Source organism: Miniopterus natalensis, chromosome 5 (assembly GCF_054644295.1).
Source record: "Miniopterus natalensis isolate mMinNat1 chromosome 5, mMinNat1.hap1, whole genome shotgun sequence".
NCBI classification, from domain to species: Eukaryota; Metazoa; Chordata; class Mammalia; order Chiroptera; family Miniopteridae; genus Miniopterus; species Miniopterus natalensis.
The window spans coordinates 48419639-48491727 of record NC_142085.1 but is presented as its reverse complement, the minus strand read 5'-3'; the positions used below and the strand labels follow the sequence as shown (position 1 = coordinate 48491727).

General features: G+C 37.4%; 1 protein-coding gene across 1 annotated transcript; it reads right to left on the bottom strand.

Moving 5' to 3' along the window:
- Window positions 1-29620: 29620 nt before the first annotated feature.
- MANEA (mannosidase endo-alpha) lies at window positions 29621-59034 on the bottom strand. The gene is made up of 5 exons (XM_087817516.1): window positions 58930-59034; window positions 53493-54077; window positions 46489-46598; window positions 33743-33819; window positions 29621-33017 (listed from the first exon to the last, which is right to left on the bottom strand). The coding sequence occupies exons 2-5, from the start codon at window positions 54037-54039 to the stop codon at window positions 32375-32377; spliced, it is 1377 nt and encodes a 458-aa protein (XP_087673642.1). The 5' UTR covers window positions 54040-54077; window positions 58930-59034; the 3' UTR covers window positions 29621-32374.
- Between the last annotated feature and the right edge of the window lie 13055 nt (window positions 59035-72089).

Sequence of the window (72089 nt, the reverse complement as noted above, 5' to 3'; positions counted from 1 at the left end):
ATTATGAAACTGTCTCATGTGATAAGACTCCATGAAGCCATGCAAAGGGCAATTACTAGGATAGGACAACTTCTGGAAGCTATTCCGTGGAAAATAAGCAGATGAAATTTTACAGGAATGGAATATATTGAGTTCTGACCAGGCAGAGTAGAGATATCTTATTGAACATCCATGTTATTTAGCAGACAATCTATTTAGTAGATAGACTTCACGCATTCTAGTCCATATTCCTTCTCCCCAAGGAGGAGCCCTTCTTGTTCCTGTATTGTTTTCTAAAGCTTGATCTGGGGATAAAGGTAAACTTTACCAAAAGAAATGTGGGAATGTTACCCTCTTTTTATGAAAAGATAAAGAGAAATGGAGATAGAAAGTAAACAAAAATATAACACACACACACACACACAAATTAAAAGGAAAAAGAACCCAAGAACCTGAGCTCTGAATATGTACATATGCACTACAAAAGCTCTTACCCCTCAGCAGCGTGGCCTAATAATGCTCTTCACTGTACCCTACCCCTATCAGTGCTTCTTTTCTTTGGGGTTAGACTATAGAGGGCTTGAATTCAGCTAGAGATATCAAAGTTATCCATTAATAACCATGACCTGAACTCAAGTGCTGGCAACATGGATAATGAAGAAAACAGACTGAGAGATGCTGCAAAGAAATAAAGACTGGAATTTCAAGGATTAAAAAGAAAGAAGGTGCACCTTTAATAGGACATAGGAGAGGTATACAGAAAGTATGTGTTGACTTGAATGTGTGGAGATAAGTATGATTTTGGATATGCTGAATTGGAAGTGCTGGTGTAGCGGAGAGGTGGAGTCATGCAGCTGATAACAGAAAAAAAAGAGGCATGTTATGTGAGCTGTTGGAATTGAGTATACAGATTTTAAAGTGATCTGCTTTGAGGGGACTATACACCCTATAGAAAGTAATTAATGAAGTGGTCAACATTAAGGAACAGAAAAGGAAGGTTAGGATGAAGTTTAGAGGTAAATCTGACATTCAGATGAGTGAAATAGATGAGGCAAAATACAGGGTGTCCCAAAAACATGTACACACACTTTAACAGCTGATAGCTAAGTTTTCAAAGTGAAATGTATTTTAATAAACACTGCCTTTATAATTATTCAAAGTGTGTACATACATTTTTGGGGACAGCCTATAGATGAAGGGTGGCAAGGAAGAAGTGAGATTGTGTGTTCAGTGGGTATGCTAGCTTGCTAGGGCTATATGATTTTGTGACTTACAGTAAGAAATATATATTTGGTCTTTGACCTGTTTTTGGCATAGAGCTCCGTTCACCCTTGAAATTTTCTAAGTGGTGATAGAGATAAATGTGCCTTTTAAAATGTTAATTAAGTGACTATTGGAACCACCTAAGAACCAGCTACGTGATTAGAGGGTTGGAAATTTTGGAGGGGTGAGGGCTGAAAATTAGGTCCAATCACCAGTGGCCAATGATTTAATCAATCATGTCTATGTAATGAATTCTACAAAAAAAAACCCAAAAGGATAGATTGTGGAAAACTCCTGGGTTGAAAAACCCTTGGAGATTCTAGGAGAGTGGTGCCCTCAGAGAGCATGGAAGCTCTGTGCCCTTTCCCCACACCCTTCCTATGAATCTCCTCCATCTGGCTGTTCCTGAGTTATATAGCCTTTTGTAATAAACAAATGATCTGTGAGTAAAATCTTTCTCTGAGTCTTGTGAGCTATTCTAGCAAATTAATTGAACAGCAGGAGGAGGTCCTGGGAATCGGCAATCTAGGAGGGGCAGAAACACTGGTGACAACGTGGGCTTGCAATTGGTGTCTGAAGTGAGGATAAGGCGACAGTCTTACAGGACTGAGCCCTTAACCTGTGATGCTGTCTCTGAGTGGATAGTGTCACAGTTGAGTTAAGTATGAAACCTGGCTGTTGTTGGAAAATTGTTGATGGTGTGGGAAACACTCCCCCCCCCCCCCCCGCCCATTGTAATTGGGTACAGAACAGTCAGGCTGCCATAACAAAATATCATAGGCTGTGTGGCTTAAACAACAGAATATATCGTCTAACCATTCTGGAGGCTGGAAGTCCAAGTTCAAAGTGTCAGCAGGTTTGGATTCTTTTGAGGCCTGCCTCTGTGGTTTGCAGGTAGCTGCCTTCTCATTATATCATTCAGCCCTTTCTTTGTGCACCAGGATTCCTGGGGTCTTTCTGTGTATCCTAATATTCTCTTCTTATAAGGAATCAGTCTGATTGGATCACTGCCACCCCATAGCCTCATTTTAAGTTAGTTACCTCTTTAAAGGCACCTATCTCCAAATATATACACATTCTAAGGAACTGAGGTTCTGGATATTAGGACTCAGGATATGAATTTTTGAGGGGACATATTTTGGTCCTTTAACCATGGGAGAGGAAGAAAAGAATTTCAAGAAAGTCATAATGAAGGTTATCTGTAATTAATTATAGCCAGGCCAAGGAAAAGGGCATTAAAAAACATAAGCTAGGGAATTTATAAGCAAAATGGTTTATTAGTGTGACAAGGATAGAAGACAGACTGTGAAGGGCTTAGGATTGAGAGTTTGAATGGGAGATGAAGACACATATGTAGTAATATGAGAGTGTAGTAGGATTGAAAGGACTGTTTTATTCTTTTTGAGTGAAAAGAGCTGATTGTTTTCAGATGAGTAGGAGAAGTTAATAATGCAAGACAAAATAGATATGGCTGAGGGAATAATCTGTAAAGGATATTGGAAGGAAATGAATTAGGAAGAAAAGGGGATAGAAGGACTTAGTTTGTAGGATTTTTTTAAGTAATGGAAGGGAGAAATTGAATAAGCTCATGCCAGTTGGTCTCAATCTTCATTAAATTAGGCTGCTAGGCCATGGGGAGTTGTTGCTGTTCAATTGGGTATAAAATTTCTGTTCTATGAGATGATTAAGTTCTAGATATCTGCTGTACAAAATTTTGCCTATAGGTTCAGTTCTGTATTGTACACTTCAAATATTCATTAAGGGGCGTAGATCTTGTGTTAAGTGTTCTTACCACAAGCAAAAAAAGAAGGTGTTGCAGCTCCAGCTTAGTGGTCAAACAAATGAATGAGGAGTGATAGGAAGGACAGAATAGAAGTAAAAGTAACTATGGTGTTGAGTAGATTTAATAGGAGTAACTAAATGGGAGTTTGAAACTAGGAAAATTGTATTCAGAGCAGTGTTCAATGGAATGCTGGAGAAAGGGCAGGAATGGGATGTACTTTTGCTGCAGAAGGAAGGATGGGCTTCCTGTGGGCTTCCAGGGTTTGGTAAATAAAAAAAAGCAGTTCAATGTCACTGAAGGATGGGTGGGAGAGGCACTGAAATCAGGCAACTGGAATTAACAAAAATAATCATCTGTGTTTTTTTCTGTCTCTCTTAGTGCCCCTTGGTGTTACTTTAATTATGTGACAATGACTCATCTTTGAATTATCTGAGTGGTGTTCATTTTAAATTTTGGATGCAAATTTAATAGGTTGATTATACACAGTCTTAGGAAAGTTAATTTGTTTCTAAGGAATTCTTTAATAACTATTACAAAAAAATTTTTTAAAAAAGACCTAAAAAAAGGATTAAAGTTGGTTTATCTATGTCTCTGAAAATGAAGCTAACTGAAAATACAAAATGCCTCAGTGCAAGGAAATTGTTGTCATAGAAATAAATTATCTCCTTGGATATAATTTAGAAAATGGTAAAGAATGCTGTTCACCCATGAGAACACATTTTAAAATGGAAAATTTACAGACATCGCCTCTTAAGAAATCCTCTTATGTTCTTGTAATATAGATACACTAAGTGGTATAAAATCACAACTCAGCACGAAAGTCTGAAAACTCACAAAGTCACATCTTCATAGGGAAAGTAGTAGGATCCAAGTTCAAAAATTATATTGTGCCCATGTTGCCTATTCTTATTCTTTCACAAAATAATGTAACTAAAACAGATAAACAGATTTTACCTGTGTCTTCCTAGAATCAGAAAAATGTGGAACCTAATCACTCACAAGGAGATAAACTCAGCAGGGTCACATACTCAGTTCCACTGCCAGTCAAAGGAACAAAGAGTGCAGGGACCCTTCATTCTCTCCATCTGATCTGTTCAGCATCCTTTCTGTACTTGTTATCAATATTTGTGTAACAAATTACCCCAAGTTTAGTGCTTAAAAAGTATTTATTGTCACACTACTTCTTTGTGTCAAGAATTGGGGAGTGGGTCGTCACTGAATGATTCTGGCTCAGAGTTCCTCATAAAATTGCAATCAAGATTTCAGCCCAGGCTGCAGTCAGCTGAAGGCTTTGATGGGGCTGACGGGTCAGCTTCCAAGCTCACTCACATGGCTGTTGGCAAGAAGCCTCAGTTCCTTTCTGGCTGTTGACCAGAGGTCTCAATTCCTCACCATAAGGGCCTCTCCATATGAGCCATAGGAAAGCTTTAGTGTTTTCTGACATGGAAGAGAGAGAGAGAGGAGAGAGAGAGAGAAGGGGCAAGGGAGGGAGGGAGGGAGGAAGAGAGAGAGAGAGAGAGAGAGAGAGAGGACAAGAACATGGAGAGAGCTGCATACCTTTTATAACCTCGTCTCAGAGCTGAGAATAGCTGTGACTGTCACTTCCACCATATTCTATTTGGCAGAAGCAAGTTATTAAATCTAACCCATCCTTAAGGGAAAGGGATTTAAGCTCCACTTTTCAAAGGGAGGAATATCAATGAATTTGTGGATATATATACTGTGGTGCATATAAAAGATAATACAAGAATAAACTCTGTTTCACATACTCACAACTGTAAACCTACCTTTGCCCCATCCCATATTTTAAGCACAAGACTTTCCTATGGGGAATGACGCTTCAGCCATAATAATGCATCTGACTTTCATAGTGCTATCCTGGACCCAGGGGTTAGCATGTGAGCAGACCTGACCAATGACTTCCATCCACTACTGAAAGATGTTCACTCTTTAACCCTAGAGATATACCCACTCTTATCTGTCATAATATCCTTACATTCTGTGCTCTCCCAAATCCATAGATTTGTTTACCAGATTTTCTCTGCCTGGAATACATTTCTAAAAAAATTTCTCCACCTTATTATATATTCTTATTCTTTATGTATAAAATCCTGGTACATCTCTGAGCTCTAGCTCAAATGCTACCTCATGTTAGAGTTTTCTGTATTAAGAATATCTTGTCTCCACCCCTTCTGCCTCTTACATCTCTCAGCCTACCCTTCCCTTCAGCTGTCGCTATAGCACCAGCTTCTCACAGATGCAACCCGACGGCACCTCCTCTTAGCTGCACCAGCTATCTTCCACTTTCTGTTCCAAGCTTCTCTGACACAGGACACCTATCAGAATGAATGTGGCTGCTTATGTGCAATGTGGAAATATAAGGGAGTTAATGCCCCAATGGACTACTGTTGGTCAATGGAAAGAGAATCACTGTTGATAGGTTCTGATGTCTTTCGTCCCTCAGACAGGCAGATCTGGGACACAGCCTTTATGGCTTCACAGAAGGTTCAGGCAGAGCCAAGCGAAGTTGTCCCCACTGGTGACCAATCCTAGAATGTACTCTGGAGTTGGCTCTCCCTCCTTACCTGTTTCACTCTGCCTGGTCTGCTGCTCCCCTTCCCTGGGATCATTTCTGAAAGTAAACAACCTGCCTGTTAGCAACAGTCTCAGCCTCTGCTTCTAGGTGGGTGCCTTCTGTATGACATTCTCTTGATGATTAATGGAAAGCAATCACTTCTTCTCTCTCAGGGTAGGTCTTTTATGTTGCTCTAATTGTGCCTCCTTGTACTTGGCTGTAAAATTATTTAAAGTAGATACTCAGTGCAATTCATCTTCATAGCCATGATGCCTACCCTAGTGTTTTCCACATCATAGGTTTTCAAACACTTCTTGAAGACATAACTCTTAAATTCCATAAAATTAGATGGCATTGCAAATACATATGCATGTTGCCTGCAAAACCAGATAAGTGCCTTCCTTGTGAAATGTGAACCATAAACATTTGGTCGATGATACAAATCAAATTCAGGCTGTTTAAAACGAAATTCTCAAAAGAGGTGCAAACACTGCCAACCTGAGTTTTTAAAGGAATCTCTTCTGGGAAATTATAGCCATAGCTTTATGGGGAAAGTTCAGGCATTTTATGGTTTTATGAAGCCCAGGCATCTTGGGGGAATCATCTGAGGCTGTGTCTATATGACATCAGGAAAAAGAAAATAACAGATTAATAGAAAAACAAAAAGCATTACATTAACAAAGATACCAGCACCCTCATTTCCCTTTGCCTTTAGTTCATAATGTTCTGCAGTAATGAGGAAGACTTCCTAGCAAAAAATCCTACTTATCTCTTGATCAGTTTTGCAAATCTCCACACCATCAACAGCTCTCATGTTAAAGAATTATAAGGCATAACCGTTGTTCCTATTCCCATTTGATTTTTTTAGTTAATTTCCCACACAGCAGCCAAAATATTTTTTAATGCATGTCAGGTCATGTCATCACCCTGCTTAAAACAGGAGATGTTAGAACAGACCCACCTCCTTGTCCTGAATGACACAGCCCTGCATGACCTGGCTCTGACTTGCTTATGCCCCTTTCATACACCCACACTGATTACTGTCCCAGCCACACAGACCTGTGCTCTCTCACATCCCAACCCTTGCTCACTTCGGGTCTTCACCCTGCTGCCCTCTGTCTGGAGTGCTGTTCTCTCATTTGCTTGTCTGATTCTTATTATCTTTCAGTATGAGCTCGATGTTGCCTCCTTAAGATATTTCTTCCGTGACAGCCACATCTAATGATACCATTCTCAATCATTTCTTTCACAGTACTTTTGCATTCTGACATTAAATGTCATGTTTATTTGTCTAGCAGCTTCCCTTGTCTTGCTCTGCCCCACCAGATCCATGGGAGCAGGGACCCTGTCTTCTGCGTGCATTGCTGTATCCCTCGTGATATGCCCATAGCAAGTGGTATTCAAGGAATCTCTGTGGATTAAATGAATGATAAACAGTGCAGCATGGTAGGAAGTGCATGGGGTTTTAGAGTCAGGCTGACTGGTTCTGAATATTAGCCCCACTGCTCATTAGTTATATCACCATGGGCAACTTGTTTGACCTCACTGTGCCTCAGTCAAATGGAAGTGATAAAAGGATCAATCTCATAACATTGTTGTGACGATTAAATGCCTGTGTGTAGAAAGGAAAATGTTAAAACTTCTCCTTCAGTATGGTTTCTGATAAAACTAGCTATGGTCATGTGGTGACTGAGAAATGGGTAAGGAGCATGTCCGGGAGGCAGTGATTAAGCTTCACAGAGTACCACACATAATGACACGGCAAATTCTCAGAAAGGAAGGGCAGGGTGGATAGATGCCAGAATTTCCTAAGGTTAACTTATGAAACGATTGGCTAGGTCTCCAAAGGAGGCTTCATGTAAGTGAAAAACACAATTTTAAACAAGAAGCAATGGATAAACTAAATTTAATTTTGAGGTATTTTTTTTCCAGTCTTTCAAAATTGGGGATGAGTAGCAAAATTAAACTCATTAACAGAAAATAAGTATAGATTTTATGAGTCTGAATGATAGTGTATACATTTTTAAATTACCCCCCCACACACATACTCATACACACTCATTTAAAATGGTTTTCAATAGTATTTTATGAAGCCAGTATCAAGAAAATTCACCAATGATCCATGTCTACCATCAAGGAACAGGCCCTGGAACTTGGGTGGGTAAACGAATACCATGTTACTTTATACAATTGCAAATGTGTGGTCCTGGTCATCAAAGAATCTGACTCAGTGGGGTTGGGTAGGCCTGGAAATCTGCATTTTAAACCCACGTTAGCTGACCAGTTATATGGCAGGCTGTGAGGACTAAACTAGAATAAAACTCCATGTCCCAAAGATTTGTCAGATGTGGTTAGGACAAATCAAGAAGGAACTTTCACAGGGCCATTACACAGGAGCGTGAAATGCCTAGGTTTTAGACCATGTGAAAAGAGGGAAGTCAACTGTTGAAAATACAAATGCCATCTGCTTATGATCTGAAAACCTAACAAGCAATAGTTGTATTAATTGTTAACCAGAAAAAGTTGAAATACAGTAGAGAATGCAAACTCTGTATAATTAAAAAATTTAGGGAAAAGGAATCTTACAAAAAAAAGGAGGCAAAATTCCATATATATAATTCTTCTACTCTCCCTAATTGTTTCATTTCCAAATATTATACCTGGAGTCAAATATAAGGCTTTGCAGCTGTTAACAAGCACCTTAACTGTATACCTTTGCACATCAGCAAGGGCAAATGTATTCCCACAGGAACCTCAAGTGACTCGCACCAATTTGTCACTTAAAAAAGAATTTCTTCCCACTGCATGATTCTATCTATATATTAACTTCAGTGACAAGCAGAATCTATGTTGTTAGAGGTTTAGGACTGTGTCTTCCCTTGGGGAAGTGGCAGTCATGCCTGTGGACTTGGGTCTGGGGAGTGAGGCGGTGATGCTGGTACTGGGCCCTAGATGTACAAGTTTGTTTTTTTTTTTTAATGCTTTTATTGGTTTCAGAGAGAGGAAGGGAGAGGGAGACAGAGAAACATCTCTGATGAGAGTCATTGATCAGCTCCTCCTGTACGCCCCCTACTGGGAATGGAGCTGCAGCCTGGGCATGTGCCCTGACTGGGAATCGAAACACAACCTCCTGGATCATAGGTCAATGCTCAACCGCTGAGCCACACCAGCAGGGCTAGATGTACAGTTTTAAATACATTGAGTTAACTATATACTTACACCATGTACTTTCTTAAATAATGTTTTAAATTTTAGCATACTTTTAGATTTATAGAATGATTGTGAAGATAGTACAGAGAATTCCCACAAACCTCACAACCAGTTTCCCTTGTTATTAACATTTCACCTTTGCCATAATTAATTTATTCAGATTTTGTTAGTTTTTACCTATTATATTTTTTCTGTTCCCGTATTCCATCCAGGATTCCACATTGTATTTAGACATGCCTCCTTAGCTGGACAGTATCTCAGAGTTTTCTTAGTTTTGGTCACCTTGACAGTTTGTAAAAATAGTGGTCAGGTATTTTGCAGAACGTTGCCTCTCGGTATCCATGGAGTGTTGGTTCCAGGGCCACCCAGCCCCTGCCATACACAAATCCTCAAATGCTTGAGTCCCTATATAAAACGGTATAGTATTTGCATTTAATCTGTATTTGCACAGAGGCTACAGCAGGGCATGCCTGCACTTTATCGCATGGAGTCAGCACAGTGCAAATTCAAGTTTTGCTTTTGAACATTTCTGGGATTTTTTCCAAGATACAGAGGGCCCACTGTACATGTAAAAATATTATCAGAATTGTTAACCAGCTCTGCATTGTGAAACGATCTTATCAACTCGGGTCGAGTGCTTATATGCAGTTCCTTTTGCCCTTAGAGATTCCACGTGCTCCCCAAATTCCTTCAGTCAGCAACTGTCTCATCCCTTCAGTGCGGCTGTTTCATACATTTAGGTCATTGTCCCGTACTCTGCATTCTACCTTGTGGTGGCCTTTAAAATCTTTTAAATGATTTCTTAAAATTTGCATATATAAAGCTTCACTCTTTGTGCTGTAAGTTCTATAGGTTCTGAGAAAGGGTTCGTTCCATTTATCCATCACCACAATATCCTACTGAACAGCTTTGTCTCCTCCAGATCTCCATCCCCTGTATTTTATTTTATTTTATTTTATTTTATTTTATTTTATTTTATTTTATTTTATTTTATTTTATTTTATTTTATTTTATTTTATTTTATTTTATTTTAATTTTATTTTATTTTATTTTATTTTATTTTATTTTATTATTTTATTTTCAAGAATTTTTTTTTTAATATATATTTATTGATTTCAGAGAGAGGAAAGGAGAAGGAGAGAGAGAGATAGAAACATCAATGATGAGAGAGTCACTGATCAAACCCTCAACCTGGGCATGTGCCCTGACCGGAAATCGAACCCCGATCGCCTGGATCCCAGGTCGACACTCAACTGCTGAGCCATGACCGGTTGGCCCATCCCCTATATTTTAGTGATTCGTGTCTCCCTCTCCACCACCAAACCCCTGGGAGCCTCTGATCTGCTTATTGTTTCCATAGTTTTGCCATTTACAGACTGTCATATAACCGGAAGAATATGTGTGTAGCCTTTTCAGACTGGCTTCTTTCCTTTAAGAACATGTATTTAAGAGCCATCTGTGTGTTTGTGTGACTTGACTCTTCATTCCTTTTTATTGCTAAGTAGTATTTCAAGGCCTTGATACAAAACAGCTTGTTTATCCATTCGGACATCTCGGTTGTTTCCAGTTTTAGGTGATTAGGAGTGAAGCTGGTATAAAAATGTGTGCGTGGGTTTTTGTGTAGACATATGTTTTTAAATCATTAGGGTAAATATCTAATAGCATGGTTTCTGAATTCCGTGTTAAGATTATATTCAGCGTTGTAGGAAACTGACAAACTGTCTCTCAAAGTGGCTGTGACATTCTGCATTCCTTCTGTAATGAATGGGGGTTTCTGCTGCTTCAGATCCTCAGCAGCATTTGGAAATATCAGCTGTTTGGATTTTAGCCATTCTAATATGTATATAATGGTATCTCATTACAGATTTAATTTGTGTTTCCCTGGTGACATACAATGGTGAGCATATTTTTATATGCTCATTTGCTGTTACTATATATTATTTGAAGAGGTATTTGTTCAGCTCTGTGCCCATTATTTAGTAATTTAACTTACTCTGTGATTTTAACTTAATTTGTGATTTAAGGGTTCTTTGTATATTTTTGGTGTCCTTTATCATATATGTTTGCAAATTTTTTCTCTCAGTTGCTTTTCTTTCATTTTCTTAATGGTATCTTTTGCAGAAAAGTTTTTACTTTTATTAAAGACAAACATTGATGTTTTTCTGTTATAGATTGTGTTTAGTGTTGCATCAAAAATAATCACCAAGCCCATCTGGCGTGGCTCAGCGGTTGAGCATCGACCTATGATCCAGGAGATCATGGTTCGATTCCCAGTCAGGGCACATGCCTGGGTTGCAGGTTCAATCCCCAGTTGGGGGTGTGCAGGAGGCACCCAATCAATGACTCTCTCTCATCATTGACGTTTCTCTCTCTCTTCCTTCCTCTCTCTCTGAAATCAATAAAGACATTAAAAAAAAAATCACTAAACTCAAAGTTACTTGAGTTTTATGCTAAACAAAAAGACAAAGTAAGTCGATTATATAAACTAAAGTTACATTGTTGTGCAAATGTCACTTCAGCAGTTGACACCAGGGGGCCAGATTAATAGACAGCTCCTTGGAAACTGCAGCACAGTTATCAGAAATGCAGGTGGGTGGGCAAGGCTGACATTTTAAAAACTAGATAAATTATACAGCTAACTCTAAGGTTGACGTATTCTCCCTTGGGTTGGAACTCAGTTTTTGTTAATTAAAAACCCATTTATCTAAATTGTATTCAGTTCTCCACAAATCTGAAATGTGAACACCTGCAAGTGATACTGACATTCTGAAGCCCAGGCTGGTTAGGAACTGGCAAGGTTTATTTTTTTCTGTTTTTCTCTTCTTTTTGTTAAAAATAGCCTTGATCCAGGTCTCTCTATGAGGAAAATAAGAATGCAATAGAGAAAAATAAAAGTCCGACGTTATCTTCTGGAAGATGGGTACTTTTTAGAGGGGATTTCTCTGTATAGAAAATCCTTACCCTGATTATTTTGCACTGGACATTCAGGAGTAAGAAAACCAAGCAGACACGTGAAAGCCCTGATGCCAGACGACATGGGCTTGTATCCCAGCTCCAAAAGTGGCCGGATAGTTGGCCTTTCACAAGTTACCTAATCTCAGGGTCCTGACATATATGTAATCATAGGGGGTTTATGTTGCCTGCTGTCACAGGGAAATACCCCACTGTTTTAATTTAGTGCTGTTTTGGTCAGGGGAGAGGTTCTTTCATTAGCCCCATTATCATCAGGATGCTCAAATTTCCTGCTCTCTTCAACGGGGAGCTTATAAGCTTCAAGCTATGGAAGATCAGGTTGTTCACCACTGATAGGTTAATGGGATGGAGGGATTTCATGACTCACCACAGTTTCATCTTGGAGGTCTCTCCAAAAAATCCAGTTATTCCCTGTTCCCCTCTCATTTCCACAGTCTTGTTTTATCTAAGGAAAAGTCTGTCTCTGAAAAGAGAAGTATTTTCCCCCTTAGGTTGGCAGGTGTTTTTTGGTTTGTTTTTTAATCTTTCTTTTCCCTTTAATGTAAGACAGAGGGAAAATGCCGCTTGGGTTACAAGTGTGAGAGAAGAGGGATATGGAATTAGAGAAAATAATTATATTAATAGTTCAAGATATAATCCCACCATACATATAATACCCAAAGCCCAGTGACTGGCACTATTCAGAGCCTCTAGTAACAAATTTATACGTTACTATCTAATCATAACCACCTCAATTATGATGACTGTCTTAGTTCAGGCTGCTATAACAAAAGAGCAGAGATTGGGTAGCTGATATACAACAGAAATTTTTTCCCAGAGTTCTGGAGACCGGAAGTATGAGATCAGAGGGCCAGCATGGTTAGGTGAGGGCCCTCTTCCAGGTCACAGGCATATTGTGTTCTCACATGGTGCAAGGGGCAAGGGAGCTCTCTGAGGACTCTCATAAGAACACCATCCCATTCACAAGGCCTCCACCTGCACGACCTAAGCATCTCCTAAAGGTCTCACCTCCTAATACCATCATCTTTGGTATTAGGTTTTGAACATACAAATTTGGGGTGGAGGGATAGGACACAAACATTCAGACCATAGGAATGACCCAGACAGTTTCACTAATTTAGAGTTTGGAAAAGATTATAAATAATAATTCCTGCCCTGGCCGGTGTGGCTCAGTCGGTTGGAGGATTTCCTGCTCAAGAAAGGTTGCTGGTTCGATTCCCAGTCAGGGCACATGCCCAGGTTTCAGGCTCAATCCCCCAGTAGGGGGCATGCAGGGGGCAGCCAGTTGATGTTTCATTCTCACATCCATGTTTCTCTCCCTCTCTTTCCCTTCTCTCTGAAAATCAATTTAAAAAAGAGGGAACTCATGAACATGGACAGCAGTGTGGTGATTGTGGGGGTGGAGGGGGTGGGTAGAGTGTGGTATAGGGCATACGGGGATAGAAGGTGATAGAAAATAAATCAATAAAAAAATCTTTAAAAAATAAGAAGAATCCTGACTGGAGAGATAAAATAGAGAGAGGGAGAGACAGGGAGAGAGAGGGAGAGGAAATCATCCTGACTACTTGAAATAGCAACCAATAATATAGCCCCCAAAAAAGAGTAAACCAAGGGCTGAAGGAAAGGAATCAGTATTTTCCTGAATGCTTTCTTTGACTAGCTTGTATTTCACTCTAAATAGTGAACTTGACCTCAGATCCAGGAAAGACAAAACCAGCCCTGCTCAAGAACCCACATATTTTAGCAAGTGCCAACAGAAAGCGTTTTAATGAACAGCCAGATAAGTAAGACGCATCTCCCTCATGTCAGTCTTGACTGTGGGTGTTGGTTTTAATGCTCCAGATGGTGCCAAGACAAGGGCTTGCTGCAGAAACCAGGCTGGGTGGCCTCTCATGGGTTTGCTTTTCTCTTCAGCACCAAAGATTTACAAGTCACTTGGGGTAAAGCAAATTTAATTAATAGGTGGGAAACACTCTCACACTATTAGCTGATGTTTATTAACCAGAAAAATGATTTAGGTAAAAGATTGATCTCAACTTAAGGATTTAATCCATTTGAGAAGTCATTTCCTATTTTTTAAGCCATACTTTCATTAGCTTTGCATGTTATATGCAGAAACTAGACATTCCTTTTCCTAAAGCAGGTCATCAGGCCCACTCCCTCGCCTTTCATGTCCTGACCCTCTAGGATATTCTTGGAAGCTGCTCTGAGGCAGTGGGGTGAATTAGTCATAATTTTTTATTTGTTTTCACTAAACATGCAGATTGTTAGCACTGAACCTCAGCTTGAATTTTCACATAAAAGTCTATTTGCATAGACTTTACATTTTAATTATTATACTGCTATTCTCTTTGCTGTAATTAAAGCTAGAACTTTATTATAAAATCCTATTTTCTAAGTTTTATAGCAAAGCAGTAAATAGTCCCTGAAACTAACATTAACCTACCCAATTATTTGCATTTTATTTTTATAAATTGAGATGTATATATATGTGTGTGTATTATGTGTTTTCCCCAAGTGTAGGGATGGTTAAAAGATAGAAACTTTTGCATTTTTGCTTTGTTTTTATTTCTTAGCCTTGAGTTGATGTATTCTGGTATTATAGTGATTGGACATTTTCATCAACAGTTATTTTATCATTGCTACAAGTAGTTGGAGTTGCGTATACCTGAATCAACACTTACTATATGAAAACCTTTCATGTTAAGTCATCCCTGGCATCTTATGATTTGTTGGGTTCTGAATAGTCCAACTATCTCTGAGTGGTCTTCTTGCAATGGAACTAAATGGGACCAGAACCTTGCTAAGGGCAGTATTGGCTCAGTATTGACACCAGAATCGCCTCAGCCAGTCTTACTAAGTATAGAGGCTCAAGGAGAACTGCCAAACACAGATGCCTCTTACTTTTCATTTACTTTCCAAATCATAGACCATGTGGACTCTCTTCTAAATCCACCTTTGCTAACTTAGAAGAAAATATTCTAAAAAGCATTTGTGACAATATGGATTGGTTATCAAAAGACCTAATTTCCACCTGGCAGTCTGACCAGGCAGAACTATTTTAATTCTCTGGTATTTGGTTTATAGTATGAGGGTTTTGATGAGATCATTTCTAAGGCCTAGTATTGCTTTAAATACTAGGTGAGAGCTGAAATTTCAATGTCGAGAGGTCTGTGTTCAAACCCCAAATCTACTCTGATACATTATCGATTTGCCAGTTAACCTCCTTGAGGTTAGGTTTCTCATCTGTGAAACGAGAGAGTATATGATCTCTACAGGCTTTTCCAGGCATAACATTAAGGATTTCAGATTACTAGGTTCAGTCAACCAAGTTTCAATCAACCGATGCCCAGAAAGAAAACTGTGTAAGTTATTGATGAGCTCATTTCTGTTTAATATGAATAAATCTAGAAACAAAATAACCAGGCAGGTAAACTTCAGACTTTAGGAATATTCAAAGAAACTCCTAGAGTAACAATTTATGATGAACTTGTATTTTTAAAAGCCTCTTTGGTCATGGTTATTTGGATTCATGGCCTCAAATTTCTTTTCTACTTTCTAGCAGAATTCTGGCTGCAGTGACACGAAGGTGCTGAATTCTTTCTTCTTTCCCTGTTTTGGGACTGACCCAGAGGAAAGCCCCAAACAACCCTTTTGTATCTTTAGAGGTCCTCGTAGGGACCTGCAGGAGCAATCTGGAGACTAGAGCCGAAAGAGCATTGGGGGACCCGCTCACTCCCTGCCATTTCCAGGACACTGGTGAGGGTGTGGTAAAGGTGTGAACTAGCAAGGACTGCAGCAGATTTGTTTAGACGACAGTCCCATCAGCAGATGGAGAAGAGAGACTCACTTCATGGTCCCGACCCCAGTGGGGAGCATGTGCTGTGTTCATGAAAGGAAATCCACGTGTCCATGGGTCCATGTGTTTGATCTTCCCTGTGGCATTGTCTGGGGGAAAGCAGGAGCCCAGGCCCAGCCCATCACTTACCATCCTTCCTGCTACACAGGGGCCTGCTCAGTGTCTGCAACCTACAGGTCTAGCTGTCCATTTTTCTTTCTGCTTTGTCAATGCCAAATGTCCACATTTTAACCCAGTGCTGGTGCAGGCCCAGAAGCCCCCACCTGGGGAGGAGGCTTCTCTGTGTGAAGTAGCTCCTCTGCCTTGTGAAGTAGCTTTGAGAGCAGTGGAAGAGGCAGGACACAGCTACTAGTCTAATATATTTTGTGGAAAAGAAAATCAGTGTTTCCTGGGTTTGTTTCTCTGCCACTGCTTTTTGATTCGTATGCAGGAGGGGAACTATTCTTTCTTAACAAACCAATTTTTAATTGATGGGTCTTTACCTCATATTTTTAGGTGTGGAAATGATATCTAACTGGATAGTGTGTCCCTGATGATTCCTTCTTGCTCCAGTACTCCCTACTTACCTCAGAGGTGGAAGAGATTTTCATACTTCTATAGAGGATCCTCCCTAAACTGCAAGTGCTGGTTTGAGAAGCTGACGCTTGAGAAGCCATGCTGTGTTTCCATGGAAACTACTTGCAGTTTTAAGGAAAACTCTTAGAGCCAGATTTTAATCTCGAATGCAAGAAGCATAGAGCTAGCATTCTAAATGGAGGCTGGGAATGAAGTAATGGGAGAAATGCTAATTTTAAGGCACAGAGGATTGTTTTCTGCACATTTAAAGCCCCATCCTAAAGTTGTTCTTGTATGTATAGAGTTTACCAATAGTACCATCAAGTTTGATTTTTGTCAGAGGTGCAAGTACATTGAAAATGAAGCAATTTTAGGAGGAGACTCTCATTTTCATTTTTAGCGAGAATGTGAGGAAGCTGTTTAAAAGGAAAAGCACTGAGAAGAGATGTTGTTGTTGTGATTATACTCAGTGGGTTTGTGGAAGTTTGTCATTGACTCATCTCTACAGAAGCTTAGCACCATTGTTAGGCACTAAATGCAAACTGACTGCGAGTTAGAAACCGAGGGTGAGCAGGGGTGTGAGAGTAGTGAAAGGAAATAAGACTCAGAATGAGTGAGCAGGGTTCTTTTGAAATATTTATAAAGAAAAAGAAAAGAGAGCACAGGGAAAGTTTTGTGATAGGGTCAAAAACGTTCCTGTACCCTGCACATTTAAAGAGTAAGTTGGAAGGAGGGAAAACGTATCGCTAGTTAGGATAAAGAAAAAGTTTTAAAGGCTCTTTTTAATGTTTTCACCATCTGGAAAAGATCAAAGCTAACTACAGGATTACTGATTAGATAATGAATCTTACAAAATGTCCTATTTCATTATTTTTCTCAGTGAAAATGTTGGAGCAGAAAATGATCCGTGGATGAAAATTTCTTAAAAGCCTAGATAACTACCACTATGACAGTTGACTGAGCTAAAACTTAGGGTTATTTAAATGTGAATCATGGCAGTCAGGGATGAGGGTAACGGAGACAAGGTTCCCTGTTCCCCAGAAGAAAAAAATGAGACTATCAGACATGGAACAAGATCATCCAAAGTACATAAACAGCTACAAATAAATTCTAGTCCAGAGGCCATGGATCGATAGTCTAACAGCAAATTCTTCATTAATATATAAAAGATTTAGTGGAAAACTGCCTTTCCTATAACTCAACAAGCGGTGCTGTTTTGGTATTTCTCTTTTCGTGATTTGCTGCCGTGACCCGTGAGCTCGTCTGCATTCTGACATAGCAGTGAGTGGACCAAGGGCCCACCAGGACCTGGAGCTTACGTTCCAGAAGGGACGACAGACTGTAAAAACAGCTATAGTATTGTCTTCTGGTCAAAGAGCCTTGAAGAAACGTGAAGAAGCCAAAGCAATAGAGAGTCATATGGTTGCTATTTAAATGCTGGGGAAGGAGCTCTGAGACTTTTGGCCAGAGTCCTGCATGAACTGAGGGTAGCAGCGAGCTTGCCAGTGGCTTGGGGAAGATCATTCTGGGGAAGGAGCAGGGAAGGGAAGGAGGGGCCCGAGGAATGCGCCTGCAGAGAGCTGCGGAGACAGCAGAGGCCTGGGGGGGGGAGCGAGGAAACACGAAGGAAGCTGGGCGGGGCGGGGGCCAGCCTGCCTCATGCATCATGCGGGCTTCCACGGGCACTGCAAGCGCTTTGAATTTTATTCTTCGTGTTGAGGGGACTCGGATGGTTTTAGAAAATGAAACTTATGTAGCTTATGTAAAGTCACCATGATGTAACTTATCTCACTCAGCGACTAACAAGGGGATAGACCGTAAGTTCCCCAAAATGGAAACCAGGTGAGAAGCCGCAGCCTGGGAAGGGAAGGTGGCAGCCCCGCGACGGGCTGAGAGGCTGATGCTGAGAACAGTGTGAAGGTAGAACTGGCGGTTTCTCCACAACGGAATGGATGTGGGACCTGAAACAAAGACAGGAGTCAAGGCCGAGTCCGAGGATGTGGGCATGAGGAACGGAAAGGGTGCGGACGCCACTTTATCGGAAAGCAAATGTTTGTGAAATGAAAGAAATGAAGAGCTCGGTTTTGAAAAAGTTAAATGTTAGTTCCCTATTAGAAATCTGAGTGCCAGTTAGGTCCGAGCCTGGAGCTCAGATGCAGGCAGGGCTGTAGACACAGTTTGGAAGTGATGTGCTGCAGATGTGGTTCGGGAACCGACGTGCACCCCTGTGGAGTGGAGGCCCTGTCTGCAGGGCTGCCTGGGGAGGGGAGGGGAGGGGAGGGGAGGGGAGGGGAGGGGAGGGGAGGGGAGGGGAGGGGAGGGGAGGGGAGGGGAGGGGAGGGGTACAGCGGAGCCCAGGGCACTGGACCCTCCGGCGCTTAAGGCCTGAGGGAGATAAGCCAGGGGGGCTGAAGAGTAGCCGTCGGTGCTCCAAAGGGAACCAGGAGTTTGGGCCAAGTCACTGAAACTAAGGGACAGAAAAGAGTCCTTCACAGAGGAGAAAGTGGTAAACTTGTCACTGCTGAGAGTTTGGATAAGATGGAGACTGAGGATTACCCTTTAAACTGTCACCTTGGAGGTCATTGGGGACCCTAATAAGAGCCCTTTTAGTGGAGTGGAAGGAGAGACTAACTGGACACAGAGAATAGCCGGAGGAGACGAGAGAGTAAAAAGAACTGCTCTGCGATGTTGGCTGTACAAGGGCCAGAGGGCGGTACTGGGGGAGATGGGGTCAGGGAAGGTTCTGGTGATGTTTGATGATGGGATATTATACGTGCCTCCATGCCGATGAGAGCTATCCAATAGACAGGGGAAATTTCATGGTGGTGAGGGAATAAGTAATTCTAGGAGTGAAGACTCTGAGATGGAGAGAGGAAGTTGGGTTCAAATGCACAGCTCAGAAGATGGCCTTAGGAGTGTGGAAAGTTCACACCGTGCAACAGGAGAGAGTTGGATAACCAAGAAGAACCATGCAGGCTGGTTGGAGCACTTGCCGACGAATGTAGAAATTCTCTTCTGACAGCCCCTGTTTCCTCACTAAATTCCAGAGGGCGGAGAGTTTTGGGAGTTCAGGGGTAGATTAGCTGCATATTGCTGGGTAACAACAATGTCACAAATTTAGCAGCGTAAAACAATGAAGATTTGTCATCTCCAGACTTTTTGGGTCAGGAGTCTAAGCATCATTTATTTGGTTCTCAAGACTTGACTGGGGAAGGATTTCCTTCCAACTCGCGGTCCTTGGCAGGATTCAGGTCCTTGCAGACTGATGGACTGAGGGCCCTAGTTTCTTGCTGGCTGCTGGCTGGTCGCCTTCAGTTCTCTGCCAGGCAAACCTTTCAAATAAGGTGTTTGCTTCATCAAAACCAGCAAGGAATAGAGCCTTCCAGCCAGACATTGCCATCAGAGAGGTGACAGTGGGTCACCGTTGCAGTATACTATTGCTTAGAAGCAAATCACATTAAAGAAAATCCATATTTTCTCAGCTATCTTAATAATATGTGATGCCATAATGCTGACTAACAAAATGAAGTTGTCAATTAGTGAAAGATACTAATTTAAAGAAATGTTTGGGTTGTTTCATTTATGATAAAGAGATGACAGATAGATCTACAAGGTATTAAAGTCATATCTGCAAAAATATCATATATTATTCGAATAAAATGAATAGCTGTTTTCATAAGAGAAATATTTATGAGAGGAAAAGTTTAAGAAGGGACAGCACACAGGAAAAATCTATGCTAATTGGTGTTAGATGTTACTAGATTTTGTGAGCAAATAAATCTAGAGTTCTCGTAAAACTGTCAGTTGATAGGACCATTCACAGATCCTCAAAAATAGTTGCCTCTTTTTCTCATAGAAGTTAACATTATTTTCCAAAAATATCCTGTTACTACTCAGAAATAAAGTGCTTGAAAAGCATCACACTAAAGCATCTCCAACATTTTTTTTCTTTGTGTGACAGGTTGCACTCCTGGAAAGAACTCCCCCGAACCCATCCAAGCAGCTGTCGCCAGCTCTGCCTGACTCAGTGTTTAACCCATCCTAGGGCACGTGCTTGACTCCTATAAGAAATTGTTCGTAATTGTAGGTGCTCAGCAATAACTGCTCCATTCAGGGGCCAGTAGCCCATGGGTGGTAGGCCACTGGTTGGTATTTTTCTCTTTTTAACTTAAGCCACATTTCTGTTTTATCCATTGGTCTTTAGTATATTGTGCACCTCAGCTAAATAAAACTGAGATGGTTTCAGGCCTCAGATTATAACCCTTTATAGGAAATCCAGTCCACAATAAAGTTCTTGTGTATTTAATGAGTTCCCAGAACACGGTGAGCATTTGAAAAATTATATATAATAAAACCTGTTTTTTAAAAAGAGAATATTGTGGAATTCAGCTGATGAAGATTCAATGGTCAAATATAAACATGGGCAAGTTATTAATTGCTGTTTCCTTCAATTAGGAAACTAATGGAATCTATTTCAAAATGCATGTAATATATTTAAGACAGTGCTTGGCACATACTAAGTATTCAGAAATACAGTAAAATATTCCCCTTGTTTGCCCATAGGTTGGGTACTTAGACTTTAAGAACGAGTCCTCTGTGAATGTCTCTTTAGCCCTTCAGAGAGGACTGTCCCCTCCTAATGCCTTCTCCGTACCTGCCTCTATTTTGAGACTTATAACTCTGTACACACTTGTATTAATCAGGACCTTTTCAGTTCTATAACAAGAACCTAACTAAATTAGCTTAATGAAAAAAAAAAAAGGCTTACTGGCTAGTGGAATGGAACGACAGGCATAGTTCAGGGTAGAATCTTTGCTTTTCCTTCCCTCTGTGTGTGGGCTTTTCCCCTCAGACAGCAGCTTTCCACGTGGGACAAAATGTATCTATGGAGTGCTCCAAGCTTATGTTTTTAGAGCTCAGCTGAGCTTGGTTCACATGCTTAGCCCCGGAGCAGGGAGTCTATACAGTATGTCCAACCCCAAAATACAGGGGTTAATGGTACCACCAGGGCCATGTAGAGCAGGGAAGGGTGGTTCCCCAAATACAAAGGACAGAATTTTTATCAGAAAGAGATAAGGGACACTGGGCAGGCAGAAAAAAAATGATGTCATGTACAGAAATGATTCTTGTGTTTCTAAATTGTGAACTCTGTGGGCATGGAGATAGTGCATTCATTCTCTCTCATAATCTGTAAGCACACGGTATCTGCTTATTAATGGAAGTAGGAGTCGTAATCTGAAACAAAACAGGTGGTCAAAGGAGGCCTCACTGGGAAGATGGTATCTGAGCAAAGAGCTGAAGAAGGTGAGGGACCAGCATGCTGTATTTGTTGCAACTACAAAACGAACATAAATTACATCAGGCTTTATTCAGATTTCAGCAGTTCTCCCCTTAATGTCCTTTAACTGTCCCGGGATCCAGTCCCAGACACCTTTTGCTCTTGGCTGTCATGTGTCCGTAGTCTCCTCTAGCCCCAGTTTCTCTGTCCTTCCGTGTTCCGTGACCTTGACAGTTCTGTGGAGTACTGGCTAGGTATTTTGAAGAATGCCCCTCAATTTGAGTGTATCTGATGTTTGCATCTCATGTCTAGACAGGGGTTATTCTTTCATTGTGTGCTTTTTGTATGGTTGTTTTTAGAAAGAATACCACAGGGGGAGCATGTTTTTTGAGGTCAGAAGAAAACATTCTGTTTGCTAATGGGAATGATTCACTAGAAAAGAGAGATGTAATGATGTGGGAATGAGAGAGAACCGTTGTCAGAGGAATGCCTCTGAGCAGACAAGAGGAAATTGGATTTAGAACCCAGGGGGAGAGACTGGCCTTAGATGAAAACAAGGACAGTTTATTCGTAGTTCAAAGCGGGGCTGGCAGAGCTTACAAGCACAGATGATGCATTCGGGAGAGTGAGTGTGTGGTAGAAGCCTATGCACATTTTCTTTTGATTGTGCATCAGTCTTCTATTGCTGTGTAACACACTGTCACAAATGTAGCAGCTTAAAATCATCTGTTTTGTTATTTCGGTTTCCATGAGTCAGGATACCTGTCATGGCTTAACTGGACTCTGCCCAGGCTCTCGCAGGTGTCTGCTGCTGCTGAGGACACAGCTAAAGCTCAGAGGCCTGTTCCCAGCTCACATGGCTGTTAGGGGAACTGATTTCCTTCAAGCTCTGGACTCATGGTGGTTTGTTTTTTCAGGCCAGCAAGAGTGTCTCTAATGTCTGAACTTCTTTTAAAGGGCTCACCTGATTAAGTCAGCCCAGGGAGCATGAGGATTTATCTGCCTTTGGATTAATTTAGTTTCAACCGATTAGGAATCTCAATTACCACCTCCTAGTCCCCTCGCCTTTGTTAGATTCTGTTAGAAGTTATAGATCCTGTCCACACTTTAGGGGCAGAGTTCACACCAAGGGTATAGCTCATTGGGCATCATCTTTAATTGCCTCTACTGTTTTAGTTAAGTAGGAAGCAAGATCACGAATTGTTTAGACAGAGAAAGAAGGGGCAAAAAGAATGAAATATACCTGAGAATGAGTGTACCTTTTGGAGCTAAACAATCTCTTCAAGATTTGTAGGGCTTCTCCAGCATTGATTCTACTGTCTTAAAATTTATTGATTGATGGTTTCTGACCCATTCAAAGTACCTGAGAGACTTTTAAAATAGGTTTTCTCTTATATTTGATATTGAAAAAGTCTGTAAGAAATTTGAAAACATCTCATAGAAAAGCTATCAGGTGGATGTAGGCCACTTAATCAGTTGAGTGCATTAGCCTTTGATAATCTGTCTGTTTAATGGCCCCTGTTTGAATTCTCATGCTTTGGAGAACTAACTGTTCTTCCAGAGGACAGCACTGAAATGCCACGTTACCCCTGCGTGATCCTGCTAATGGCACTTCAGAATTGTTTTAGTTAAGTCATTTTAGACATAACATTTGTCATCACTGTGGATCCAGTTGTCAAGTATTAAGTTATCAGTTCTTTGAAGGAATACATTTTGCACGGGTGTGGGAGGAAGGGATACATTTAATAAAGCCTTACAGTGAAGCTCACGACTCACCTTTGAAGAGCAGGAGTTTTAAGTATGCTATTAAATATCTGTGACGGGCAGTTAAGGGAATTACCAGACAGTGAACGAAATGTGAGCTTGCCAAGCAAGGATGTTCCTGTAGATTCTGTCTTTCTTCAGTAATCTTAAAGGAACAAGTTACAATTGAAGACTGAATGGAAGAACCTGCTGTTGTTGCTACACAACTGGTTTTTGCTGTTTTCATTCCTTTGTTGAGACTCTATCTTCATAAGCTTTTTAGTGGGTACATGTTCAATACTTCTGTCTCATGGTCAAGACAGGATCAGAGGTCATGGATGCTGACAACTGATTTGTTTTATTGTCTTTTCCCAATGACTGTATCTACTGCCTTGTCTTGATTTATAAGCAAAGCCTGGAAAGCCTAAATGTGTTTTGTGGTTATCTAGGAATAATACAGAAAATGTCGATGTTAGTTTTGGTGAAGAAAATCAATTTCGTATAGTTTACTTCAACACACAGAATTTGAACTTTGAAAAAATGATTTATTGGTCTACGAGGAATTATGAATAATGGAGAAATGAGGCTGGTATTCAACACGTGGTTTTCTAAATCTTAATATTGTTTGAAAAGCAAGTCGATATTTAGTTTTTAAAAATTTCTGGTGCATGTTCTGTTTTAATAGCAGTGTTAAATTTAGCAAAACATTTAATGGAAAGAGGATAGGGATTATGCAAATAGCTCAGAAACTATGACTGTCTCAAACATTCTACTTGCTAGAGTAAATGACTGATTAAAAGTCTGTTTAACTGGGACACTTCTAGAATTTCTGCCATTACTATGTTAAATCAACAGCAATAACCTTACTTTTAGGCAACAACAAGCCTTTTTTGTTTTGTTTTACAGAACTTCCCTGAAATTGATTTTGTGTGAAAGGCTCATTAACCAACTTATGAAATAGAATTGTAATTTTATTTTAAATATTTTAGTTAATAAATATAAAAGGAAATTGCATATATATGCCAAGATTATTTGGCTACGACCATCAAGTCATGGAACACATCTGCAATCTTCTTGCAAGTAGCCCAAGAGGAATAGAATAACAGTAAGAAATATTTATAAACACAACCCCCTGAGTAGCATTGTTTTGTATATGCAGCGCTTCATATGAATCTATGCTCAGTTCAAAGGGCATTTAATTTGCACCGATTGTGCAGGCACTGAGGCTACAAAGGTAGAAAAGACACACTCACTAATTGGGGCCAGGCTTCAAAGCTACAGGAAATGCTACATTTCGTTCAACTTAGCGTTGGAACCCTGACCCTGGTTTTTTGTTTGTTTGTTAAAACTTGTGTGTCTATTACATTGTTGGTTTTTTGCTGTGTGATATATTTGATATTCTTAAAGAAGTGTAAAGAAAGATATTCCCTACCCTCAAGGTGCTTATAACAGAGAAAAAGATACTCCTGGTATAAAAGCTTCTCTCAACAAAAAGTAGTAAGTGGTAGAAATGTACACTGAGTGCCTAACCTGTGTGAGTGTAGGAAAGCGTTGGGCGTAGGGAACTATTTCCAGATAAGTTGACCCTCTAGTAAAACGACAGTTTGTTTGTTCAGGTCTGTCTCTACTCAGCTGTGGGGCATTGGCAACTTCCTAACGTGTAGTTTCTTTATAAAATGAACAAATAAAGGCTAGCTCAGAATGTTGGATGAATATTACATAAAGTAACATACAACACTTAATATGGTGTTTGAAACACAATAGATACTTATTAGAAATATTATTTCCTTTCTTCCTTCGCTTTTTCATCTTCCTCCCCTCTTTCTAGTAGGAGCAAACAGCAGGAACCATGCCAAAGGTATCACACAGGGACAGCAAACTATCTTCAGGTGGTTATAAAATAACTAATTGTATCTGGTGATCCCTCTGAAGGAAAATTGTAGAAGAGTGTTTTAAGAAATAACCAGGAAATGAGACAATCACTGTAGGCACAGAACAGTAATGTGGCATTTCTATACCTTATGAAGAAGTTTGTGCTTTATTCTGTAGGCCACTGGGAGAATGACCTTGACTCTGACTTTAGAGACTAATTTGAAATCGTCAACACTGAGGTATGTAAACTAGTTGAGAAGATAAAATGGGCCAAGTGAAAAATGATGTCCTGGATATAGTCAGATAGTACCGATAGAGAATAGCATAAATATTTAGGAGATATCTATGGGGGAAAGGAACCAGTACTTAAATGTTTAGTGGGATTTAGGGCATGAGAGTGTGATAAGGAAAAAGAATGACCCCAGGTTTCTGGTTGTGTGGTTGAATAATGTCATGAGTTGACGTAGGGAAGAGAGAATCAGGAAGATGAGCTATTCTGCTACTACTGGAGGTGGAATTGTTAGTCATCTAGTAAAGATATGCTTCAATCTATAAGAAATTGCCAAATTGTTTTTGAAAGGAAATATTTTACACCACCACCAGAAAAATACAAGTTTTAGCATAGCCATTTGTATGAGTGTGTAGTTAGTACCACATTGTAGGTTTTTAAAAATATTAATATACAGAAAACGTAACCTCTTTTGTGTGCATGCGTATTGGGTGAGGGGGGACTGTAGAGCTCTGTGAATTTGACAAATGTAGTCAGGTAATCATTGCCTCAATCAGGATACAGAATAGTTGCCTCACCCCCCAAATTATCTTGTGCTCCTCCTTTGTAATCAATCCCATTCCCATCCCCTAAACCCTGGTGGCCACTAATCTATTGTGTGTAGAATTTTGCCTTTTCCAGAGGGTCATAAAAATAGAAATAAAGTATACTTAACATAATGCATTTGAGACTTATCCATGTGGTTGCATGTATCAGTGTTGTTACTTTTCCCCACTGAGCAATAATCTATCATATGAATGTACCAGAGTTCATTTATTCCTTTGCCCACTGAATATTTGGATTGTTCCTATTTTGAGCATAAAATTGACAGAAATGGCCTTTATTGAACATTACCATGTTTCAGGACTGGTTTAGGTGCTTTATTTGTATGAACATATTTAATATCCACAACAATGATATCTGAAAGGCAAAGATTAATTAAAGCCAGAGTGGATGACAGATGTTAATTTTTTTTTTATCCATTGGCCAGCAACATTCGGACACGGGAACACGTGTATACTCGTGACCGGTCAGCAAGGTGTAAGGAACATTAGGAAATTTGTTCTCGATGCATTAGAGGCAAGATGCTGATAAATATAATGTTCATTATATTATAGTTTCCTCTTTATAAGAACCTTCAGAAGGAATTCCTCTTAATACCAAGGCAGCTATATTTTTCTTGAGAAATTTGTCTCTTGAACTATGGACGTTACACAATGTGTAGATCATTAGATGTCTTTTCACATTGTCTACTCACAAGCTCAAGAGTTAAATTTGTGAAGACCAGTATTGCAGGTTTCATTTACCATAATAATTTAGTTTGCATTTAATGCTGGGCTCAGTAAGAGTATCCCTGTCCATGCTCAACTTTTCACTGAGACAAACTGTCACATTCTGTATTCTAACAAATCTCTAACGTCTTCTTTGAAACAAAATAGGTAAGAAAGGCAGGTAAGTTAAGAGTAAGAAAGATAGAAAGGTTCACAGGCAGGAAAAGGCAGGAAAGGGCAGGAAAGTGGGCTGCAGTAGAGGGGGCTAGAATTAAACCCAGTTACCTTAGTTTTTTCTTTTCTGCTTACTTGCCAGGCTTCACAACTGGATTCAAACCTAATAAGCAACAGAATAAAAGCATCCCAGGTTCTTCTCAGTGAATATAAATTAATTCAAATCACTATTCAAAGGCCAAATTGGGAGGAATAATAGCGAAGACTGGCTAAGAGATATGAACCTCACTTTTGGGGGTGCTTCAATTTCTGATCTTGCATTGGGTCAGACCTGAGGAAAGCTATCGCATAATCAGAACCCTCATAAATTCACTTCACTCACTTGCCTTTTATTGTTATGTATGTGGAATTTATCCAATCATCATCACAATGGCTAGTCATACAAAATCCTCTTCAGTGTTATAATGTTGAGAATATTTTCATTAAGTTGTACATTCTTTGTACCAGAGGTCACAAATTAGTGATCCATGAAATGAATCCAACCAGAAAATGTTTTTTAAACCTTTGCAATATTTGCCAACATGTTATAGTTAGAAAAACTTATGTACACACACAACTTATATACATCATTTGAGTGACTCATCGTTCCAAAGGGCAATACGAACAGGAGCTGTTAGCAGCTACTACTTTTAGGTGAGAGTTGTCCACTGTCCCTAGGACTCTAGAAGAGTCTAAAACCAGAAGCATTTATCTACATTACCTGACAGGCTCCTGTAGGTTTTTGCATTCTGACCCTAGGTATAAGTAGCCTAGGGTCATTTTAAAATGTATCAACAAAGTGGAGTTTGCCTCATATAGGAAAGGGGGTGCTCCTTTTCTGGCAATAAGACAATATAATATCTTGCATAACCACTTAGAAGTTAAATACCGAATGTGTGGTCAAGCATATGTGCTAGGACTGTATGTGCATTTTTAAAATCCCATCACTCATTATTTACATATTAATTTCATAATTATTTGTTGTGGAAAAATGCTTCAAGTCCTTTTTCAAACGCATCAGAGGAATACACACACTCTAATAAGAGGGAACATTACCTAAATTCTATTTAAGAATGATTTGAGTTAAAAAAATGAAATGAGAAAATAATGTATATTAACACAATATTTTATTTGGGGATTAACTACAAACACATAATATTCATATGAGGAAAAATAAAATAGAATTTGAGCTCAGCTCCTCTTCATATCATTGTCATTAAATATTTTTCTTACAAAATACCTAAAAAGTCAAGAGCATAATTTTCAGGAATGCACTTTAATTAAACAAATATAGTAAAAGAGCAATTTTTCAAGAATATAGCAATTGGATTTGCAATTAACTTTTTACATGTAGTCAAAGATTAGACTGCACAATTTTAATATTTATAGTTTAATAGTCTGCAACGTGCCTAATATAAGTCTGGGTAACTTAAAAACGATCTACAGTACAGTAGTATTCAGTAAGTATGTATTTAGTATGTACAAACAAAAAGTGGTGGCTCCTAGGTGACTGTGTTCAAACATAAATTTCTTAAGTTTACTACATGCATTACAATTGAATTTCTTCTAAATATATATTTTTATTTTTCATTTGTTATTTTCAAGATCAGCGTCAAGACCACATTACATTAGATAAACTGGTGATACAGTGGTTTGATAATGGCTTTTGTAAAACTGACTCAAAATACTTTTATGCATAGGCAAATTATAATGTATTTATTTTAAATGTTATTGAGTGGCTGGAGCTTGTCACTTTATTTTGTGTTGTTTACAATGATCTTTGCTCAGATTTCTATGCTATTCTTTCAAAAAGTCAAAAACAAACACACAAAAGAATGATGATACAATCATATACCGTAAGTAGAATCGTATGTAGAATTCTTACCATGGTACATCATTGCTTTGTGTCATGAAACAGTTATTCCAGTGGAAGTTTCTAAAAGGCCTTTTATCTTTGTTTAAATGTATTGTTTATTTTGTATATAAATTGAGAAACTTGAAATTCAATATATATAATTCTTTTAAATGAAGTCTAGAACACTCAATAGAAAAAGTGCCACTGTTTTGAGTTTGGTAAATTTTAGATCTATGACTATTTGCTTATTAGATCTCAAATTATTTTGTCTTTTGATGTCATAAATTAAACAGCAATAGTATAACAACAAAAGCTAATCACATGACCCTTCACTGATACCTGGAATAGAACAGCACAACTACTAAGTTTTTTGATTTGACTAAGAATAAATGAGTCTCTGTAATTAAGCCAAAGTAGTAATGGAATTTTCAAAACTAATAGCCTTACGTTAGGCATACAGTAACATTTAGCCTTTAAGTGGATGGATACATAACAAAGTGAGTATAAAATTTAATTTGAAGTGCATTTTTTAAAAGGGGACTATGTGAGCCAAAAAAAACCCATTTTGCTTGTGGCTAAGTCAATTTTTATTGTGAAATTTTAAATATTTATAAAAATAACTAAAATTTTGCTGGTCGTAAATAAAGTGTATAGCTCTGTACTGTGGGACATGAGGGTGTTGACCTTAATTCAAAATTTGGAGATAGATTTTCAAGCACTCTTTCTGCAGGCACTACAGAGTTTAAGAGTGGTCACAGGAATTAAATCGAATAACTGATTAGTTTGAAAAAGCACAGTTATGAACTTAGTAGATTGTTCAGGTGGCTTGTTACTTTTGCTGTTTTGGGGGAAGATCAATTTCTTAAAGGATTTCAGATCTAATACAGGATTTTGCCCAAAGGAAAAAATAACAAAACACCTCCCAAATTAAAAAAGAAACTTTTATGTATCACTCAGATCTACAGTTTTAAAAGTATGTAACAACTAAAGATATCTACTTTGTAAGTGCTGCATATCTCAAATAGAGAAATTATACAGAATGTGACTGAATACTACTTTTTCATCTACTGATCAGAAATTAAATAACATTTCATAAATAGAAAGGAACAGATTTTTAAACCTAAGATACAATATATTTCATGTATGCTTTTATTAAATGAAAGTTAACTAATCCATATAACAAAATAGTCGATTACACACTCTTAAACAAAAAAATGTTAACATGAAACCAATACAAACAATAATAGCAGTTCTTGACAGTGCTAGTCCTTATAGGGAGCAATGAAGGAAAAATCTGGCTTCTACACAGTCAAAACAATTGGACTGATTAAACCATAAAATAATTCATTATGACTCATGCATTGCTATATTACACTGCTTTTTCTTTTAAGTTATTTTAGTTTACTGAATTAAACCTTTAGTTTTAAAATTAGGAAATCATTCTTTGCTCTTATTACTTGTGATCATAATGATCTAAACTGGTACTAGTCAAATGAAAAAGGCAGCTATAATGAATACCTGAGAAAGATTGAAAGCATCCCTCCCTAAGACTAACAAAACTATTAGCTAGAATTCCTCCTAATAACTGTTTTTTTTAAAAAAGGAACATGATATTCATATAATTATAAATTAGTAAACCAATATGTGATAAGGCTCTGAACATTCTTCCCTCCATAGTAACTTTCTGCAGCGAAGACAGAATCTGTTTTATATTACTGCCATCTGACGGACCGTCCCTGGCTAGTTAGGGTGATGTGCTGGGAACCACAACAAAGGTCAGAGGTAAACTGTGCTGTAGGAGATTACCTATTTCTGCAAGAGGAGCAGGACAGGAAGTGGTGGTATCCAAGTTGAGGACTTGCTGACTGCGTTTTTATACATTCTCCATCTTAGAACTATTTCATAAAATTAATTTTCTACCATAGTGGGTTCAAATATACAACATAAACAATGACAAAAATTCCTTGGTAGTAGATATTTCTCTAAGTAAACTTTAACAAAACATGGTATGCTATAAAGTATTATTAGGTCTGACATATTTAGAGTTTATCTCTATGATAATACATAGTGGCAAACTAAATATAAGAAAAAAAGTCCACAGGTTATATCTATGAGTGTTCCTATGAAGATGCTTGGTTATATCAATCAGTATCGTGTGTTTTTTTTCCTTGTAACTTCTTATAGAAAGTAGATTATTACTATTATTACTAATTTCCTGTGGCCTGATCATTCTCTGAGAAATGGCAAATTCTAAGTTATAAACATATTATTTTACTTCAAAACCACTTCTTAAAAATAAAATTTCAACCTCTGATGGGCTGTCTTATGATTAATTCCACTGCTAATTTGTTTGAGACTGTTTTTAAAGATTTATACGCATTATTGTTTAATATTATCCTATTACTTCTCTTGTGAAATAATATTCATATAATAATATATATATTAGACTTTTTACTACAGTTCTAGTTACAAATATTAACTATAATAAGTAATAGAATATATTTTATTCTCTAGTTTTTAAAGAGATTTATTTTTAGCATACAGGTGATTAATTTGTCACAATATGACAAACAACTGACCACAAATATTTAACCTGACAGGGACAAGAAAAGTACAATGTTTTTAAATTAGAATATTATTACTCACAATAACTTAAAATATTGTCTTTTAAATAAAACATTAAGTTTAAGACTTTATGATGGAAATAAACTTCAGGAATGAATTTAAGGTATAAAAGAATTTTCATTTCTATGTCCCTAAAAAACTAAAAAAAAACAACAAACTCTAAGTAAATGTTCTCTATTACTTTTGGTAAAAATAGCTTAAAATTGTAGAAGAAGGCAATCCAAAATTAGTATCAACTTTTTTTTATCTAACAATTGGTCTCCGATTAAACTGAAAAACATGGATAGAATAAGAAGTTAAAGACTGACAAGGTCCTTTAAAAATGATAACATTTTGGACATTATATCTTCATAATAATTGTGAAACAACTATGTTTTCTTACTTGAGAAGCAATTGTTAACTTTTATAAGAGAACTTTCTATAGCTTCTGAAATCTGGGATTCGGTATTATAAAGCAGAAACATTAGACATGCAAACACCTAGCATGCTACAGGTAACCAAACATCTGCAAATGATGACACATGCTGTGCTGCAGAAGGCAGGCCTTCCCAACACAATACGGTTCACAGTAAGGTTTAAGGTATAGGATTTCATTTTTGTTAATTATTATTAAAGAGTTATAAAGAATCCAAACACTAATACCACAAAGTTTATTGAATCACCGAAAAAATTTAGAAGTGACGTTAACAAACACACAATCCTATTTCAAGTAGGATTTAACTGTGAACTAACAACTTTATGTAATAAGCATTTATCTTTTGTGAAATGAAAATTAAATTGCTAAGAAAGCAGGATTTCAATTTTAGTCAGAAATTTAGCAGATGATGGCACAAGGAATGTTTTTTGCACAATTTTCTCTCAGTGCAGCATTGTGAAGGGTGTCAATGACAACATTACTCCCTTTAAAAAAGTACAAATTATTTTTATAAAATAGTAACAATGCATACTGATTTTGACAGTTTTCTTTCCATAACTCAAAATAAAAGGCATATACTGAAATTAGGTGATTTATGTAATTATTAAACTTAATCAGTGCATTTAGAAGCAGGCAGCTAGTGAGCTAATGCATAAGTTTCTCTTTCCTTACTGTATTTTTCAGACCACTTGCGAGTTAGTTCTAGATAAAGACTTGGTTTATGAGGCCGGTAATCCAGGTACACTGTATTACCGGTTCTTTTGGGCACAGCCTTTTCAATCTGAGTTCCTTCATGCCACTCATTGAAAGAGGTGATAGAAATTATACTGGGGTGGGCTTGGAGTGCGGCATTCAGAGCAGTTTCATAATACTTCCCATTGATTCGGTTCCGAGTGTTTTGAGTGTTCCATGGACGGATGCTGGTATCTATGTATCCTGGGCCCACACTTGGGATAAACATTAGTTGGAACTGATCACAAAATAACTTTAGCTTAGCCCAATTCTCATATGATGAGCCATAAGTAAAGCCATTTGTGGCAAAATATGTGTAAATGCCATTAAACCCACTTTTAACGATATCATATTTATGCCTGTCCTCTACTACAAGTGCAATAAACAATGCATCATAAGGAGAATTGCGAATGCTCCAAGACCCTGAGATGGTTAACAGGTTGGCCCACTGTTCAGGCTTTGTAATATAGGAATCATAGACATAAAACATAGGAAGAGAAATGCCGCTCTCAGTCTTGTGCCTGTAAAAGGCCGGATGATTTCCATATCTAGAATACGAACACAGGCAAAAATGAAATAAAATTCACAGTTCATTTTCCATAGATAATAATTATGTACTAAAAAATGAAGGTAATCAGTCACTTATACAACTGACTCCCCCTCCCCACCTTCTTTGGGGAGTCAGTTATATAATTATTAAAAATGCATTTTAATTCCATACATTAAAGAAATACTAGATACATTAAGAAACTACCAAACAAGAAATTTTCTTATATTGAGGTCTACAAATGATGACTAACACTATGAAAAGCCCATTTTCTACATGAATATATAAACTTCACTGTTGTATCAGTGGTAAATGGCCCACTGTTGCTGCCAAGTTTCTTTGTAAGAGGTATGGCATCTGTCACAGACTGTTATCAGTAATACCCTTGAACAAAATGAAACTGTGTTAATAAATTCTTTACTTGTACTCAGACTAAATATAAATGAAAATATTAGATGTGGGTCCACTGCTATAAAAGCAGTTCACATTTCATAATCTGAACCTTCTTTTAAAGAGACAAAATTCTGTATTCATATGATTTGAAGAATAATATTTATAAATGTCAGTATAAAGATTTCATAAGTAGCCTAAAATACACATAAGTTACTAAAGAACAATCTTTAATTATTCATACAGAAAGTGAACTGTAAGGAACTTCAGAAATGTTCTTCAAAATGACTTCAATATTCACTACAAAATTAATTGATGAACAGAGAAGGAACTCACTTGTCTATAATATATATGACATTTCTGTACATGTTTTGATCATCTCGATTCCTATATGGCTCGATGTGAAAAGTGACCTAAAACAAAAATATTAGAGAAAAAATTATCTATGATATAAAAGTATATCCCATATTTTAAATTAATCCCAGGACTTAATAACCTTAATTTAAAATGAATACTTACTGAACACAGAAGTTACCAGAGAATTTTAATTGTAATAACATTTACTAAGAACTTTCTCTGTTAAATAATATGCTTAATTTTTTATACATTTTACCTCAGTTAATTCTGATGATGCTATAAGGTAGTTTCTATTACTATCTTTATTTTCTAAATGAGGCAATAAAAGTAAAGATAGGTGCTGTAACCTGTCACATCCAGTCAGCTGGAGACAATAAAGGCAATCTGAATTCAGAGCCCAAATGTTTAACCACTGTGAAATACTTCTTCCTGTATGTTTACTTCTTATAAACAATAAATGAGAAGGCCTGGCCCCCATAGCTCAGTTAGTTAGAGCATCATCCCAAAACACCAAGGTTGTGGGTCTGATCCCCGGTCAGGGCATATACAAGAATGAACCAATAAATGCGTAAGTAAGTGGAAAAACAAATCCACGTTTCTCTCTCTCAAATCAATAAATAAAAATTGAAAGAGAGAATAATTCAGGATATATTCTATATTCAGACATTATCTGTTTTTTAAGAAAAGCACAAAAGCAACAGTAACAACGAAACTCCAAAACAAACCATACTCAAGAAAAATCTGGATTCTTTTTTCAGATGTGATCATTAAGTGTACACTTAAATGGAGTCAACAGCAAATGCCTTTAAATGACAAATTCTTCTATTTAACTAAAACAGCATTTTACAAAATAATGTGTGTTTAATTTGTACTATTAATATCCACTAGTACTATAAACGGCAATAATTTTCAGAACGCTCATTATTATTGACATGATTTGTTACTTTCTACAGTAGAGATACATAAAAGTATTTTTTAAATACTGTGCACAGAAGACTCCTTTTTTTCAAATCAGTAACATTAGTAACAAAAATTTCAGGTGTTCATTATAATTCAACATCTGTATGTGCTCCCCACAAAAAGTCATTTCCAATTTTACCATACATTTTACTCCCTTTGACCCATGTTGCCCTACCTGTACCCCCTTCCCCTCTGGTAACCATCAGTCTGTTGTCTGTATCTGAGTTTCTGTTTTGTTTTATTTCCACACGACTGACAGTACTATGTTGGATAAAAGTGGGCATTCCTGTCTTATTTGTGATCTTAGAGAAAAAACTTTCAGGTTTTCATCACCAAGTATGCTGCTAGCTGTAGGTTTGTCATATACGGCCTTTATTATGCAGAGGTACTTTCCATACATACTAACTATATTCACAGTTTTCATCATAAATGAATGATGTACCTTATCAAATGACTTGTCCATCCACTGAGGATCATATAATTTTTACCCTTCATTATGTTAATGTGGTGTATCATGTTGAACCATCCCTGGAATGAATCCCACTTGATGAGGGTGTATGATCCTTTTAATGTACTGTATTTGATTTGCAAGTATTTTGTTGAGAATTTTGCATTTGTATTCATCATAGATACTGGTATATAGTTTTCTTTTTTTGTTATTTTTGCCAGGTTTTGGGATCAAAGTGATGTTGGCCTCATAAGATGTGTTAGGAAGCATTCGATCCTGTTCAACTTTTTGAAAGTGTTTGAGTACATATTAAGTCTACTTTGAATGTTTGGTAGAACTCACCATTGTGAAGCCATCTGATTCTGGACTTCTGTTTTTCTTGAGGTTTTTAATTACTGTTGCAATTTCTTTGCTAGTGATTGGTCTGTTTCAATTTTCTATTTCTTCATGATTCGGTCTTCCTAGGAAGGTTGTGTAAGTCTAAGAACGTATCCCTTTCCTTTCAGGTTGTCCAATCTGGTGGTGAGCCTTTCACAGCATTCTTTTATGATTCTTTATGTTTCTGTGGTATCTATTTTAACTTCTCTTTCATTTCCGATTTTGAGTCTTCTCGTTTTTTCTTAGTGTGTGCAGCTAAAGCGTTGTCAATTCTGTTTCTTTTCAAAGAACTATTTGATCACTTCATTGATCTTTTCTATTGTCTTTTTAGTATCTATTTCCAATGCTTTTAAAGGAATTTTTCATCTCCTGGAATTCTTCAGCTCCAGATTTCTGCTTGGTTCTTATTGAGTTATAATCTCGTTAGTAAAGTACTCCTGCTCATTCATTTTATTCCTGAGCTCACTGAATTGCCTTCTGAGTTTCTTGTACCTCACTGAGTTTTGTCATGATGGCTGTTTTGAATTCTTTATCATTTAGATTACAATCTTCCATGACTTTGAGTTTGGTTACTAGAGAATTATCCTTTTATTTTTGTGATACCACGCTACTTTGTTCATGGTGCTTATGGACTGTTCCTCTGCCAGTGCATCTGAAGTAGTGAACACCTTTCTTATTTAGGTATCATTTTGATTTTAGCAATTAAGCAGGTTAGTAATTAGAGATCTTTCTTTTGTTTTTTAGTAGATGGTGCTCTACATAGCACAAAATGTTGTTTCCTCTTCCCTGCACTACTGGTGCCTTTAGGGTTGCTGGTGCCAGGCTGCGACCTGTGTCTCTGCAGCTGGGGCAGTACTACTGTGGTCATGGAATCTGAGGCCAGAGTGCTGGCTGCCTCCACTGGGTCTGGGACACCGGGTCTTGAAGCACCACCACTGTGGTGGAGGGATGTAATGGGTGGGGGTGGAGCAGGGCTCTCGAGCGCATGTGGTGTTGCTGGGAGGCCATAAACATGTCTCCACTGCTGCTACAGGGCTCTCCAGAGGTGCAAGTTCCAGCCAGGGCTGGAGCCAGGTTCTCAAGTGCCAACACTTCTGCTGCCTCTAACCTTCCACAGGGTTGTGGTGTGGGAGCCACTCCTCTACCACATCTGTGTTCCCTGGGGATGTCGTTAGGCCACAGTGGCTGGGGAACTGGGGTAGAACCGTTCCTGTCCTTCCCCTCATTCTACCTCTCCTACAAATTCCACCACCCTCAGGCATACCACCTGGATCTCCCAGGTGTCCTAGTGTGCTAAGCATAGGAACCTATTTTTTTTTTAAACATATCTTTACTGATTTCAGAGAGAGGAAGGGAGAGGGAGAGAGAGATAGAAACATCAACGATGACTCATTGATCGGCTGCAGCCCGCAACCTGGGCATGTGCCCTGATCGGGAATTGAACCCCGATCTCCGGGATCCTAGGTCGATGTTCAACCGCTGAGCCACGCCCGGCTGGGCAGGTACCTATTTTGGATTATAGATGACTGACTACTTGTAGATCGAAGGGGAGATACAAAAAGGTTGTCTCATTCTGCCATGATGCTTAAAGATTCCATCTTTCTCACTAAAAAATTAGTTTTTGTTGATTCATATATAACTAATTATGGCAAATAAAACTATTTTGTATGTCCCTTCTAACTAATAGATTGTCATTTAAAGACAGTGGCATCTTTATTATTTGTTTAAGATCTGTAAGACAAATAACATAAGAATTTTAATTCTTATTACTAATTTTACTTGATTTATCAGTAGCCATTAAAAATCTTTATGGCAATCTAATAAACTTATTGATATCATTTTAAATTTAGGGTTCAGTCTCCAGAAAGCATGTATGGACTTCTATGCTACTACAATATGAGATGCCTTTGTTTCAATTACCTATTAAAGCAAAATGTATTTTTCTTTTTAACTTCAATTGAAAGAAGATTGGCAAGGGTATAGGTATTTTTATACTCTTAAATAATAAGGTTACCTTGAGTAATTCTTTTTTTAGATGCAGCATTATATTTTTAAATTATGTTTCCATTTTATATACAAATGATACCATATCTAAGCAAATATCCTGTCAAAATGAATTTGTTTTTAATGCTACAAAGCATAAATGGCATCCTTCTTTTGTAAAATGCAGCTCAATATATGTATAGTAGTTCAAACAGCCAAAATTAATAAGCATACAAAGTAAAAAATTTCCCTCATATATTTCAAAATTCTTAATTGTAATAAAATTACTCACAGATTTAATTAATGATGTGATCTGGTCACTATTTCTCTCTTTCACTTGGCAAAATGAAGTAGACCAATACTAAAATAAGTTTTAACATGACAGACTACTAGTTTACCACTGAACAATATAGGGGTTAAGGGTGCTGAGCCCCTGTGCTTTCCAAAATCCACATATCTTTCGACCCCAAAACTTAGTTGTTCATTGTTATCCACTGGTGACTGGTTCCAGAACACCTCATGGATACCAAAATTTGTGGATGCTCAAGTCCCCCACATAAAATGACATAGATCAAAGCATACAGTTGGCCCTCTGCATCTGTGGATTCAGTCATGGATCAAAACCAGTACAGGTATTTATTGAAAAATATCTGTGTATAAGTGGATCCTTGCAGTTTAAAGGTTCTTCAAAGGTCAACTGTAAATATAAAATCAGATGTCTGCCATGTCTCTAAAGAAGGGAACAAGAGTCATATAAATGTTCCCTTATTTCATGCTTCTAGTTTTAACCTTGCCAGTCTCTATCCTACAGCAAAAGTGAACTTTCTAATGTGAAAGTGATCCTGAAGAGTGATTTCAGCAACATGCTGGTATAAAACATTCCTGATATTTATCCCCCTTTAACTAGTACTTAACTCCAAGAGATCAGAGGAGTCTCGTCCACCAGTAAAGCCTGTAAGACAGACAAGCCTCTACATGGGCTAGGAAACCAGAGGAGCAACCAAAATGCCTAGATGCCTCTTGTCACTGCTGGACAAAAACTGGGTGAGTACAGATCAGACAGGAACTCACACATTAGAGAAAGAACTTGCAGAAGTCTCACCTTCCCAAAGGGAGACAGCAGAACACCACTGGAGAGGGTGGGGGAGAAAAATATGATTTGGGGCACAGTAGAGGCTGTCAGGGAAACTCTCCCAGCACCACACCTCTGCCCAAAGAAATACTAAAAAGTGCTGATTTATCTGGTGGAAGTGACCTCTCCCACAAGAAAAAAGGAAAGAAGTGAATGCCTGGATATCCCAGCTAGAAAAATCTTTTCTCTCTAGTAGCACTTGCTCTGTAACTGTGGGTGGGGGGAGGGGGAGGGTATTAGGAAAAGGGCAGATAAGAATTTCAAGTGGTGTTAAAGGGATTGTGGTCAGCAGGAAATCCTAACTGGAGCTGCAGGCACCCCCAATGCGCCCATATCTCCTCCCACCCTAAGTCAGCTCCTTGTATGGGCTGCCAAGTGGCACTATAAGAGCAAGGTCCACTAGAGAGAAAGCATGCCAACTCAGGAACCAGAGTTGAGCCTTAGTGCCACCTTACTGAAAAGTGGTTTCCAGCAGCCAGTCTGGTGAATTTTAAGAACCAGAGAAAACATAAAAGCTTAAACAAAAGAGGGAACAAGAAGAGTGGAGCAGGTACAGCTTCACAGATACAGAAAAAAACGTCAGATGATAGCAGCACCTCATCTGCTGAAGGAAATGAGAAAAGAGTTGAAAAGGGATCTACTGCAGCAAAGCATATTTACAAGGAATATGAAATTTCAAGGAAATATGGCATCACACACACAAAAAAGATTCTCCAGCAACCAAGCTCAAAGGTACAGAAATTCAAATTCAAAATAGCTAGTCTGAAGAAACTCAACAAGACAATTACATGAAATCAGGAATAAAAATTACAAGCAAAATGAATTCTTTACCAAAGCAAATAAAACTATAAAAAAGAACCAAAGTGAAACTCTGGAGGTGAAAAGTCAATGACTGAGATTAAGAATGCATTACAGAGCACATGTAGCAGGGCAGATCATATGGAAAAAAATAATTAATTTGGAGAATAGGAACTTTGTAATAACACAGAAGAGGGAACACTGATTTAAACAGAGCAAAGAATGCCTATATGAGCTATTGTTATTCATAAAAAAGACATGGAATAATTGGGGTTCCAGGAAAAAAAAAAAAAGAGAAGGGGGCAGACTGTTTATTTAAAGAAACAGTAGTTGAGAACTTCCCAAACGTGAGAGACCTGGACATACAGGTCTACAAAGCTAATTCTGTTATCTTAATGCAAAAAGGCCTTCTCGGAGACATAACTATGCATACAAATCAGTGATAAAGATCTTAAAGGCAGCCTGGTTAAAAAAGAATTCAAGTTACAAAGGAATCCCCGTTACGCTATCAGGAGAGAATGGAATGACATATTCAAAGTGTTGAAAGATTAAAATGGCCAGCCAAGAATACTTTATCCAGCAAACTTATGCCTGAGAAGTAGAAGCTTTCCCAGACAAACAAGATCTAAAGGAGTTTACTACCACTACACCGGCCTTGCAAGAAATGCTGAAAGGAGTTCTTTCTGCTAAAATAAAAACATACAAAAGTATACAACACACTGGTAAAGGTGAAAAATGTTCAACCAGACCTAGGAAACTGTAACTCTACATTAGTGTGATGTATTAACTATTCAACTAGGGTATAAAAAATAACTATAGTTACTATAAAGTAATGATACATAACAAAAAATTGTGATATCAATAATATAAAAGGTAAGAATAAAAGGGTACAGCTTTTAGATCAAAGACGTTATTAGCCTAAAATGCACTGTATACCTAAAACATATTTTATGTAAGCCCCATGGTAAACACATAGCAAAAAACTAGAGCAGATCCACAGAGACAAAGAAGGGTGGAATAGAGCATACTGCAGTGAAAAACCACCAATTTACAATGCAGGAGGAAGCAGAGACAATGATAGCATTAAAGTCCTTACATATTAATAAAAACTCTAAATAGAAATGGAATGAATTCGCCAAAAGGCAAAGAGTAGCTGGATAGATCAAAAGAATACCCTATATATGCTACTAACAAGAGACCCAGTTCAGATTTAAGGACACACATGCAGTGAAGGGATAGGAAAAATATTTCATAAAAGTGAAAACTGCAGTAGAACATCAAATTTCAGCATGTAAATTCAAAAGGGCAGAAAAATGAATTGTCCAAGTGGAAATTGTTAACTTTTTAACAAAACAGAGTATTTTTTTAAAGTATTTTTGTGTTTCTCTTGTTTTTTTCCCATTAAAATATCAACAGATCTATATTGACTATACTTATGCTGATTACATTTACATTTTTTACAAAATTGTTTCTCAGTGAGTGTCAAATACTTTTTTTATTTTTACTTATCATTTTGTTGAAATAAATATATCTTAACTCTATTGGGGGGAAAAAGAAGGTTCCAGTTCAAGATAGGAAGACTCTGAACTTGCCTCTTCCAATAGACACACCAAGTCTATAACTACATATCAAACAATTTCCTCTGACAAAAACACACACACCTAAAAACTGACTGAGCCACTCCTTCACATCTGGCAAACAAGAGGAAATGTGCGTTGGAGCTGGTAGGAAAGGCTGGGGCATAATCTCATCTTAAACTCCTCCCATGGCACAATGACCCACAATTGGGGGGAACTGGAAACCTGGAGCTCCTTCCTGAGGAACAAAAGGTTCATACCCACATTGGGAATCCTAACTTTCAAAACCAGCATCTGAAAGACAAGCCTCCAAAACATCTATTTTTAATGACCAATGGGGCTTGTCCCCAGGACACCCAAGGAACTATGGTGAACTGAGAAATAGCTCTTAAAAGGGCTTATGCACAGACTCACCTGCCCTGACGCCCAGCGCAGAAGCAATCCTTGGAAAAGTACCCAGACCTTATGTGAAAGAGACTCATTCACTAATTTTAAAGCACTGCTTTGTGAAAGAGTCCTGCTGGGATACTCTTGGGGAAAGGAGGTTGGTGGGTGCTATCTTTTCTATTCTTCTTCTTTTTCTCATTTTTAGGTGGTTACTGTCTCTGCACTCGATCCAGTCAGTAGGTGCCATCTTTGTGCTCTCCCACAGTAGTGCTCCAAAGTGACAGTATTTCCCAGACAAGATCTTCTACACACACCTGGTGCCCCACACAAGCTAAAGGAGTTCATCACTACAAAACCAATCTTACAAGAAATGTTAGAGAGACTTCTTTAAGCTGAATAGAAAGGGCACTAAATAGTAACAAGAAAACATTTGAAAGTATAAACCTCACCGGGAAGGGTAAATACATAGTAAAGGAAGTTGATTAATTACTTATAATGTTGGTAAGAAAAACAAAAGACAAGAGTAGTAAAAAAAACTAAAATAACTAGTTGTGTATACAAGATAAATAGATATAGAATATTACAACCAATACATAAAATGTGACAGGGGAGAGTAAAAATATACAATTTTAGAATGCATTCAAACTTATATTATAAACCCAAAATATAAAGTTATAAATACAAGTTGTTATATGTAAGCCACATGTAAATACAAAGCAAAAACCTAGAGTAGACACATACACAATAGATGATGGGAAAGAATCTAATGAAACCACATAGGAAGAGAGCAGAAGAAGACAGGAATGAAGGCATTACAAAACAGCCAGAAACAAAAAAAATGGAGATAAGTACAAATCTAGGAACAATTACTTTTAATGTTGACGGAGTAGGTCCTCTCATCAAAAGACAGAGAGGTTAAAGAAGGCAAGGCTGGGGTGGGTGGGGAGGGATTAACCAAAGAATTTACATAATATGCAGAATATGCATAATACGCGAATATGCATAATACGAGGACACAGACAGTGGTGTAGTGAAGGCCTGGGGGGTGGTGCCTGGTGGAAAGGGGGGAAAAAGGGAACATCTGTAATACTTTCAACAATAAAAACAGATTTTAAAAAAAAGGCCAATCTATATGCAGCCAACAAGTCTCACTTCAGATGTAAAGAATGACAAAATATATTTCACACAAATGAAACCAACAGAAAGCTGGGGTAGCTATAATTATATCAGACGAAATAAACTTTTTAAAACAAAGACTATAGCAAGAGGCAAAAAAGTTGCATAATGAAAAAGGAGTCAATCCAATAGGGGGTAAAGCATTTGTAAATATTTATGCACCTAACATAGGAGCACCTACATATAAAGTAAATGTTAAAAGACCACAGGGATTAAATAGACAAGAATACAAAAACAGTATGGGACTGTAATACCCTACTTACATCACTGGATAAATTAATCCAGACAGAAAATCAGCAAGGAAGCATCAGCCTGAAACGCCAGATCAGATAGACATAACAGATAGATGCAGAATGTTCCATCCAAAAGCAACAGAATACACATTCCTCTCAAGTGAAAATAGAACATTCTCTGGGACACATCATGTTAGGCCATAAAAACAGTCTTAAGGAATTTAAGAAGATTGAAATCACAGCAAGCATCTTTTTAATCACATGGTATGAAAGTAGAAGATGAAAACTGAAAAATTCACAAGTATGTTAAGATTAAACAACAAGCAAATGAACAAATGCTCCAAAAAATAAAAGGGAAATAAAAAATACCTTGAAAGAAATGAAAATATAAAATGTACAACTTTAGAATGCATTCAAATATAATTTGTATCAACAAAAAAACACTATTACAAATATAAGTTCTTTTATGAAAGCCTCACAATAACCAAAAAGTAAAAACCTATAGCAAATACACAAAAAATAAAGAGAAAGGAATATAAGCCCACCACTGTGGCAAATCATCAAATCATAAAGGAACAGAACAAGAAAAGAAGCAAGGAACAAAGGAACTGCAAAAATGCTATAAAACAATTAAATCAGCAAAACCCTGTACCTATCAATAACTACTTTAACCATAAATAGACTCAAGTCTGCAACCCTCTCCCACCCCCCCAAAAAAAACACTCAGAATCGCTGAATGGATAAAAAAATAAAAAAAGATCCATCTATATGCTAACTACAAAAGTCTCACTTCAGATGTAAGTACACTCACAGTCTGAAAATGAGGGTATGAAAAAAAAAAGATATTCCATGGAAATGGAAACCAAAAGAAAGCATGGGTTCTTATATTTATGTCAGACAAAATGGGCATTAAGAAAAGTATGTAATGAGAGACAAAGAAGATCAACATATAAAGGTGTTAATCCAACAAGAAACTATATAACATTTTTAAATATTTATCCAACCAACATAGGGACACCTAAATATAAAAGGCAAATATTAACAATCTTAAAGGGTGAAATAAGCAGAACTAAAATAATAGTAGGAGACTTTTAATAGCCCACTTTCATCAGTGGATATATCATCCAGACAGAAGATAAAGAAACACTGACCTTAAATAACATGTTATACCAGATGCAGTTAAGACATACAAAGAACATTCCACCCAAAAGAATCAAAATACACTTTCTTCTCAAGTGCACATGGAACATTCTCCAGGATACATCAAATGTTAAGGCCACAAAACAAGTTTTAAAACTTTAAGAAGTTAGATATCATGCCAAGCGTTTTTTTGAACCACAATGGTATGAAACCGGAAATCAATTATAAGAAGAAAAACAGAAAACTCACAAGTTTGCATAAATTAAACAACAATCTACTGTACAGCCAAGTGGTTAGAAAAATAACCAGAAGAAAAATTAAAAAGTATCTTGAGAAAAATAAAATAAAATGGGACTACATTAACCTAAAAAGCTTCTGCACAGCAAAGGAAACCATCAGCAAGATAAAAGGCAACCTACCAAATAGGAGAACATATTTGCAAATCATATATCTCTGTAAGGGGTTAATATCCAAAACATATAAAAAACTTACACAACTCAGTAGCAAAAAACAAATAAAAAAGCACAAAACCAAAACACTGATCTGATTTTAAAATGGATAGAAGTTCTGAATAAACTTTTTTTTTTCAAAGAAGGTATCCTTATGGACAACAAGTAAATGAAAAGGTGCCTAACATCACTAATCATCAGGGAAATGCAAATTGAAGCCACAGAAATATCACCTCAAAACTGTTAGAATGACTGTTATCAAAAAGGGAAGAAATAAGTGTTTGCAAGGATGTGGAGAAAAGGGAACCCATGTAAACCATTAATGGAGATATAAATTTATGCAAACGCTATGGTAAACAAGTAAGTAGCTTCTTCAGAAAATTAACAAATAGAACTACTACTGTCCATGTCCCTCCATGCTGTCTCAAAGGGTAAGAGATCCTTCTTTTTTACAGCTGCATAGTATTTCACTGTGTAAATGTATCACAGTTTTTTAATCCATTCATCTACTGATAGGCACTTGGGCTGTTTCCAGATCTTAGCTATTGTAAATAACACTGCTATGAACACTGGGGAAAATGAAATAAGCCAGTCAGGGAAAGACAAGCATCATATGATCTCACTTATATGTGGAATCTAATGAACAAAATAGATCCAGAGACACTGAAGCATGCAACAGTCTGAAATATTTCAGAGGGAACGGGTGGGGGAGGGATTAACCAAAGAATTTATATGTATATATAGTCCATGGACAGACAATGGTGCAGGGAAGGCCTAGGAAGGGGGTGCGAGTGGGGTAGAGGGGGTCAATGGGGGGAAAAAGGGGGCTATCTGTAATACTTTCAACAATAAAGAAATTTTAAAAAATAATAGTAAAGTAAAATGTAAATAGAATAAATGCTCCAATCAAAAGACATAGGGTAGCTGAATGGATAAAATACTCATAAATATGCTTTCTACAATAGACCCATTTAAGATCAAAAGATGGATACAGAGTGAAAGTAAAAAAAATAGAAAAATATATTTTATGCAAATAGAAATTAAGAAGTGCTTGGGTATCAACACTTAAGTAAAAAAAACAGGCTTTAAAACAAAGGCTATAATAAGAGATAAAGAAGGATATTCATTCTCAAAACGGGATCACTTTAACAAGGGGACATAACCATTGTAAACATTTATGCACCCAATGTAGCAGCACCCGAATATGTAAAGAGATAATGATGGACATAAAAAGAAATACTGACCCATTAGATATTTTACTTTTTTTTATTTTAACTGAATTTATTGGGGTGACTGGTTAATAAAATTACATAGGTTTCAATTGTAAAAAATTAATTAAAAAATAAAAATACAACTACTAAATGATCTAGCAATTCCCCTTCTGGTATTTATCTGAAGGAAAGAGAAATACTAACTGGAAAAAATGATACTCATTGCATCATTATTTACAATAGCCAAGAAATGGAAACAATGTAGTGGTGTCCATTAATGAATGAATGGATAAGGAAAATGTGGTATATGTATATAATGAAATATTATTCAGCTAAAAAACAAGGAAATCTTGTGATTTGTTACAACATGAACAGACCTTGAGGGCATTATGCTTAGTAAAAATAGTCTGTCAGAGAAAGACAAATACTGTACAATCTCACTTAAATGTGGAATCTTAAAACACACACAACACACACACACACACCCAACAACTCATAGCTGCAGAAAACAGCTCATGGTTACCTGAGGTGGGGTGGAGTAAAACGTGTGAAGATGGTAAAAGGTACAAACTTCCAGTCATAAAATTAATAAATCCTGATGTGTAAAGTACAACATGGTTACTATAATAATATTGCATTGCATATGTGAAAGTTGCTAAGAGAACAGATCTTTTAAATTCTCAGCCCAAGACAAAAAAATTGTTACTATGTGTGGTGATGAAATATTAACTAGACTTAATATGATGATTGTTTCAAATATATACATATAATTATACTGAACACCTGAAACAAAACTAATGTAACATGTCAATTATATCTCAAATAAAAAATTAAAATACATAAAATAAAATACCTTTAGATTATATTTATGAGCTTTATCCAAAATAGTTGGTACCAAGTCATCAGTAGGTACTCCATTCTCATCATGTGTATCGGGTGGGTACCAAGATAAGGCTAATACACCTAACAGAAAAGACCAAAAAAAAAATTTTTTTTGAACACAGAAACAGGAATGACTGCAGGTATTCTTTAAAAAAAAAAAAAAAAAAAAAAGGTGGGGGAGGGGCAGAATGAGAATTAAGTTTTAACAAAAAAGAAACATCTTCACTTAAGGTTTTGTTGCATTAGTTCGATACTACCTATGATTATTAGATTACTTCGTATAGTCAATTTTATGAACTCTTTATCAGGCATCAGTAACTTTTAATTAATAGGTTTTTATTTTCTAGAACAAGTTTTATGTTTACAGAAAAATTGTACAGAAAGTACAGAGTTCCCACATAGGTACTCCCCATTTACCCAACCCACCTCCATCCCATATATAGTTACTATTACTATTAACATCTTGTATTAGTGTGGTACATTTGTTACATCATTATTAAAGTCCAGAGGTTACATTAGGGTTCACTCTTGTACAGTTTTTTGACAGATACAATTACAGTATCATATAGATTAGTTTATTGCTCTCAAAACTCTTGGGTGCTTCACCTATTTATCCCCCCTCCATCTCCCCCTCAATTACCTCGACAATAATTGATCTTTTTACTACCTCTATAGTTTTGCTTTTCCCAGAATGTAATAGAGGTGGAATCTCACACTTAATATGCACTTAAGGTTCACTTATGTGTTTTTATGGCTTTATGGCTCATTCTTTTTATTGCTGCATAGTGTCCCATTGTATGAATGCACCACACTTTGTTCATCCATTCACCTACTGAAGAACATCTTGGTTGCTTCCAGTTTGGGGCTATTATGAATAAAGGCGCTATAAACATTCATGTGCAGACTTTTGTGAGGATCAACATCTTTTAACAAAAGATTCAAAACAATTTAAAAATTTAGCTTTTCCCTAATTACTTTTAAATGGATAAATTACAAAAAAAAAAAGAGAAAAGAAAAAAGTTTAGAAACATAACCCTTCAAAGAAATCACTAACTGAAGGAGGTGTATTTGAAATCAACTAATTCAAATCCTCGTTACACATATAAAGAAATAAGAGGCCAACAGAAAGACGGTATTAATTTCTAAATCAATCAACGGACTCTTTAAGGCAGGGAGAAAAATACAATGGTACCAAAGAGAAGCATATGGAAATACAAGGAATGCAAGGTTGGAAACTGGCAGAGAATTAAATTATAAGACAGACTTTGTAGTAGGCATATCATGTACAGAGCAGTCCCATGTCTAGGAACAAAACAGAACTGTCATTAAAGTTAACATTAAAAAAAAGTCTATGTCCCCTATCTAATCTGAAAAGAATAGTAACAAGACCACAAGGGGTAGAGAAAGAAATCTACAATATATAAGGCTTTAAAGAAGCTTTTGGCTGGCCAAGAAGGCAGTCATATCTAGGGAAAATTGTTGGTGAGAAAAGTAGACAACTGATCAAATATTCAAGCTGCCTACTAGCCTACAGAAGAACACCACCAATGAAAAAAAAGTGACAATGAAAACTTTCTTGAGTGCACATGGGTCATTCTCAAATACGAACCAAATGTTAGGACACAAAATAAGTCTCTACCAGTTCACGAAGACTGAAATCATATCAAACATCTTCTCAGACATTTACACCATGGAACACTATGCAGCTGTAAAAAAGAAGGATCCCTTACCCTTTGAGTCAGCATGGAGGGACCTGGAGAGTATTATGCCAAGTGAAATACGCCAGTCAGAGAAAGGCAAGTATCACATGATCTTATTCATACGTGGAACCTAATCAACAAAATAAACTGATGAACAAAACAGATCCAGAGACAAAAAGCATGGAACAGACTGATGAATTTCAGGGAAGGTGGGGGGGGGGGGGGCAAGATAACCTAAGTACTTATATGCACACACACACACACACACCCCCTCCAGGCCTTCACCACACTGTTGTCTGTGTCCATGGGTTATGCATATATGCATATAAGTACAGTAGATAGGTAGGTAGTTATTAACAAAGAACAAAGGAAGGGGGCAAATGGAATCAGACACTGAGCCTGATTAAGTCTGGAAGGTACCGCTTCCAGACACTCCAGGAGATAGCTGCATTGCTCCATCAAGGGGATACTTAACATACCTCCCTCCCCCAAGTAGGAGGAACCAACTTTCCAATCTCCCCAGGAACAACAAGCACCTTCCTATTGATTACAGGTGGTGGGGGGTGGAGAACTAGTAAAAGGAAAATTTTCCTCTGCTGAGGCATGTGTAGTAGAAGCCAGTTGACTAGGCAAAACTGTGAGACATGTGCAGTAGGAACCAAAATGGGACACAACAGCCCGGGAAAGGACAGGATGGGATAAGGGCATGGACCTGGGAAGATACAGGAGAGGGACTGAACAGAGCAAGGACCCAGCACGAGCCTGTGAAGAATGAGGAAGAAGGCTGGTTAGTGTGAAAGAAAGCTTACCCCTTCCCAAGCCCAAGGTACTACAATCAAAGCTTAACAAATGCCCAGGGCTGGTTAGTTCACACATTCTCCTCCGTAGCAGCCGCAGAGCCATAGCCACAGCCACGGCCACGGCCACAGCCACAGCCACAGCCACAGCCACAGCCTGGTGATCAGACCACAGAGCAGCCAGGAGCAGAGACTACACTGTACTATGACGGCATTACAGTTCTGGATCCTGACCCTCTTGGTGGGCACCTGTGCTCACCAGGCCCAGGACTTCCATAGCGAGATGGAGTTGAGCCTCCTGGTATTGGATGATACATCAGGGATCTGTGGGCAGTCCTTTGTTTCCTCTCCAATAAATCTTGCCACTATTACTCACATCCTCCTATGCCTGAGTCCCCAAAATGCTTTTCTCACCACTCTTTGGAAGATCCCATTTCCACTGGCAACACTATGGCATCTGATCAATGTTGCAATGAAAAAATGTTGAACAAAACAACTATTTGAGGACGTGCTGTATAGTGCAAAAGACTGGGTCACTCATGAGCTCTACATAAGTAATATTCTGGAACCAAGCCAATGATGGTTCTAACCTGAGGAGGGTTGGACCATTTACGATGATAATGAATCCTTCACAGTAACCAGAAAGATTCCTCTGAAATACATCAACCAAGTATCATTTATAAGTTAAACCTATTACTATGTATTTCTACCATTCCAATTGCTTACTGAAAAGTGATATTCTTTGACATCCATTCTTAGAACATTAGTATATTAAACGCAGATCATGCCACATTGATGGTGTCATCCCTCCAAACAACTTATTACAGAACCTTCAATTTAACTGATACCCATTTTTTCCCCATTAAGTTAAATAATGCATTGAAACAGGGTAACAGTTAAGAACAGCAGATATGAAATTAGATAGACCTGGAGAATCAAGTCTCAGTTACATCATTTGACAGGTGTTTTATCTTTATGTAAGTAATTTTACTTAAGTTTTGACATGTATAAAATGGAAATCAGTTCATAATCTAAAAGCCTGTTTTTAAAAATATAAATGAGCCCTGGCCAGTGTGGTTCAGTTGGTTATAGTGTCATCCTGTACACAGAAAGGTTGTGGGTTCGATTCCCATTCACAGCACATACCCAGGTTACAGGTTTGATGCCCCGTCAGGGTGCATACAGGAGGCAACCAATCGATGTTTCTCTCTCTCTCCCCCTTCCTCTCCCTCTCCAAAATCAATTTTTAAAAAAGAACATATTCTGAGGTGAGGATTAAGGGGGGAAAATATATGTACACACATATATACATGAAAGAATGGATTACACAGAGTAAGAGGACCCAAAAGTAATTACAAAAAACAGTAACAAGAAGACAGTAAAACAGTAATAAATCTGGATACCTTTAACTCAACAGAGCTTGTGACAGCTTCTCTTACATATAGTGCCTCTATAAAATATCTTAAACATTCTTTCAAACTAAAGGTTTACCAAAAAGAAAGGCAAGCCCATTCCCAGACATAAACACTATTATCACCATACAGAATGACATGAAAAATTACAAAGCACATAACAATTAAAAAGCACATAAAAAAGGAAAACAACTCACTGCCAAGAGAAAGCAATCAATAGAACCAGATTCAGACATGAAACAAATGCTGAAGTCATTAAACAGGGAGTGTAAAATCACTATCATTACAATGATAAAGGATCTAATGGGAAAGATAGCCAATAGGGAAAATAGTAGAGATAAAAACTGTAAGAATCAAATAGAAGTGCTGGAAATGAAAAACACATTAAGAGAGGAAGATTACCTTCAACAGACTCATGAACAGACTCAACAGAAGCGAGGAAAGAGGTAACTTCTGGCAAGTCAAAAAAAATTACCAAAATGAAATATGAAGAGAAAAAAGGTTGGGTAAAAGAACACAAAACAATGCACCCAATAACTCTGGGATAAGTTAGACACAGAAGGACAAATACTGTAAGATATCACTTATATATGAAATCTAAAAAAAACCCCTCACAGAAACAGAGTGGAATGGTGGTTACTAGCAGATGGGGAATGGGGAAATGGGAGATATGTTGTTAAAGGGGAAAAAATACTCTTGCAACTAGTATATAAATAAGACAACCTAGAGATTTAATACACAGTGAGTACAAACAAAACTATTATAAACATTAAACTTGTTAAGACTCTAGATCTTAATTGTTCCCACCACTAGAATAAATAATAATTATGTGATGTGATAGAGGGGTTAACTAATGAGACAATGGCAATCATATTAAAATATAAATGTATCAAATCAATATGCTATATTCCTTAAATTTACACAATGTTAAATGTAATTATATCTCAATAAAGAATGATTAGTATAATTCAATTTTAACTAATAAGGAAATAAATTATTTATTTACCAATGGATTGTAATGTCACTTTTTTTTTACTATCAAGTTGTTTTTTAATTTCTCCTGAAGAAAATCTACCAAAGAAATATTTGCATAAATACTGAAATTATCAACATTTAAAGTTAATATAACTGTATTGTTGACAATGTTTTGAAATAATTCATGTTCATATATATTATGTAGTAGTAAAGAATTTACAGGGGGAAAGGTCTTCATAAACATTAGATAGGCTTGAAACAATATGAATGGAAACTTTTCTTCCTAATTGTAATTAAGAAGAACATATGCAATATGCCATTTATATATTGCTTACATATAATATATATGATCAATTATACATCTGATCTAAGGGGAAGAAACCCTTACGGTACATAGTTTCGTTTGCATTAAGAAAATGAAAACTACCATGAATATCCTTTTTTTCCTGTCAATCAAGCATAGCTTTCCTACCCACAAACAAGTGAACCTTGAAATAAAAAAGAACTGAATGTAATACAAATTCTTTGTAGAAAATAGGAAAAAGTCATTTGAAAGGTCTTCCCCCAAAAGTAAATTGTAAATGGACAGATACATACAAATGCAACAGTTAATGCTATCTGAATTTACCAATCCTATTTTATGTCATAATTTGTCACAGAACATAGAAACTAGAGCTGTAAGTATATACTAGAAACTTAATTTGTTTTAAATTGTTGAAAAAACCCCACAGAAGAAAAACAAGGTATCTTGCACATAGTTGATGTAGATTCACAAAATTCTGTGGTTTTGTTCATGAAAAAGCCTTGCATATCTCTACATACATAGCAGCTTGAGAGTGAAATTGTGCCTTTTGTAAAACTAGAAAAATGTGAAAACACCCAATTTCTTCTTATGGCCTTAGTGTTAGGGACACTAACAAGACAGAGGGAACCAAAACAGGGAGGTTTTCATAAAACATATATTAATGACCTGAAGAATTTTCAGGCACTCAATAATATTTTTCTCATACTATTTACTAGTGGGATAATATGTCTCTATTTAAATATGTGTAACTGGAGTGCCAGCAGTTAGAGGGAAGAGAAAGTTGAAGAAAACGGGGAACAAGAATAAAAATGACTGGTGATTTCTCACCCATTAAATTAAAGGAGCTTATTGTAAATGTTACAGGAATCGTAAAATAAATAAAATGAAGGATTATATGTAATAAACCAGAAGAGAATATCAAACAGCATAAACATATTCAATATAAGAGAAGGCAGAGAGGGGGGAAAGGAACAGAACAGATGGGATAAATAGGAAACAAATAGTAAAATGAAACTTTTAAAATCAACAGTACCTAAAAAGAAATGAAATAAACACAGAAATTAAAAGAAAAATGGTTGTCAGATTAGTTTACAAAAAAGAGAAATAAGGCCAAATTATATGCTATATGCCTAAAATTCAAAACAGCTCAAATGTTTATCAAGATGAATGCAGAAACAAATTGCTATAATCACTACAATGGAATACTGTTCAGCAACAATAATAACCAAACTATTGATAACATGGGTAAATTTCAAAATAGCAAGCTGAGCAAAAGACCCCCCCCCCACACACACGCCCTTGCTAAATAATTCTATTTTTATGTAATAAGAACACTCACAACTTTTCTACCGTTATAGAAATCACATTCACAGTTTCCTGGGGTGGAAGGGTAGGGCAAGGGAATCATGACAAAACTTTTTGGGCTATAGAGTACTTTACTTCATGACTGGGGTGGTATTTAAACAGGTATACATCATTGAAAAACATCACTGAGCTGTATATTTAAAGTGGGAGAATTCACTGTCTCTTATGTAAATCAAAATTTAATAAAATTCTAAAAGTAATAAATTAGAAATCAATAAAAATAATATAGCCAGAAATACTACAAAATTTGAAAATTAAACATACTTTAAAATAGTGTTAAAAGGTGGTTTCCTGTATGTTTAAGAACATATATAATTCGACGTTTATAAGTTTACATTTATAATAATGTGAAGACTAGTTAGTAATTTAATGCTCTACAAAATTATATATTTTGTACACATACAATAAAATAAAATAATTACCAATTGAAGCTGAGTATATTTGTTTCATGTGAGTTTCAATGACAGAAGGATCCCGAGAGCTGTAAGTTCCCAACTCAGGGTAAAAGCTGGAGCCAATATCATCTGGAGGGTAGTGTTTCCCTTGTGGATAATTCTTGTTTATTTTAGGGTCCCAGTGCTTCAGAATTGAATGGTTCCAATGTATGTATTTACCATCAAATTGTGGATTTCCATACCAACTATAATAAAATACATGTAAATAATAATTCAGTGCTGGCAGTTCTTCTGGGTAAGGCTCAGAGGCTTTGGAAGGTTTCACAGTGAATTCAACAGTTTTTAAATTCTTGGTATTTGTTTCACTGTTGATTCTGTCACTCATTTGGGAATCAAAATTTTCCTCCAAGCGAGGGATCTGTGGATGAATTTCTGGAAGAAGAAGGTCAAGTCCAAAAGGAACTCCAAAAGTATCTTTATTTGGTCTCAGCATTTTTAAACCCATCATCACAGAAAAAATAAACAGAATAAAAAGTGACAAAATGATGCAAGTCCTTCTTCGAAACTTTGCCATGATGACATACTTTAAACTCCAAAATGATAAATGTTCAGCTGTAATTTATTGAAAAACAGTATTAGTAGGTGGTATTAATGATATTTTCCAATGTATTAAAAAAATGAAAACACATATGCAAAAAGTTCATTACACTGAAAAAATTTTAACAGTGCATTAGGCTAATTATACCAAATATTGATGTCTACAACAGAATCTACATATGGCTATCCTAAATGCAGTATTTATTCGGATATACCACAGTTACATTTTGTCAGATAAACATTTTGGAAATATTATTTAACAAAACACATACATATTTTTCATCATTTGGAGAGATTTTACGTACACTGAATATAAAGAAAACATTCTATGTACGGGGACAAAAATTTTCTAAATATAAAGTTAAGGTTCATAGTTTAAAAAAGGAAATACTTGTGAGATTTTCAACAAACTCATTTTTTAAATAAAAATAATTATTTCACAAGAAGGGATTAATCACACATTTTAAATGACATTTTTAGATGGCATAGAATGAGATAAAAAAACTTAAATGATCACAAGTTAGAGATTCCTAATTTAAAAAAATATTATTACTTTATAACTTTGAAAATCATATTGAACAGAGGTTATAAAATTAACTTACAACTTCTAAAATGTTTTGTGTGTTCTTTGTTTCATTAAGTGCGTATATACACACACACACACACACACACATATATATATATATAGGTAGGCGTGTATATGTACATAGGTATATATACATAGAGATGAATAAAATATTTGTCTTTTTATGTACAAATTTTTTATTAGAAAGGTATGTGGTGAAGAGTTTACATTGGCTGTATTTATAAAATATGATTTTCTACTATATATCATGCTGTTATTCTAAAGCATTAAGTTAAAAATAAATTAATTGTGATAGAAAAAACAGACAAGTAAAATTTAATCTAATGAGCAAGTATTTCTGTCACACACACAGGCTGTCTATAAACTGATGCTTCTATTATGCATATATGCAAGAAATACTAAGATGAGCAAGCATTACTTCTTTAAGGGCTAAAATTCATACTCTCCTGAAAGTCAACCTTGTATAACTGTGAACTATATCACACCTAAAGATTAATATAAAAAAATATATGTTTAGTTTGAAACATAAACATTCGAAAATAAAAGTGTCAGCTTTCAAAAGCCTATCTCCACCTTTGGTGCCTTCTGTCAGTCACCAGCCGTACCCCTTTCTCCTTGCTTAAGGGAAACCACTTGGCTTTTGTGTTTATCATTCCCTCACCTTTTTTTTAGTTTTTCCCAAAACATAAGCATACCTAAGCAATCTTAATTTTGTTTTGCCTGGTTTCAAATTTTTATTTAAGTAGCTATGGTACATCCATATACCATAATAAATCATGCATACATACACACAAATATATAATATGCATGTTAATCTTATATGCATACCTTACATATATTTACATACAATATAAATGCATATAATTATGTATATAATTCAATATATATGAGATACACAAAACTTCTGGAAAACAATATTGATTACTAAACCTTTGACACTTTACCTGGGGTCCTACCTCTTCCCCATCCACCCACTCCATCACATCAGTTCCTTCTTTCTTATAATAAGCCAGGATCTTGGAATGAAAGACCTATGTTCAAATCAGTTATGTTGATTTAGTTGTGTGACCCTAAGTCACTTAATCTCTTCGTTAAAAAGAGCATATTGCCTGTTTTGTTTTCTGACAAAGTTGTCCTGTAATCATGCAAGGTAATTTATGTGAAAGTGTAAAAGAGTAATGCTTCAATCAACTGGTAAGTATTGATTGAATTTAAAAATAAAAAGAAATATAGAAACCATAGTTTTGAAATTTTTTATATTTGTTATACATGCTTCTCAGATCTAACATATGAACACAAATTACAAAAAAATCCATTTATGAACGGCTGACACCTTTTTATCCCTCTTGGCAGTCAATGATTTCTTAAAATGTTCCCTTTACATTACTTACTTAATTCACTCTCTTAACAAAAATTATCACATCATTATAGATGATCCACTGGTTCTATCCCACCTCCATATCATGTCAACCATAAGTAAGACAGCAGATCATTGTGATTAAAAGTATGGGCTCTGCAGTTCAAATGCCTCAGTTCAAATTCCAGCTGTATCCTTTTTGAGCTATTTCACCTATGCAAGGGACCTGACCTTTCCCTGATTTTTGTGTATGTGTGAGGATAAAATAAGTTAATATTATAAAACTCTTAAGAATCTTTCTGGCTTAGTGTTACACTGGATAAATATGAGAAAGCATTTATGATGATGATGATGACCATCAAAGATGGGTATCTGGCAAACAATACCTAAAAAAAGGTTTATTTTCTCTAAATGCCTGTTCTCTATATGGCTAACTTTTAAAATACTACTCATCCTGCAAGACAAAGCAAAAGTATTGCCTCTTCTTCTTGATACCTCTAATGGTTCCAGAGTGAAAAGCACGCACTTTCTCATATATTCTATTGTTACAGCATTACCTCCTTTTTAAATTGGCATTTCTTTGTTTATGTACTGCAACATGCTATTTATTTACATGTATTATATCCCCTACTACCTTGCTCCTTAAGGTCCAAAAATGGAATCCTTATCTTTATAGTCTAGTAGAGCCCAATATATCTTATACATAGTCAGTGACTACTGTGTTCAGCTTAAACAATTTAATTTCTGACTCTTTTGTTTTGACAACGGTATATATTTGGGCAATATGGGTATAGACAGATTCTACTGACTATACATATACTTAACATGTTTATAGTCTATAATGAACTTATTATACAGGAAGAATCATAAATAGATAGATCCATTAATTTTAAAAATCCATTTTAATAAAAATTATCATGTCCAACATAGCAAAACCACAATGATCTTTGGAGTGCCTAACAGGTGTAATGATCTCACAGGAAATGAATAGAGGAACTACTTATTTGGCTTCAACAGAAGTTTCAGAAGTCACTTGAGAGAAAAAACCTCGAGTTAATTGCAGATGTATAGGTTCTCAAAGCAGGAACCTACTCCAGGTATTGACTACTGAAAATCTGTTATCTTCAAAGGACAGTTTACATTACATAATAGGTTCTTCCAAAACTTTATTGTTTCTGTTTTTGTGTTTTGTGCTTTTAATCTTCGAAGTGCTAGTTTTTGACTTGAAGGTCTAGTGAGGTCCAAGAGATCCAGAAGCCATATGATACCAACTATTATTTCAAAAAGTATTTGCTGTTATCTTGTTACTCAGAAAAGCCAAAAGCATTTCACCTTTTAATTATCTATTATTAAATTATAGACTTCTGATGCTTTTTTTTAGTATTGTTTTCTTCTAACTTTATTTTCTAAGAACCAACTGGAGATAAACTAATACTAGAAGACACATCAGGAACTTCAAGACCAGTTTCAAAAGGTTTCCTGCCCAGGTCGGTTTTAAGTAAACGCTTATACCCTCTAGTTAACAAATACTCAGTTAAGCATAATCTCATCCTTCCATTTTAATCTTCACAACAACCTATGAAGTAGAAATTCTTCTTAACGCCACTTTACAGATGATGGGACTATGGTGCAGAGTAGTTGATAACTTTATCAGCTAGCAAACCGTAAATAACCTGCCTGAGGTGAAACAACTAGCAAGGAGCAGGGCAAGTCTAGCTCTAGAACTCAAGCTTTTGCTCTCATGCCATTCCACCTCCTTACAACTTACTGGGCAAATCAAGTTTACAGAATATAACACTGCAATTGCTGTGACATTGATGAAAAGTGTTGACACGTGGGCATATTTTCATGTAAACATTATGGACTAGTAAGCAATGATTATCTGTTACCTACTCATAAAATTGTAGCCCAAATTTAATCTCAAGACAGCTTATTTTCTGATTGTACACTTACTATTCATCACATGACTAATGTTTTAATGCGTGGAACCAGCCAATCCCAAGATTCACTGCACTCCACCATTTTCAGGGTTTCCAATAGCTTAATAGGAATGGAGTAGCATATTATCATGAAAATGACTTGCAATGCGACTTAATATTACTAATCTCTAAATTTTATTTTGTATTACACTTTCACACTATTGTCTAAATACGTTAACATACCCCATTTCAGTTCCAGTTGTCTTTTAAGTTCGTATAACATTATCCTCCCTTGTTTCTGTTGTTAAGCGCTTCTACATTTTCCCCTAACAGTTATCTGTAGGGTCTTGGAAGAATAAAAACAAAACGAACTATCCTAACTGCCCGAACTGCAATTTCCTCTTTTTGGAAAATAAAATAAAAAAAGACACCAGTCCACACTATTTACACCCTGAGACCTAGCAAAAGATAAGTCTACGATGACAGTGCCCAGCACGTTGCAGGGGGCCTGGAAAAGCTGCTCTGCGGGGCCTCGCCGTCCTCGCTCCCCTCTCCCGACCCCTAAAGGCGCCGGGGACAGGCGACCGCGACCGCGACCCCTCCGCGGGCGCCCGAGCCGGTGGCCGAGCCCCTCCCCTCTCCCCGAGGGCCCCGGGCCCGCCGCGGCCGGGACAAACGGGCGGTGCTGACAGACTTCGGTCACCACCAGAGTCCCCAACCTGCTGGGGACAGGAAGAAAAGACCGAGCGAGCGCAGGGTCCACCCAAGTGGCGGAGACGAAACGGGCGGGGTGGGGACAAAGCGAGGCAGAAGGCAAGGACACCAACCCGGGCAAAAGCGACGCGGCCCTGGGTCCGAGACCGCAGCTCGCCGCCTCCCGCCGCCGGCCCCAGCGGGCAGGGGAGCAGCGGGCGGAGCGGCGGCGAACCAGTGCGCAGGCGCTGGCGGCGGGCCCCGTGCCCGCCCCAACGGCGTCTGCGGGGCCCGACCCCCCAGGTTACTCACCAGGCTCCGGGAATCCCGCCACCAGCAGAAGCCGCGGTCAGAGCCGCTGAGGCCGGGAGGGGAGCGAGAGGGTGCCCGCGGGCTCCCGGCGGCGAGCCCAGCCGCCGCTCCTCCAACCCAGCTCGCAGAGCCTCCCGGGAGCCCGGGGGCGGGGCTTGCCGGGTGGGCGGGGCTACCGAGTGGGCGGGGCTCTGGCTCCCCGGGCGAAGCCCCTTTGGTCGGGGAGGGTGGGGAGGGAGGCGGGTGAAAGGCTGGAGAGCTTCCCCGCACGTCCTGAACTAGGGGGAAAGGGTCGGGACACGTCCAGAGCGACCCTGGGTGCCCGTCCCCCTCCAGGGACAGGTGGCTCGCCCCTCTCAGAAGCTGCGCGTTAGAGGTTCCAGTGGGAAGCTTAATAACGAACAACTGATTTTGATGACAGGCGTTCAAAATTTGCTTTTAACTCCAGGACACTGGCTGTTTTCAAACTTTTAAAATTAAGGAACAGCAATGCCTTTTTTTTTTTTTTAATGGAACTTTACTTGCAAGACCAAAGTAGACAGATAAAGGTGGCATTTTTAATTTGCAAAGTATTATATAAAATCACCTCTGTACTGAAATTCTTAGAGAAGTAATTGAGAGCAGTGCTGCCGGTGTGAAGAACAGGAGCATTCGAGGTGGTTACAGCTGAAGGTCCCGGCTTACATCAGCCTCGGAAGCCAAGAGGATTCTCTCTTTTGTTTGGTTACGTAGTAACAAGGAAATCCTGACTCTTACTCTAGAAACTTGCTGATGTACTCAATTTGTTCTCCTTAAGATCTCACTGAATTTTTAAAACAAATTTTAATCGTGAAATATTCATATATAAATGTATCTCATATTTGCACATTTTAAGGAACAATAATAAAAAGAATATCCAAGTACCACTACAGAGCTGAAGATACGGAAAAATACCAGTATTTTTGAAACCTTCTAGGAAGGCTGCTCCTAAAGTATCTCTTTCTCTCCCACCCAGAAGTAACCATTATGCCGAATGTTGTATTACTCATTTCCTTGGCTTTTTTGGAAAATAGTTATATATGTATGATTCCATAAAAATATAGTTATCCTGGTGTTATATTTTATATAATGAATCATACACTTAACTTCTTTTTCACTACACACTAAGGTTTTGAGATTCATCTATACATAAGTCCATTTCACATGGACTAAGTTGGCACATCATTATCCGCCGTAACACCTGCTGTGGTTAGATTCAAATATTTTGCCTGGAAATAGCCTCTTTTAATTTGCATTTTTCCCCTTGCTAGTGGGGCTGTGCATGTTTATGTATGCTCAGTGGCTATTTATGCTTCCGTGAAATACCTGTTTTCAATTTTTGACTCATTTTTAATTGGCTTCTTGGCTTCTGAAAATTAATTTATACATAATTATGTATTTTAAAAGTTTACATATGGGTGGTGGGTACACAATGTGATATACAGATCATGTATCATAGTAATATACACTTGAAACCTATATGGCCCCATTAACCAATGTCAACCCCAATAAATTTAATTAATAAAAAATAATTTAAAATTTTTTTGAAAAAATTTTCTCTCTTGCTTATTAAGTTCTACCCTAATGTATTAACCTAATAGTAGACTTTGGTTGCTCCCAATTACCATTTATGATTATAATAGTCTCCACCCCATAAAACCCTTGGGGTTAATCTTGTCTTGCTACCAGAACAACAGAACACGTTCCCCTTTGGCATTAGCCATAAAGACCCTTCGCCTTATTTCCCAGGCTTATGCAAACTTTTATACCTACAACCATTCCTTTCTCTGTCTCCATTTTTTAATGAGCCTCAGACACATACAAAATATATAGTATGCGAGGAGGTATGCCAGTTAGGATTCGCTTTAATTACATAAAACAGAATACTCAACAGTTGTGTAAATAAGACAGCTTTGCTCCTCTCTTGTGTAAAAGAAGTCCAGGAATCATATGGTAACGCCACGGTTGCAATGATCCAGACTCTAGACATCTTGTCTGAATCCCAGTCAGCAAGTAGAAGGAAGTGGGGGCAGGAAATGTTGAAAAGGGCAAGGATGGCTCCTCCAGCTGCTTGTTAAGGGAGCTCTCTGGGAAGTACCATCCAACAATTTTTGCTTTCATGTGATTGAATGTAATTAAGTCATTTAGGCATATCCAGATGCAAGGGACTCTTAGAAGTGTGGTCTTTCACCTGGGTTCACCAACCCCTATCCCCAATTAAATCAGAGCTATGTTACTAAGAAAGAAGGAAAGAATGGATATTGGGTAGGAAATGAACAGGACGTACCTCAGCAGAGAACACGGTAGAGAAATGGGAGATAGACCTTATCGAGATACTTGGGTCCAATCCAAGATCTTGGAATACGTACATTGCATCTTAGTTTCCCTATGGGGTGTCCTGTTTTTAGAAAGGTAATAAAAGGGTATAAAGGCTTTGCCATAGAATTGACTCTATCTTACAATATTACCACACATCAGTCTTCCAGTTTCCAATATAAATGGTGTTGAATATAGGTCTAACATAGGTCTTAAGGTGTTCAGAAGAGTGAAATAAGCACTTAGTGGATGTCTTCTCCCAGTGCCAGTTATAAGTCACCAAATTCCTTAATACCATTTTAGGGGAAAGGATATCAAAGTGTACTCCTGGTCCTAACATTAGAGGTGATAGGTATTCTTTTGGTTAAACTGTATTTGACCTTGATAAGTTCAAGGACCAGTGTAGTTTCAATTAAAAGGATATCATTCAAGGTACTCTTATAATGTCCCACTGATATGCTCTATGTGCCTGCTCATCTTTAAGAGTAATAGGGTAAAGAAATAAAGAGCCTCAAATTGTTTCCTTTAAACCTAGCATACAACAGACACCCCTAGTCTGAGACTAGGTGCCATGGTACCTCTGCCCCTCCACTATGTCTGGAGTCTGGAATTTAGACAGATTAACTTCCTTATTGGAAGCCTGAGCCATTCTCTGGCTTCAATGATGGTCCGTGTGCTGGCATTTGTAAACCTGGTCATAGTACATGTATTGATTCTCTGCCCAAGAACACCTCTGTTCTGTAGCTGCCATCAGGGAGCCCATGACCCAGTTAGCTCTTCCTGAGCATATACCAGCATCTTGACAGCAAAGAATCCAGTCTAACTTCACCCTACGTAACTCCACAAACTGTGATTCAGCTCAGATTAGCTGGCCATGGCAGGTAATATCTCACACTCAGAATGGTGTAAATTCCCTGGTCCTGTGGTGGCCACAGGGGCTAGGATGCCTTCTTTACCAGTGGGTAGAGGCTCTTCTAGGATTGACTCATACATCTAGGATTAAATTTAGTGTAGGTAATTCCCAACTGTTAAGGTCCAATGTTTGTGTCCCTCCAAAATCCATATATTGAATCCAAATGCCCAAGGATATGGTATTAGGAAATAGGGACTTTGGGAAGTGATAATATCTTGAGAGGGAAGCACTCATGGATGGGATTAGTGCCCTTATAAAAGAGACCACAGAGAGTTCCTTCACCGCTTTCTCCCATGTGGAGATCTAAGACGCACAGAGGGCCCTCACTTGACCACATTGGCACCTTAATCTTGGGCTTCCAGACTCAAGAACTGTAAGAAATAAAGGTTCATAATTTACAAGCCATCTGATCTATGGTATTTTGTTATAGCAGCTCTGAATGGGCTATAACACCAACTAAAGAGGCCAGTTTTTTTTTACTAAAGCTCTTTTCATTCTCTGATTCAAGCACTTGCCCAGGTCATGGCACTCCTGTGTGATGGAGATGGGAGAGAGTTCCAGTGTCATTACTTTTATGTACACAGGTGGCGGAATGTTCACCTCTGGCAGACTGGTGCTGCTAGCTGAGTGCATCACTAACAGTACATACATTCTCTCCAGAGGGAAGCGGTTCCACTCACAGTCGCGGTGCCAGCTGAGGGGGATGCATGCCTGCAGGTGAAAGCTGGCAAGCAGGGAGATGCAGCACTCCCTGAGAGGGGAAAACACTACACAGGGTGACACAGAGCCTCTCAGTGTTTTGTAGGAAGAAAGTCTCATGTGCTGTGATCTTCAAGTATGTTGATTAATTGAATGTATCTAGTGGCCAGAAAGTAATTCTTTATTGACTGAATAAGGGACAAAGCACTGTGTATGTGTGTTTATTTATGTGAATGATAACTTGGTGGTAAGATTTTTCTGTTCCTGCTACTTTCAAACTAAATTGAGTATGGTGTTTAATCATCTTTTAAAATGAAAAAAATAAATAAATAAATAAAGGATAAAAAGAGAACTTCTCAAATTACTGTTAATGACTTCACAGTGTGTGTGTGTGTATGTATATATATGTATATGTATATATATATAATGTACTATCAATACTATTTTATGATTCATTAGAAAAATATAATATGCCCTCAAAAATTTATTAAAAATAGAATTTTATATAATATACATTTTAACTGCTTTTGTAGGTTTAGCATTTGTTGCAAGATATAAAAAATATCTTTATTCTGCAGCACTAATTAAAAAAAATTTTTTTATTGACTTTAGAGAGAGGAAGGGAGAGGGAGAGATAGAAACATCAATGATGAGAGAGAATCATTGATCAGATGCCTCCCGAATGCCCCCCACTGGGGATGGACCCCGAAACCTGGGCATGTGCCCTGAGGGGAATTGAACCGTGACCTCCTGGTTCATAGGTCAATTCTCAACCACTGAGCTACACCAGCCGGGATGCAGCACTAATTTTTATATTTTGTACATCTTGTTCAGCAATAGTATAGATGGAAATATCAAAGAAAGAGAGAATAAGAAATCAACCGACTATCAATGCTATTTTTCCATTAAAAAATAAGATGAGGAAATTTTAGATTGGGTTGACCAAGGATCAGAATATTTTGCCAAACTTTCTCTTTCAATTTTGATTCCCTCCTAAATATAGTCAAGCTCCCTAGACAATTTTTGTCTCCCTAGTTCTCACTGCGGCATCTTTGCCTCCAGACCTGGAATTTCTTTTCCCTCAAGCTCCTACTGTAGGCGGTTTCGTGACACCTTCTACCAATGCTAACCTATAGGTCTGAAAATTCTTACTGACTAGAAGTACCTGGTTTAGGGTCATTAACTCCCCCTTTGAATCAATCAGGCTTGTATTTACTGGGGTTTTGCTGGAGTTGTGGCAACTCATAGGATTTTACAGTGTAAAAAGATAGTAAAGTTCAGCTGGGCAGTGTTTCTCTTAGTAGAACAATCTCTTCAACACTCCAAACAGGTGGTTGCAATACTTTGTTCTGAAACAACCAAGAATAGGCAATGGACACAAAGTCAGAACAAACTGCTGCAAATTTTCCACAAACTAAGCTAAAATGAGTTCCCCTATCCTTTCCATACATTGGTCCTAGCTCTCTGCAAAGCAACAGAAAATACCATCATCCCTCTTCTAAAAGAAAGCCCTACAAACAGTTGAATATGTCCCTGCTTTTCTTTCCAGGTTTTTAGAGAGGAGTATTTTAACTTCTTTAAAAATTCTCCATGTGACTTTGCAGTCAGAATAAAGGACTGAGTTGTCAATGCAGAATACACTCTATTTTGGCAAATATTCTTCTGTTAGTGCAGCTTGAGATACCAGTACAGGAAGAAAGCAAAAGCACTAGTTCCTCACATCAACCGTATTTTAAATTTCAAAATAAAACTTCTGGTAAAACCAACTGAGTGAACTAACCAAACCAATGTGGATAGATAACCCCTCTTTCCCTAACATAGAAATTGCAAACTGGTTTCAGTATGTAACAAATCTGAGAGAAAGAGAGAGAGAGAAAATATACTTTAAGTGTCAAAAATAGAGAATTTAGAGCCAAACAACAAAAGCAACAATACAAATAAAATAGGAACAACCCATTGGGCTCAGACAGTTTTAGAAGAGGTACTAAAAAAGATTCAAGGAAACAAGAAAAAAAGATTTAAGTCTCAGGCAAATATGACTAAATTTAAATGGTTCTAGGTACCATGAATTTCTTATTTTTTAAAATATATTCAATATATCTCATAATTTTTAAAAAACCTAAAGATAATCTAGGAGGAATTTGAGAACATGGTAAGCAAGTGTAATTTTATGTAAATTCCTCATAAAAGGCTTCTCTGAGTCAGACATGATTGGAGATTTTTAGCTTAATTCACTGCATAGTAGTTGTTATGTGTTCACAAAACATCCCAAGGCACCCCATATGTTTTTCTTAAAGTTACTTAGGAACTAAAAGTTTCTGAACTTGAGATGGGAAGTGGTTGTGAGGGTAGTGTGAACAAAAAACGGGCTATGTAGCAAGCCTGACAAGCTCCGGGGGCGGGGGGCACATGGCAGGCCTGACAAGCTCAGTGGCCAAAAGGAACCACACAGCATGGTTTGATCACAAACTTCACTGGGCAGGTCATAGCAGGTAGTCACGTTCCACACCAATAGCTTCCTTAGCAAAGGCCAATCTGTACCTTAAGTGACCTTTGTTCATTGTTCTTATGCATCTAGGGAAACGTGCCTTTGAAATATCAGAGTAATATTTTTCCTAGTCCTTGAAGGCACAACTGCCAGCACCAGAGCACATGACCACAAAACCCTCATTGTTACCTGGCTGCCACATATCATCTCTGTGCTGTAGACGTTAATCCTTCAAGTGTCCTGTAACCCACCAACGTAAAAGAAGTATGTCTCTCACCGTTTTGCTTTTTATCCAACCCTAGAGTTTTCTCTACTTTGCCTTCTCCCACCCCCTTAATCTACCACCAAAAGATTGCATGTAACCCTCCTTGCATGTCCTCCTTTGTTTCTGATATATGAAATGAACTGCAGAACTGTCATTCTCTGGAGCATTTTCTCAATCCATTGAGATTTTGCTTCCAGGCAACTGTTGTCAGTTTGGCTCAAATAAACTCATAAAAATTCTCTACAGGTTTGGAGGTTTCTCATGTCAACAGTAGGAAGAGACTGGAGGGAGGCAGTGGAGTGAGGGTAAGTGTAGGTGTTAATGTCATCAACTGTGGCACACGAAGTATCCAATTGAACATGGACAGTTTGCTGCCCTGTCAGCTGAGTCCAAGCACAAAGCTTTGGAACTCAGGAATACGGACTTTTTATTCAAAATTGTCTTTAAATATCACCTGAGTTAATAATTAATTTTGTACTGACAATTCATCATAGACACTAAGAAAATCTACTAGGTGAAGAGGAGATTCTTATACAATCATGCATGGGTCTCTAAAGTGTCACATGAGAATACATGTGAGATTCAGAAAAAGAATAAATAATGGTACTAAATAGTTATTAAGGCAATTTTGATTCCTGGAAAAGGCAAAAGCCATGGCATTAAAGTGAATGACAATATTGGCAAGGATGTGGGAATATAGACACTCCCATATATTGGTGGAAATATTAATTGATAGAACCTTTTAAAGGGCAATTGTCTGCATCTGATAAAACATATCTACTTTTTGTCTGAGCTGTTCTATTTTTAACAATTTCTCCTACAAAATTACACCTGTAATGGGCAAAGCTGTGCACATAATGGGTTTTCTTTGTAATGACATAAAAAGGTGCTCATATGTATTTTCTTATTAAATTTATTGGGATAACATTAATTAATAACAAAAATTTCAGGTATAAACATGTATGTATTTTTAATAAAATTATAAAACTATGTACATAACTGTAAAATATATTTATGTCTGTATTAGTTTTCTATCACTGTCTTATCAAATTACCACAACTTTAGTGGCTTAAGTAACACAAATAGCTTATCTCATAGTTTGGTAGTTTAGAAGTCAGGTTTGGGCATCCTTAGGCTAAAATTAGGGTGTCAGCAGGGCTGCCTTCCTTCCTGGAGGCTCTAGAAGAGATTATGTTTCCTTGCTTACTCAGTTTGCTGATAGGATTCATTGCCTTACAGTTGCACGACTGAGGTTTGCATTTTCTTGCTGGCTGTAAACTGAGGCCAGTCTCCAGCTTCTAGAGGCCATGGCATTACTTGGCTTAGGGCTCTCCTTCTTCATTGTCAAAGCCAGTGAGAGCAGGTCACCGATGTCACATCCATCTCATGTCACATCCATCTGACCTACTCTACTGCTTTCCTCTTTTACTTTTTGGAACTCATGAGATTATATTGGGCCCAAGTGAATAATTCATGATAATCTCCCCATCTCAGAATCTCCAACCTTAATTGCAGCTGCAAAGTTCCTTTTTTTCAGGTAAAGCACCATAGTCACAGGTTCTGGGGAATGGGATGTGGACGTCTTTAGGGGCCCATTATTCTGTCTACCACAATATCTACATGTACATGTAATATGTATACATATATTCTTTTGTGTATATATACATGAATACACACATGCATACATACAATCAAAAGGGTGAGAAAAGATACAGAGGCAGATATAGAGAACATCAGCAACAACAAAAAATAAATATGTGCGCCTATAGAACAAATTTCTAGAAATAAACATAACAAACACTTTAAACAGTGACTATCTCTGGGAACTAGGGTTTCAGTTTTTATATATACACTGAAAAATATTTTGCATTTGCACAAAGGCCTACATTAATTTTACACTTAAAACAGTAAAGGAATAATAAGTTGATCAATTAGGCTCAAGACACTTGATCTAATTCACTTGCTAGGCCTCCTAGCATAAACACCTAGGGGAAGAAACAGTCTCTGAGTAAAATATATGTTCCTTGAGTGATTCATCAGAATAAATTGGGTGACTCTTTGCCACAGGTGTTATATGCTCTGAATTGAAGAAATTAACCTTAAACTAGTGATTAGTTGAGCTGCTGCATATTTAAATAGAGTGACAATTCTTAGTACAGAATAATCATATGACTAGTGCTACTAATAACACTAACTGTTAACAGCAAATGGCACCAGATGTCACTGGCGAAGTTAAACCTCAGTCCTTGAGTTTGGCTAAGGAAGAATTCAGAGCCAAGAACTCGAATATAAGTGAAAGTTTATTTAGAAAGTCACAGAGGTGCAAGAAGTGACCCAGCTGGGCAGCATGGACTCAGGAAACAAGTTACAGAGGCAAAAGTAGGGCCCTCGGAGCTTAGGAGAAAGAGAGCAAGGGTAGGCACCTTAAGGGGAGAAAGGGAAAGGAAAGGCATGAGAGTGCTCTAGAGAGAGAATAGATGAAATTAGACATAGAAAATATGGAGAAAAAGAGAGAACTAAGGATAAAACATTCGTTTTTAGAAAGGGAATATCTTTATTTTTTAGGTGAAAGCAGAGAGCACTTGAAATCAATGCATAAAAATTCCACTCAGGACTCCAGACAAATAAAAATCAATGAAGGTTTATGTTTGTGAATAATAAGCTATTGGTGATGACTTCCAGATAAGTAAATGACTTGAGCAATGGTATGCCTAGTCCCTTTCTTTGCCAACCTAACATTCTCAATTACCTGGTAATTGATGAGTAATATATCCAAAGGAACATAAAAATGGTGAAAAGCATGCATAGTGTTAAGAACCATGACTAATCAGTATACTTTGAACTGAATTAATTTAGCTGGAAACAAATTCAGAAAAAGCTCCTTGCTTCTTTGTCCTGAGGTTGTAGTGTGACATTAGAGAAAATAAATCAAGAAGATTCTGACACTTCACAATTTCCAGCAGGGAGGGATAAAGGCAATGGTGCAGACTACAATAAGCAGGAGGCTTATTCTTGGATCCCTTGACTTGTTCTGATCAACAGCATTCCAAATTATCTGCTGAGAGACTGAGTGCAACCTATTTAAGGAGGAAATCAACAATTGGTGGGTGGTTCTCTCTCTGATAAACTATGATTCTCCCCATTGGTTTGGTAATAACACAGGAGAGGCAACAAGGTACATGGAATCTGCAAACTGAAGACTGGGCCAAATGGAAGGTGAGACACAGAAAGCTAGTTCTTGGAATAACAGCCTCATAAATTATAGAGAGGAAATTATGCACAGATTCATTATTTCACTAGGCCTGCCCATGCCTTAGCCTCTTTCCAATTCTTCTCAGAATGCTGGATGAATAAATTTATGCTAACTGCCTTTCTAATGTAAAACATTAGACAAATATCCTAAAAAATATATTCAGCTCTACAGTGAAGACATACAAATGTATCTGATCATGTGCTGCTTGGGCAAGTATCAGGCCATCAGCGACCTCCCCACAGCCAAGAATAAAAGAGAAAATGGGATGAAGAACAGAAAATCAAAAAGAACAGTTTGTTGGAGTAGAACGCAGCTCTCTAAAAGTTCTTTAAAAAACAAAACAAAAACAAAACAACCTTCCCTGAGAAACAAAAAATGTTTTAAGACTGTCTGTCTTATACTGTAAAAAAAAAATTCAGTCCCCGGTCAGTGTGGCTCAGTGGCTGGAGCGCTGTCGAGTACACTGAAAGTTTGCAGGCTTCATTTCCGGTCAGGGCACACACCTAGGTTGCAGGTTCAATCCCCGGTCAGGGCACGTGCGGGAAACAATGGATCCACGTTCCTCTCTCTCTCTCAAAAAAAAAAAAAAAAAAATTCACGTGGACTCTTGAAGCAAAACAATAGATAAAATGATAATCAAAATACTAAGTTCAAATCTTATAACAGTCCCTTTAATATCAATCTCAGAGGGAAGGAGGGGCCTGGGGAGGGGAGAGATTAACCAAAGAATTGATATGCACATACGCATAACCCAAGGACACAGACAACGGTGTGGTGAGGGACTGGGAAGGAGGGTGGGAGGGGTGGAAGGGGTGAATGGGGAGAAAAAGGGACATTTGTAGTGTTTTCAACAATAAATATATATATAATCTCAGTTTTTCAAGGGATTTGGGCTGAAGATGTATGCTTAGGCCTCACTTCCTGCTGCACATCAAAAATTAAATGTAGCTAGAGAGGAAAGTACCCAGGGGACCCTCTTTTTCATGCTTCTCTTATCCTGCAGTTGGCTAAGAACAAAGAGCGCCGTTAGATGAAGGGGTATGTAAAGCCTAAACGCAAGGGTACACTCACATTGCTTAGACCAGATTCCATAAATGGAGACCTATCCATAAAAATGTACAAGCCCAGAGAAAATATGCATTCATGCAGCAAAGAGACAGCCAGCAGTGTGTGTGTGTTTAATCTCTTCAAAACTCTTACCATTGTGGCTATTTCACAACAAAATCAGAAACAATCCATATTACACATTCTTGCAATAGGTGCTGGATATACTTGATGATATAATTTTAAAAATAAAATCCCTTGGTTTTGGTGGTCTGCAATTGTAACTTTTGCTCTCTTCTTTATAGGCAGCTAGACAATGGACTAAGTAATAAAATCTTACACCCTGACAGCCCCTTAAACTTACATTCTAAATGAATGATCAAATGGGGTACAGTAAGTTGAATGATTAAAGAAAATTCAACCAATTTTTAAAAAATATTTTTATTGATTTTAGAGAGAGGAAGGAAGAAGGAGAGAGAGAGATAGAAACATCAATGATGAGAGAGTCATTGATTGGCTGCCTCCTGCATGCCCCTGACTGGGGATCGAGCCTGCAACCCCCTGACCGAGATCTGGATCCTAGGCTGATGCTCAACTGCTGAGCCACACCCGGCTAGGATCAAACAAATTCTTGTAGCACATAAATTACTTATCTGCAGCTTATAAGTGACATTCTCTCTGGGCTTATAAAATCCTCACCCCAAAGCCAGCATACAAGGGAACCTGACTGATTCTGTCCACAGTGGACTTTCCCCTGTGGCCCAGCACAGAGTGGAGAAAGGTGAAAAGCAAATCTTGGGAAGCAAACAGCGTGGTGAGCTTTTTAAAATTGTCTTTGAAAAGATCTAATCTGAAAACAAAATGACCTTAAGAATGTATAGGACCTATATAAAGAAAGCTATAGTCTATTGAGGTATATGAATAAAGAATTAGACAAATGGAAATAAATACCTGTTTTCACATAAGTGTGAAAAGTTAATGCTTAAAGACACTGATTTCTCCAGCTAGATCAATATAGTCATTGTTTTTGCAATCAAAGTCCCAAGGGTTCCATTTCACAATTTGATAAAAATTCAAAAATACAGGTTAGAAAATTAACCAGTAAAAAAATAACCAGAAAAAATTTAAAGAAAGAGAATGAATTGAATTATAGAGCTAAAGTAATTAAAATAGTGTGGTTTGCGGGAAAGATCAATCAGTAAGATCAATGTAAATGAATAGAGACTCTAGAAATTGATTCCTACATTACTGTTGGCACATGAAAAATGTGGCATTTCTAATCACTGGGAAAACATACATTAAAAGATAAATAATGTTAAGTCGATTGAATAATCAGCTTGGTAAAAAGAAAATTCAGTTAAGATCTGACCTCAAGTAAAAAAATATATATATATAAAAAGATTAAATATTTAAATCTAATTTAAATGTAAACAAAAACCCCTCAAATATATAAGAAAAATTAGATAATGTTTCAATAATTTGAGTGTGGGACTATTTAAAAAGTTCATATAAATTAATAAAAAGATATACTAAAATTTTAAAAACTGAGTGAAATCTACTCATCAACAGTAGTCAGAAATCAAACTGATAGGGCACTATGCATTTAAAAAGCTAATCCAGCCAGGGTGGCTCAGTGGATGAACACTGACCTATGAACCAGGAGGTCAAGGTTCGATTCTGGTCAGGATATATGCCCAGGTTGTGGGCTCGATCCCCAAGGGGGGTGTGTGCAGAAGGCAACTTACAGATGACTCTTTCATCACTGATGTTTCTATTTCTCTCTCCCTCTCCCTTCCTCTCTCTGAAATCAATAAAGCATAAAAAAAAAAAAAAAAAAAAAGCTAACCCTGGAGTCAGCTTCATGAGTGTGAAACTTGTAGAGTGACACAGAGCCCTAAGCTTTATAAAGGCCCAATGCTTGGTTAATATTCTGCTGTTATAATCTTGAAATTCTTAATAATTTTTGAACAAAAGGCCTTGGATTTTCATTCTGTACTGGTTCCTACAAATGTAGCCAGTCCTGGTTAATCTTCACATATAGTAAAGAAAATATAAATAAAAACCTGAATTTTAAAAATTGTTTTTAGATTTAAAAATATAAAAGAAACTTAATGATATCATATAATATCAAAATTGTAGGTAAAGCAGCACTCCCATACACTTT

What these genes read in the sequence shown, in the direction of transcription:
- MANEA (XM_087817516.1), bottom strand. Translation starts at nt 54,039, where the DNA reads ATGGCAAAGTTTCGAAGAAGGACTTGCATCATTTTGTCACTTTTTATT. An exon ending in AATATACTCAGCTTCAATTG is followed by an intron (nt 46,599 to 53,492) that starts GTAATTATTTTA and finishes CTTTTCTGTTAG; the next exon opens with GTGTATTAGCCTTATCTTGG. An exon ending in GTCATATATATTATAGACAA is followed by an intron (nt 33,018 to 33,742) that starts GTGAGTTCCTTC and finishes TTCGTATTCTAG; the next exon opens with ATATGGAAATCATCCGGCCT.